A 72089-nucleotide genomic window follows, 5' to 3' on the forward strand; every position below is an offset into this window, starting at 1 on the left:
TCCCACAGTTAACATAAGGGTTCACTTGGCGGTATGCATTCTGTTGGCTTGAGCAAATGTTTAATGATGTGTACTCATAGTGTCATATAGAATAAGTTCACTACAGGACCTCCCCGGTGGAGCAGTGGATTGAGCACAGAGCTGTGAAGCTGTCCGCAGCCTCTGCAGTGCAGGTTCGATTCCTGGTCAGCCAGGGAGATTCCCACACGGTGCATCAGACCTCTCCTGTCGCGCCCGCCGCTCCCCTCAGCAGTGCTTTCGGTCCATCTGCCTGTTCTGCTCCCTACTCTGTCTCTGGTGTATTCTCTTACTCTCCTGTGCCTCTGGCCTGTACTCTAGCTATTGTATAAATTAAAAAAAAAAAGAATAGCTTCACTACACCCCAAATCCCCTGTAATCCACCTATTCTTCCCTTCCTCTCCCCAATGCCCAGCATAGATTCATTTCTGCATTGGAAAAATCACCATTTAAGGATACTGGAGTGTATAAGTCAGTGATTGTCAACTTCTAATTACAAAAAATTTTTTTAACTTAATTTTTTTTTAGCAGGGTCCTTTCACCAAGGAAGCCTCATTAAGTAAAGCCGAATGAAGCAGGGCTGCTGTGGTGGACGGTGGCAACCACAGGAGGATAATCTCTTGCTTTGCCTCCCCCCTGGTGTCGGGCGCATCCCTGCCACTCACTTGCTGCTGGGTCTGAGGCTCTCTGCCCTCTCCAGAATTCACAGGAACACTGCTTGGAAGCTGCCTGGTAAGCAGGACTGGAGCTCAGAAGAAGGACTGTTAGTTCCCAGATGCAATGACCTCAAACTCATGCTTTTTAAGATCTCATGTCTGTTTTTTTTTTTTTTGTTTGTTTGTTTTTGCTCATTGTTTGTTTTGGTGCTCTTCCTTGCGGTCAGAACTGCTAGCTTTGATTTCATATCGCTGCCCTTGCTCTGCTAGTAGCATCTCTTCTTCCCTGTCCCGGTTTGCTGCTCTGATTTGCTATCAGCTTGGAGATTAAAGAAACATATTTGTCTAAACTGATTTGAAAGTAGGTTCTGTGTGATCTTCTCTGCACAGACTTGGTAACAGCTGTTTGGGCAGGTAGAAACCTCCATTTTGCTTGTTCTGTGCAGATGAAGTTGCTGGATAGTGATATTTCATACTTTTGTCACCCCGTCTCACTCAGGGTCCATTTACTGTCTTGCCTTATTCTTTCCGACTGATCTGGGAATTATACAGAAAGTATAGGTTATGGACTCAGAAATATCTATCCATTGGCTCAACTGCAAAAATAATAGCAGCTAGTGTTGATTAAAAAGAAGGCAATATCATAATTTTAATTCCTAATGAGTAGCTAATGTGTTAAGGTTGCTGAAATACTGATTATTTTTTAGCCAGAATATCCAGTCCCCCCACATTTTTTTTCCTTCTTTGTCTCTAATTTGTTTCTGAGAGTGTTTTTTCTTTTTTTTTGGTAACTTTTACATCTACAATGAGGCATTTAGGAGGAATAAGCAAAAGAATAACTAGTTATTAATAATAGATAATACCCCTATGTTTTAGTTTTCAGACTGCTTTTGCATACATCCTCTCAGCATGAGAGGTAGAGATTATTGTTTCAGTTTTGTACAAGAAACAGTAACCAGGCGTTTAATTACTTGAAAGTCATGGTTAGTAAAGGAGCTAGCATTTCCACTTTAGTCTTCTTCCTCCAAATTCTGTGCTTTATCCATATGTCACATTGCCTCTTGTTCTTGGAAGCACTAGTTGTATTGTGGGCCCTTCCAGACTTGCAGAATAAAATATTCCACTTATGGGTGGTGTATAATATTTCCAAGCATATACTGACAATGTAAATAATATGGATTGGAATGCTAGAAATTTATGCCATAGTGATCTTCTGAAGGTTGTATAGACATTCTCTTATAACACAGTTATAAGTTGCTTACTTTTGAAATATCCAGTCTTGCTCTTAATGTTTAGAATACTACATGTAAAAATATATGACATCGTAAGTCTAACTTAAAAGTAATCTAGACTATTTAGTTTCCCTCTTACTGCTCTAATCTGCTCTACTTCCTTTTCACAACATCTAGCATAAATAAAATAATAGGCAAGCAGTGGGATAATAATTCCATTTCCAAAAGAAGTAGAAACTATACAAAATATAATCATCTCTCTATGAAAAAATAATTCTCTCACTGAAACTTGAGAAATGATGTCTAGTCACCATTGACATTCTAGCTGAAACTTCAAATTCAGTGAAAGGCCATGAGAATTGTTTCTGAAGATTTAGGTGAACATAGATTAAGACTTCCCCAGTGGCTTGCTAAGTATGAATCCCAATGACTCTGACTTGGCCTAGCACTTCAGATCACAAGCACAGCTGCCTAGTAGAACCAAGCCAAGTCTTGGGTTGGTCAAAAATATATCAATTTTAGTGAGGGTTTCTTGTTTTAGGTGAAACTAAGTATTAATATGAAAAGAAATTAAGGTGTTGGAGGGGTACTATTTTATTTTTAAATATTATTTATGCATGTAAGAACTGGGGTACAGGCCAGAGGTGCTGGGGGTGAGAGGATTCACCAGAGACAAAGTAGGGAGCAGAACAGGCAGATGTACTGAAATACACTGCTGAGGGGAGCAGCGGGCGAAACAGGAGTGGTCTGCTGTGCCACGTGGGTTAGCTCCCTGGCTGGTGATTGAACTTGTGCTGCAGTGGCTAGCATTAGCTTGATAGCACTGATACTTAACCCCTGCACCATCAGGGAGGCTCTTGAGGGGTACTATTTTATTTATTTATTTTTTATATATTTTACCTCATTCTTCCTTTTTGTACAATATATGCTTGCTTTCTTCTCTCATCTGTAGTCCCCATTAAATTCCCATCACCAATTTATCTGTGCACTATCACCATAGTCCCTTGTACTCTTCCTCCCCTGTTTTTATCTCTCTCCCTCCCCATCCTCTGCAGAATGTCTCTGATTTAGAGTTGCCTGTTAATTTTTGTTTTTTTATTATAATATTTTTTTCCAGATCCCTTATTTGGTTCCCCTATATCTCTCCTATAAGTGGAACCATCCAATATTTTTCTTTTGCTGTGTGGCTTGTTTCACTGAGCATAGTGCACTATTGGTGAGAAGATTCACCAGAGACAGACTGGGGAACAGAACAGGCATATCTAGTTTAAAATACTGCTGTGAGGAGCAGCGGGGGATACAGGAGAGGTCTGCTGCACCATGTGGGTTGGCTCCCTGGTTGGGGATCGAACTCATGCTGCAGTGGCTAGAGATAACTTGATAGTGCTGATTTTAACCCCTGCACCAACGGGAAGGCCCTAGAGGATAAAAGGATAAGTCAGCATAAGAGATAAATTGCAATACCTAATACAACATTCAATGACACAGAATTTATTTTTCAAATAAAATTAGCAGGGGCATTTGGCCTTTGTAGCTCTAGAAATTTGGATCACCGAGGAAAATTTAGCTGCCATCCCATAGATTCTGTTTTCTCCCCCTCAGTGTCCTCATTTAAAGCTTTCATTTGAGTTAAAAAAAAAAAAAGTTATGCAACAGACAAATTAGGAATAAGAATTTTAAAAACCTGATTCCAGTCCTGATTTTGATGTACTGATGTATTGATAGTATTGAAAGTTCAGCAGCAACTCTAACTAAAAAACAGATATTTTAACAAAAGTGTTAAGAACTTTTGAACACAATAAGGATAGCACAGATTTTAGGAAGAATAGAGCAAAGAAGACTAGGAGTGGAGTAGACAACCTTGACTCTAATGGTATTTGGGGCCAGATAGTTCTTTACTGGGGCGGGGGGGGAGGTATCCTCTACATTGCAGGATGTTTAGTACACCCTTGGCCTCTACCACTAGATTCCAATGGTATCCACTCCCCTCAGCCTGGCTAAGACAATAAAAATGTCTTTAGGCATTGTCACATGATTCGCCCCCTCTTCCCTCATTGAGAACCACTAATCTAGGATGACAGAATTGTAGCTGTGTTCTAACAGCAAGATGGGGACAAAAGGATGAAACAACTGAAATTTTGAGCAAAGGAGTGGAAGAAACTTTGTATTATTTAATATTTATTAAGCATCTTTTACATCCCGGCACAGCATTAGTGAGAGTTCTTTAATGGATAATGATAAATTGATAATAAACATGCAAGCAGTTGGAGCTAGAGATGAGTAAGGCAGACAGTGACTGACTTAAGACTGTTGCTTAATTGGCCCTGTGAAGCTGTCTGCAGCCTCTGCAGCGCAGGTTCAGTTCCCGGCCAGTCAGGGAGATTCTCACATGGTGCGGCAGACCTCTGCTGTCATACCCACTGCTCCCCTCAACAGTGTATTTGGTTGTCTGCCTGTTCTGCTCGCTGTTCTGTCTCCAGTGAATCCTCTCACCCTCCCGCGCCTCTGGTCTGTACCCAGGCTCTTGTATAAAAATAAATAAATCTTTTTAAAAAAAGAAAGAAAAACATAAACGGAAAAAAAAAGACTGTTGCTTAATAGAGGAGAGACATATGGTCAAATTAATTACAACCCAAAGTGAAAATAAGAATGAATTTTTTATAGGTACTCACTTACAGAGGCTAATGAGTCCTTGAGCCTAGTTTGAAGGATGAAGAGCAGTTACCTCCTGGAGGGGGTGGGCTGTGGATGAGGCAGTGAATTAATTGCCCATGATGTTTTAGTGGCTAATTTAAAACTAAGGTGAGGCAAAGTTCTCCCCAGGTTGTCACCTCTGTCCAGGGAATAAAGTTCTCAGACCATAATTAAACCTGGACTGACTTCACAGGGCAACTAAATATTTTTCCTGAGGCTTAAGTAGAGTGATTAGTACCTAGCATGTCCCAGAGCTATGCAATTTTAGTGAGTTTGTATACTGTTTAAAATCATTATCAGCACAAGAGGATGAAGAGATGCAAATCTAACTCCCATAATAAATCAGACTCCCTGCCAAATTATATCAACAACTTGTTGATTTTGAAAAACTTAAAGAAGTATTTTTGCTTCCTCTGGTTAACAGTTTGTTAACTGGGAGGTGTACTGTAATGGAACCTAGAAACAGATGGGACCATATGGTTTAGTTTGTGGAATGGCAATATATTGCTTAATAACATAGCAGCAGTATTTGCTATTATATAAAAAGCCTACAATTATTCTGTGCAATTTACACATATAGTCAACAGTAGTGTTGGTCTTTATACTTCCTTATTTATATTTTTAAAATTTTACAATGAAAAAGAAAGTAATGAGAGTCAAAGAACATCATCAGTGCCTTTATCTTAAACTGAACCCCATGTACTCTTGCTTGGCTTTTACTTACTGGCTTCTATCCCATTAGTAACATTAGTGTTCAGACTTGCTGATGTCACTGCCCAGTTATTTAATTTGACTCAATGTGATAAATGTGTTTATTTAAGATTTTGTTCAGAACTTTTTTGAAAGGTCAGTATGATACTTTTGCATTGCAGAGTATATTTTCTGATATTACTGTAAAATTACATTAGCTTATCAAGACTAATTATTTACATATACTAAAAGCTATGAGACTTCTGATAAAATGCAAAAGCTATTTTCCCTCTCAGTTCAGAGAAAATAATTCATTGTTATTCATTTTATTTCACCTTATCTGATGTTTTGTTTTTGAAAAATAGAAAAAGCTCAGTGTGATAGTAATGAAATGATTTTTTGTTTTAGCACATTTGAATTAGTAAAGACTGACTTACAGTGGAATGGTTATGGCTACTCATGTCTAGTGCCAGTATAATTTGTTTTTATTTTATTTTATATATATTTTACATCATTTTTCATTTTTGCACAATGTATGCATTTTCATCTTGGTTATATTCCCCATACAATTCCCACCCCCCCCCTTATTTTGACCTAATCCCTCCTCCCTGCACCACCCCCACCCCCGTAGTGTGTCTCTGGTTTATAGTTGCTTGTTAATTTTGATTTTTACTTTATTATAATTAGTCTTTTTTCTGATCCCTTACTTAATTTTTCTAAATTCCTGCTATGAGTGAGACCATCCAGACACAGAATCATTAATTCAAAAGGGCACCTGCACCCCTATGTTTATAGCAGCACTATTTACAATAGCTAAGCTATGGAAACAACCCAAATATCCAAAAATAGATAACTGGATCAAGAAGATGTGGTCCATATATACACAATGGAATATCACTCAGCAATCAAAAAAGATAAACTCATGGAATTTGCAGCAGCATGGATGGAGCTGGAAAGGATCATGCTCAGCGAAATAAACCAGAAAGAAAAAGAAAAATGCCAGTGTAGTTTTGAAAGATTCCTTTGGTGCTAGAACCCAAGGCTTAATCACCCCTCTTTTCTGCCATTTCAGCTCTTCTCTCATAGGAATTTTTCAGTCATGTGTTCTCTTCCTCGCCTTTCCTCTTTGCTCCACTACCTCCACTCTTATCTCTGAAGAATAGATAAGGCAAGAGCCCATTCATTTATTTAGCAAATATTAATCACCTGTTATATCCTAGACCCTATTCTATGAGCTGTGATATGGCAGTGAACAAAATGAACAAAATGCTTGTCTTAATAAGCCTATCAGCTGTGGCAAAGAGACAATAAACAATGAGATAAGTAAAATATAAAGCAAGATTGAAAAGGGAGAACAGTATTGGAAGGTTCTCATTCTCAGTTTCAAAAATTACTAAAAAAGGGCCTCCCCGGTGGCGCAGCGGTTGAGTGCTGGGTTACGAAGCTGAGTGCAGCCTCTGCAGTGCCGGTTCGATCCCCGGCTGCTCCCAGGCCACCGGAGGAGGGTCCCACATGGCGCGCAGACCTCTCCTGCCGCCCGCTGCTCCCCTCAGCAGTGTACTTCGGTCCTTCTGCCTGCTCTGCTCCCCGCTCTGGCTCTGGTGAATTCTCTCACCCTCCCACGCTTCTGACTGTACCCAGTGCATGTATAAACAAAAACAAACAAACAAATAAAATAAATAAATAAAGCATGCCTCTAATAAAAAAAAAAATTACTAAAAAAAATACTGTAAGAAGTTACTATAAAGCTACTATAATTAAAATAGTGTGGTAATTTTGAGCGTATGGCTAGACGTGGACCTTAATGGAATAGAATTGATAGTTTAGAGATAAATGCAAACATCGATGACCAATTGATTTTTGACCAAGGTTTTAAGACCTCTCTGTGGGGAGAGAGTAGTTTCTTCAACAAGTGTAGCTTTTACAGCTGGATAACTACATGCATAAGAATGAAGTTGGACCTCTACCTCCCACTGTGTACAGAAATTAACTGAAAGTTAAATGATCAATAACTTAATGGCCTATGAAAGCTAAAACCATAACACTACTAGAAGAAAACATAGATATAAATCTTTGTGACTTTAGATGTGACACTGAAATCTCAGAAATGACACCAAAGCACAGGGAAAATTAAATAAATTGGATGTCATCAAAATTAAAAACTGATGACTATCAAAGGGTATTATTAAAGTAAAAAGACAATATAAAGAAAAGGGGAAATATTTGCAAATTCTGTATCTCAGTGTCTATATTCAAGTGCTTTTACACAAATGGCTAACAATATATGAAAAAGGTGCTCAACACCATTCATCCTTAGGGGAATACCAATCAAAACCAACCTAATTGGTGTTTATAATGAAACAAATGAAAAACTACTGATAGTATTGGTGAGGATATGGAGAAATTGGAACTCGTATATTCTACTGGGAGTGTAAAATAGTTTAGCTGTTATGGAAAACAGTTCGGCATTTTCTCAAAACATTAAATATAAAATTACTGTGTAACCCAGCAATCCACTCTTTGTTCATCAAGGTATATACAAAGTATATACTCTAAAGAATTGAAAACAAGAACTCAAATATTATTACATCAACGTTCATATCAGCACTGTGTACAATGCTGCTACCTGAAGGTGGGACCAGTGCAAATGTTGATGATGTTTGAATTAATGAACAAAGAGTGAGACCTATATCTGTATCTGTATACATCTATATCAGCCACAAAAGGGAATGAAACACTGATACATGCTACCCTGGGGATGAACTTCACAAACATTATGCTGAGTGAAAAATGTCAGATATAAAAGGTCACATGCTGTATGATTTCATTTATATGCAATACTAAGAATAGGTAAATTGATAGAGTATTGGTGATTGCCAGGAACTTGGGGGGCTGGGGACACATAATAAGGATAACCTGCTTAATGGATGTTGGCTTTTGTTTTATTGCACACATTGCAAATATACTAAATGCTACCAAATTATTCCCTTTAAAATGGCTGATTTCATGTAATATGAATTTCATCTTACTAAAACTCTTGAGAAGTAAAATGTATGGTATCTTAATGATAAGGCTGCTGGGTAAAATAAAGCAAGAAAGAGTTATGGGAAGATGGGGGTGGGAGGCTTGCAATTCAACATGAGGTGGTCAGGGACGGCTTCACCTAGATGACATAAGTAAAATTCTTAAGAGGATGAGGGAGGGACACATATGCATACCTGAAAGAAGAGCACTGTAAAAATAGAAATGCCTTGAAGTGGTTGCATACTTGGCATGTTCAAGGGAAAGTAAGCAGGCAGTTGTGGCAATAGTAGAGAGCAAGGGAGAACTTAGAAGGAAGATAGGTCTGGGAGGTAAGGGGTAGACGCTCAGGTAAGGGCCGTTATAATGTCCACCAGGGTTGGGAAGTAGTGATGTAAGCCTTGTGAACTTTACTTTTACTTAGAGTGAATAAAATCATTCAAGGGATGGAGCAGAAAAGTAGCACAAAAGGATCACAACATTGACTTACGGGGTCCAGCAGGCTCTTTTGTTAGGAATAGACAGAAAGAGGAACAACTTTAAAAGCAGGTGGATAAGTTAGACATTGGTCTTATAATAATAATTTAATAAAATCTTTTTCTAATTCTGCTTTTTGTATCCTGTACAATTTCATCCAAACAGTACTAAAATTTCATCCAAACAATAGTTTCCTTTCCTCCTTACATGCTGATAAATTTGGAATTTGATCACATTAGTTTAGCCCTGTCCTCTGAGTTCCGGATCCTATATTTAACTGTCTGCTGAATTCCACTTCGATATCATGCTTCCCCCAGCCCTCTATCCATCTTCCCACCTCAGGTTCAGTAGATCCAAAATAGACTTCATTGACTTTCTCACCCCTTACTTTAGTTCCTACTCATTTGTGTCTTGATGAGTGACATACCATTACCCTGGACTCTTCCTCGTGTCTTGAACCTAATAGTCAAGATGTGTTGATATTCTAATTTTTTTTTCATATAAATTTCAAAATCACCCTATCACATTATACAAAAAATACCTGTGGGTATTTGGTCAACATGGTTTGGAATTTATACATTTGTTTGGGGAGAATTGAAGTCTTAAAAATGTTGAGTGAACAAATCCATGACCATGGTAAAATTCTCATTTCTTTTTGCAGAGTGTTTTGCAATTTTCATGGTGGAGTTCTTGCCCATTTGGTTTTTTGCGGGGGGGGGGGTAATTTTATTCCTAAGTTATGGTCTTCTGTGGTATTATAAATGTTTTTAGTTGTTTCATTTTCCATTTGTTTTCTGAGTAAACAGGAATATACAGTCACACATCACTTCATGATGAGAAAGTATTCTGAGAAATGCATCCGTAGGTGGTGTTGTCATTGTGTGAATGTCAGAGTGTAATTACATGGACCTGGATGGTATTTACGATGACTATAGTTGCTCTTGTACATTTACCTTGTATCCTGCAGCTTGGTAAATTCACTAATTAGTTTCATTGGTGGTGAGAGGGCTAGATTCCTTAGGATTTCCTTTGTTGATGTTTTCTGTTTCCCGGGAATACTACTTTATCTTTCTAAGCTTTTCAGGAACTTTCTTATGAGCACCAATTGCTTTTAAAATTAAGGGAGCAGCAGCTCTCCTGCTCGCCTGTGACTATGCTGGTGTTTCTTTTCACCAACCTTCTCCATTTGCAAAGCAGCAGAAGCAGCCCTCCTCCCAAGCCTGCCTGCCTGTGACTAAGCAGGCATCTCTTTTATCAGACCTGTCCCTTGTAGGGGCTGCTCTTCCTGCCTGCTTGTGTCTCTTCAAGCATCATTTCTTTCCCTTCCCTTTTTATAATAAAACTGTCCTTTTAAAAATAAAAAATAAATAAAGTTTAGGGAGAATATACCATCTCTATCTCCATTCAAGAAAAAAATAGAAGAAAGTTAGGAAAGACTGGACAGGGCAGGGAAGGAAAATTAGGAAAATCATAACATTGGCAAGCATACCACAGAGAGTTCCAGTGCATTTTTAAATGACAATGTTAGATATGTATTTTAGAAACCCAGTAATTTGTAGTTGAGATTTGGGAGGGATGGAGGGTGGTGAAGGAGACAGAGAGGAAGTGATGGTTTTGAAATTTGTTTAGAAAGTAAAATGTCCACAGGATTGGTGGCAGGATGGGTAGGAGTAGAATGAGAGAATTCGGGAAGAGTTAATTTTCTTCCTTCTATATTTGTCAATTAAAGACCAAGACCTTTAAAATTGGCTTTGGAACTGTGCATTGCTTTTGATGTAGGTCAAACTGTGATTCTTTTATTTATGTGATAAAAGCTTAATGTGAACTCTTTGGCTTTTGCTAAGATAGTCCAAAATAACAACAAACGTTTCAAGCTTTCCAGGAGAAATGCTATTTCTTTAATGTCTGAGTAAACCATCATCCATTATATTCAATCTAAATAACTGTACTGGGTAATATTCCCTAGGATATAATCTACACCTAGAATTCAAATCTTTACTTTCTATACCTAAAATTCAAAGTTTAACCAATATGCACCCATTAGTAGAATAAATTCTCTCTGATTACCTAAGTCTACATTGAATGCATCTTTCTCTGGAATTCAGTTTCATCTTTATTTAACAATAATCCAGGTCTAAAACTTTCAAAATCTAGTGATTGTCATTCAGAATCATGATTTATTTTAAAACAATGGTTTTTAACACTCAGGGAACATTTGACAGTACCTGGAAACATTTTCAATCGTCACACCTCACTGTGCTACTGGTGTATAGTAGATAGAGGCCAAGATGCTGCTATACATCTTGTAATACCCAGAATAGACCCTCCCCAATCCCATCACTCCCTGGCCCCACGAGTGTCTGGCTCCACATGTCAATAGTGCAGAGATACAGAGATGCATGGGAGCCCATATTTCAGTGAGGGATATATATTCAGATAGTTACAGTGTTATTTCCAGTAGTGGAATGGTTTGTCTATATGGGTGCAGTACATTGGGACTCATTAGAAAAGAGATGGCCCAGGAAAACTGAAGATGCAAATTTGAGTATTTAAAGTTGATGGGGAAGTAGAACAATTGAGCTGGTTAACCTGACCTAAGGTTGGCAAGTGCTGGCAGGAACTGACTGTAGGTGAGGGGGTGAGTGCAGGCAGATGGGCAATTTGGAGCCTCTCACTGTCACATCATTCACAGAAAATTCATAGCCATCATTGCCACGAAAGTGAAAGAGAGAGTATGATGTAAATCAATCAATCCTAAATCACAACCAAGGAGTGTTCTTGGGTGGCAAATCTATCAACAGCAGCTTAGATCATGGCCATCTTTTCAAGGGTTGGCTCAGGATTTCCATGGAGACTTCTTGTGGAGGTTAAAGGCACCACAGCCACAGAGCAGGGCATTTCTGGAATCATTTCTCAATAGTAAGAATCCAGAATGTAAGACTAAAGAAGAAAGCTCTTGTTTGCACAATGGGAAAGTAGCAGAGAGAAGAGGCCAGATGGAGTGGAAAGAGTAGATGAATTTTCAGTGAGAAACTGGTGGCTCCAGGGCCTAAGTGAGTGCAGGGCAGAGGGGTGGCCTCCTTCTCTCTCCATTGCCATGGAGAATTTTGACTCTGTTTGGTCAGAATGTCTGCAAGGGTGACCCACCATCCCCAGGAGTCGGGGTTCCTTGGAGGGTGCAGGGGAGCTGTGTAGGAAGATTTCACTATTCAGCAGTTTTTCTTAAAAAAAAGAAAATGGAAAATAAAAATAAAATAATGATGGAACATTACAATGGTTATATATGATAATATAGTAACATAAGATACAGCGTTACTAGTGCCACATTTTGTTCTACTTCTCTGCCTTAAGTATTGATAACTTGAGTTTTGTGTTTCATTGCTTTGTTGCTTACACCCTATGTAATCTTCCATTCTCTACTTTTTCCATTTATTATGCTTTTAAGATGAAGCTTTGTGATTACAGTTAAAATATAGTCAATATATTTTATTATCTATAATACTCCATTGTAACATAATTCTATCATTTATCCGTTCATTCTCCATTTGGTAGATGACTGGGTTGTTTCTCGATTTTTGCTCTTTTGAATATTGCTGTCATGAATATTATGGTATATGCAATAGTGTCACTAACACAGTGCCTTTCAAATGGTTTTGTTTTTAACTTTAACTCAATAGGACTATACACAAATATCTCTGTCATTCTTTGTATCTATGTGTCTAGCACTTTAAAAACTTCAAGATATAATATTTTCCCCTTCTCTGAGCCATTACTAATAAAACCTAGTCTATTTATAAAAATGCTGATAGAGACCCAATAAATGGATTTCATGAATCATTTCTACCTGAGGTTTGAAAACTAGTCTATGTACCTAGTTGTTTAATTATGAGATCTTATGATACACAAATTTCAACTTTACAAGATGATAGGACATTGTTTTAAAAGTGCTTGATCCACCTATTCCTACCAGTTCTTGTTAATCACATTCTTATCAACATTTGGTATTTCAGACAAAATTAGGTTTTCGACAGGAAGTCTATTGACTTAGTAGGTCAAATGAGGACATGTTAATAATTTTTAGTTCTGTTTTAATTTTACAACTAAAATTGTTGAGCCAAATAAAGTGTCAGGATTTCTAGAAGACAAGAGAACACTTAATTGTCCTGAGTTCTGATTTTGCTGAGCAATTTCTTCATATTTTATTTGCTTAAAAGCACTTCTTATTTTTTTTTTTGCTTTGCTGCTCAAGTGTGCAACTACTGAACTCACTCAATTGTGTTTCATACTTGATTATTTTAATGTTAAGCACCACTGAGAAATTATCTGCTAAGTAAACTTTAAATTTACTGAGAGAACAGCTGTGTTGTCCCTGATGCAGTATGACACATTTCATTCTAAATGAAATGGAATTTTTATGGACAGTTAATAACGTCAATTTTAAGGCTCAGATGATTGATTAAATGTAGACAAGCAGACTGATGGAAAGTTTGGTTGCTTTTATCAAAATGTGGCCTTTTGTAAATCCAGGCTTTAGGCTTTATAGTAAGAACTTAGTTTAGTTAGTTTTGTCATTATTTTTAATATTGAAGGTGTCTTTCCTGATCATTTCTTTATACTTGCTTCTGCATGCTAGTGCTTCTCCTATTGGCTTTTGCTGTGTTTCATGACTTTTTAGCACATAAAAATCTACTTGTTTTCAAGAGTCAGTGATTAACCCTACATAGGAAGAATTTTGCTCTGTACAATAACTGACTTTGTATCTTCCTGGCTAATGGGTGATCAGCCATCACCTTTGTAAGGCATGTACTTATGTCTGACTGGTGGCTCCAAAAGAGGTAAATTGCCCTCCTGTTTAATCATTCAATCATGCCTAGCCACCAAATAATGTCATTTTGCATGTATTTCAACAGTATTATCATCATTATTAACAAAAGTATTTCCATTATGGTCTTGCATTCTGTTATTCTTCAGGGTGTGTGTTTTTCTGGCCTGAAAATATACAGAGCTCATTATAATGGATGAGCTCACTTTTATTCCAGTACAGATTCGGTTTTTTGTTCTGTTTTGCTTTTGGTTTCTGGAATCCTTTCTCAACAGCAAGAATACAGAATGTAAGACTAGAGAAGAAAGCTCTTGTTTGCACAGTGGGAAAGTAGCAGAGCGCAGATACCAGACAGAGTGGAAAGAGTAGATGAATTTACAGTGGGAAACATTAGGGTTCTAGTTGGTATAATGTCCTCACTTACAGCAGATCTCCATTTTCAGAAGGTTTCACTGGAGAAAAATATAGCAAGTTAGTGTAACTTAGTTCATATCCTAGATCCATCCAGCTACAATCTAGGGGAAGAGGAAAGCTGTCCTGTGGGTGCCAGCTACAGACTGGGGCCCTGTCAGGCCTGGGACAATGATGAAAATGTAGGGCTTCTGGTCTGACCTGGGGTTGTGGACTATTTGTGATAAAATCACTGTTTCCACCTTTGTTTAAAATAATAATAATAAAACAAAGTAACATCCCTCTCCCCATAAATCATTTAGTAAAGCCAAAATAGCCCCCCAAATATCCTTGATTGCATTTAAGACTAAATATTTTGAAGCAGTTTAATGGCATTGTGTTTTGACTTATAGCCTCTTTTAACCCCTTAAGTAATGAAGACTTCGGACCTGGGAAGCTATTACAGTTTTAGCACCGAGCACAAAACTGGGCCTATGTTAAATACTCAATAACTGTTTATTGACTGAATCAAAGAATGAATAAAAATTTTGAGAAGTTCCTCGGGATGGCTTCCCAGAGGAGATATTTTTAAGGGCTCTTTAGAAATAAACTCTACTCCTTGTGGTACACCTAAGCACAAGGGAAGGTAATTAAAATGTTTTGAGAAACACCAAGCCAATGGCCATTTATTCTTCTGTAGGTTTACATTTCTCAGAGGACCCGGGGGGAGAAGGAGGAAACATAAAATGTCGCTTGTGTTCATCATAATTACAGGCTGGAGTTAAGGAAATTAATTAAAATTTTTTGAGCAAGCCCCGTATATATTATGTATGATAAGTTTGGAATGAATAATAGGGACACTTTTGAAAAATGATTTTGTCTTTTGTGTTGTGTGCCTGTGATACACTGTGTCTCGTTATATCACTAGCTAACTTTCCTTTTCTGCTATGTTCCAGCAGAGCTGTACTGAGAGAGAGGAAGGGAGAGAATGAATATGAATGTGTATGTTGGAAGAGAGCTCATTTCTCTTGTTCCTAAACTATCATCGGGTTAAAACACAAAGTCCAACCTGTTTTGAGGTAACTTTACAGCAATGAGAAGGAAGAAATAGTCTAGTTACCTACAAAACCAAGAGAAATATCCCTTTTCTAAATTTGAGCTAAGCTGGTCTACATACATAGCATCTGATATTGAGAATAATACTGCTTATCTGTTTTTTAAAGGACATGCTGGGAACATTTTTAAAAAGTGGTTGATTGACTACATTAGTAAAGTAATACCGCATTGCTTACCAGAAAAGCTGGAATCGTTGCAAAATTCTTAAAGTTTTAAGGATGTTTGGTGTTTTTATGGGCAAAGAGTTTATAAGATAGTGCCCCCGAAACAAATTTGATTTGTTCCAGTTTGCTAACAATGTATTCCTCTTTAGTGCCCAATGAAAATATTTAGATGTTAAGATGGGAATTTTTAAAGTTAGAATTATATTATAGAAGTAGAAATGTAAAGTGAGATCCCTGAATTCTATTAAAGGGTCCAGATTGTTTCTGATTAAAGAATTAACATGCCTTGGGAAGTAAAATTTTGAAGGTTAGCAGTTAACTCTAGGAACTGCAATATAAAGAACTTCACTTGTAAATATTTGTAAATATTTACTGAGTAAAATAATATTCCTAGAAAGGCTGTATTTAAGTCAAAATTGAATCATACTTTCATATTGATCATGATTCATTTTGTAAGACAAATATAAATATCAGAGAGATATAAATATCTCTCTGATATTTATATTTGTGGTAAACCCAGATTTTCATGGGTCAGGATTGCTTGGAGTAAGAATATCTTTAAGATGCCTTGTGTTTTGTAAGATCTGGTTTATTCTTTTTGAGGTTGTTAAGGTACAGAAAGTTTGACTTTTTTTTTTAAGAGCAACAGTTATTCACCAGTATAAACAATTCAGTAAAAATAGATTTCTAAGGTTCTTCCATTTGTAACTGATAAATCGTTCGTGGTGAAATAGTTGGCCTTGATTCTTACTCTCCTTGAGAATGTGGAATGTTTTATAAACACATTAAGAGTTACAAATATAACAGGGAAGAAAGAAAGAATTGTACTGTCAGTGACGTAATATACATTGGTGTGTACATGAAATGTCAGTTAAAGCACTCTACTGCAAATAAACCATGGTGGAATTGGATCTAAGATAAGTACTGACTATCAGCAATACATAGTCTATTTTGTTGAAACCTTCTTTGGGTTCTACTATGAGTCAGAGTCTACTTTGGTTCTGTTATCTTGTCTCTCTGCTGAGTTCTGATGATTTAACTGAAGTTTTAGGAAAAGTAAGTGTTTCCAGTGAATGGGTTGTAAGATTTTCACTACCTACTGTCCAATTGGGAACCCATGACTTACTTGGGAGTGAGACACATTTTAGAATTAATAATGCACTACAACTGAACGGATAATGGGAAATTCAGTTTTCCTTCCTGCAATATTAACAAGAATTGAACCAAGAGGGTAATCTTATACTGTTTCAGAATATTTTGAGGAAGAGTGGGGGAATAGTCAGTCTTTGTTAAATGTACAGGAAGAAATTCATCTATGAAGTAGAATCAGTGCTTTTTAAAAAAAAAAAAGGCAGTGGGAAAAGTAATTCCCACTTTTCAGTTTTCTCTTATGATCTGTCTGACCCTGAAGGTCTTCTTCAGTTAATAGAAAATGCAAAAAGCACAGAAATAACATGTCTTCTATTCTTCTCTCACCAATGTTCCCTTTCCAAAAGGAGCTAATGTCAGTTTTTTTTGCACATCCTTTTTGTATTTCTGTGTTTATCTCCTGCACCTTCCTTTAAGCTATTATATTTAACAGACCAAAAGACAACAGAGTTAATGATCTCTTTCTTTAAGAAACAAATACTCTGTGTTACCATTTCAGGATTCCGTTTTCCATATATTACCTTCACGGTCAAGTAAGACCTGCCTAATGCCCAGCCCTCCCATCACACCTGCTCACTTCCTTGGTCATCCCTCCTTTCTTACCCAAACGTACAAATTCTCCCCACTGTCTATGCCACCCTCACAGAACTTTCACCTGGAATCACCTTTCCACAGTTTTTGGAGAGACTGGCACTTCTTATCTTCTTAGTTTCCCTTACCTCTGCAGTTAGATCTTCCCTATAGGTCTAGGTAACTCCCTTACTCTTACTTTTCTCTCTCCCAGTGCTATCTTTTTCTCCTAAATACTTCATGATTTGCTAAAATTTGCTTGTTTAGTAATAAACAAGACTCTAAGCTCTGTGAGGGCAAGGATATGTGAATGCCTGAATGTTGTGTGTCCAAAAAGGTGTGACTCCACTTTGTCATGTCTTTATAACAGACTGTCAACCCTTCAGTTTTGTTAACATGCCTTTTGAGAATCAATTTTGGAGACCCATCAGAACTTGGAGGGCTTTTGACCTACCTTCCTATCATGTATGTCCCTTCCCCCACCATCCTCTATCTCATCGAGCTTTGACTTAGCCTTCTCTATCACCTGCTGCATCTCTCTTCCATAACTCATGTTATATTTTGTAGAAATTATCAGATCATGTTTTGTTTCTAAATATTTCTTGTGCATTCATCTTTATTGTTCATTTTGTTTCATTCTTCTTTGGCTTACCTACAACCAATATTAACAACCCCTCCTCTTATTCTTGTGACCATTTTTTTTTTTAAATAACCCACCCACACCTCTGGAAAGAGCTCTATTTTAATTATTATAATGAGTGTGGGCTGTGATGTCTTGGGGAGATCTTGGTAGGTTAGAGTACATAGTACATAGTCTAGAGATGTTCATATTATCTGACAGTGGGAAGTTGTTCTGATACCACTGAACAAAGTTGGGTAGGGAGTGGGGATATTATTTATATCAATGTGATGTCCAGCTAGAGATAAACAAGGAACTTTGTTCTACTGTTGTAAAACATTATGGGAGTGAGAATGGGATAATCTTTGTGAACGTTGAACTGGTACCCCTGGATAAATAGGAACTTTTAACATAGACAAGAACCTAAAGTGTTATTGTTAGTGAGATCCCAAATTTGAATAATTTCTTTCATTTACTCTTTCTATTAAAAATATATCAAACATACAAGTTTACAGAATAACATTTTGAGTATCTGCTACCTTCCAGTTGGCTTTTATTAAAACTTTAATTTTTGGTATTTTCTCTTCTTTCCTCCCTTAATGCCAAGAGCCTCTGTGCAGTGAGATAAGAGTTGTGTCTTGTAACAGTAAATTCACAGTTTTGAAACCAGTGTAAGACTATTATAAAATTTTGGAATGTGGCAGTGATACCACATTGCAGAAGGATGGTGGACTCTGAAAATTGCTTTTAAGGTGTATGTCAGCTAGACAGTTTGAGGAAATATTTAGAATAGTGTTTTTCAAACTTTTAAATTTTCACCCACAATAACAAATATATTTTATTTGCATTATAATCTTCAGCACACATACATGCACACAGATACAGATAAAAACACACACACAAATACTCACACATAACACATACCTCTAAATAAAAAGTTTTAATGAAATAATGCTTAGTCTTTCTTTGTTAACTGTATTGTAACATAGTCTATCCTGTTGCTTCTACTTGGTTCCAATAAATTGATTTCACATATCATTTATAGATAGGAATCCACAGGAAGCTGCCATAATTTCTTAACTAGGAAGACAATTTCTTAAAAATTGTATTTGAGAGTAAATGGGCAGCTTTGCAACCCAGCGCTCAACCGCTGCGCCACAGGGGAGGCCCGTATTTGAGAGTAAATGGGATAGAAATGGAAGGGAGAAGCTACTCCAGAGATGGTTGTAGTAATCTAGGTGAGCGGCGAGGTGAGCTAGGCCTCCGATATTGACGGAAATAGAAAGTTTCAAAATTTGAAAGATACATTCAAGGCATAATTACCAAGATTTAGGGAGTGTTGGTAACCAAGACTTAAGGATTAAGGGAGAGGGAACAATAAAAAATGACTGAGCGTTTTTAAGTCTAAAAGATTTGAAGACTGTTTCCCTCATGTCCAACGTTAACCTTTTTGGAAAATGAACCTTGCTAAGTGAATTAAAGTCTTGTCTTGTGTTTCAGAATTGACTAGCCCATTCCAAGACTTAGGAGAAAGTCAGCGCACTTCCGAAATTGAATCGCGCACAGTCACTTCCAGAATAAAAGGGAAACTTAGGACATTTCTGGAGAATTTGTACTTGCCACCTACTTCCATCAGACCCTGAAGGCAGTGAAGCCTCACTCTCTGTCCAGTTCCTGTTTGCCTAGGACGCCTGCAGTCCACCACTTATGCACTCCAGCACCCCCATCAGCTCTCTCTTCTCCTTCACCAGCCCAGCAGTGAAGAGACTGCTAGGCTGGAAGCAAGGAGATGAAGAAGAAAAGTGGGCCGAGAAGGCAGTGGACTCTTTAGTAAAGAAATTAAAGAAGAAGAAAGGCGCCATGGATGAGCTGGAGAGGGCCCTCAGCTGTCCGGGGCAGCCCAGCAAATGTGTCACAATTCCCCGCTCGCTGGATGGGCGCCTGCAGGTGTCCCACCGCAAAGGCTTGCCCCATGTTATTTATTGCCGCGTGTGGCGTTGGCCAGATCTCCAGTCTCACCACGAGCTGAAGCCACTTGAGTGCTGTGAATTCCCGTTCGGTTCCAAGCAGAAAGAGGTGTGCATCAACCCCTATCATTACCGCCGGGTTGAGACTCCAGGTAAGCTTTCTTCATGCCATTGCCATTTGAAAAATTAAGGGAGTGTGTCCCAGTTGATGAAGGGTGATGGGGCAGGACCAGGCTCCATATTACTAATGTGAGACAGAAGAGAGGGAGGTTCCGTTTTGAGAAACTAATCCAAAATTGTGTGGTCAGAAAAATCTAGAAAGAAGATAATTTCATTTCAGTATACATGTGAGCTTTACGTGATCTTGAAAAACACAATTTTCTTTTGATGTATTTTGGAATTATCATCATTGTTTTCTAGTTATTGTGTCCATTGAAGGTCTTAATATGCTTTGATATGATTAACTGCTCAAAACAAAACAGAAAACCCCCTTCTCCTTCAATTCAACTCCTTCTGAACTCAACAAAAGGTTTTTGGCTGCCAATTTCCCCAAACTCAGATAAGTAGAGGTATCTCATACCTGAGTCCAAAAATAGTCAGTGAAAGAGTTGCTAGAAATCCTTTGGACCAGAAATCCTGTTCCGAAAACCATGGGAGTTGGGGGAGATGGCAGAATGTATTGTTCTAAAACTCTTTATACACCTGGGTGTGTGTGCACATATTTCACTCCATTTTTGGAGACATCTGGTATTTCTCCCTACTCTTGGCAATTCTAAGCTGTTGTCCCTAGAACGTATACATCTTTGTTTTCTTCCTTATTTCCTGCTTCTTTGTGGTCTCTCTTTGCAAACTTACAATAAAAATAGTTAATGTCTGAGCTTATGACAGAAACTTTTCTTTCAAAGATTTGAGCTACACTAAGTATTCAAAATAAACCCAATGAAATCCCAAAGAATTTCATTAAGAAATCCTTTCTCTCTATACTTAGATGAATCTTGAATAACACATGTGAAAAAGGGAAAAAAGAAATACTTTCTCTTTACCTAATGGATTTGTAAAATGTATTTTATAAGAAATATCTTGTAAAATGCATCTGGTTTTCCTCTTAAATACTGGAAGACCTAATTTTAAAGGATTTTTGCTATTTTAGTTGTTTTCATATTCTGTAAGCTTCTTCTAGAAGTGGTAGTGTGAATACTTTTCCATACAACAGATAGATCTTATCTCATTTTAGATTTGTGTTTTAAAAATGGAAGATGGGTAAAAATTGTATTAAATTTAAAGTACTTAAACTTCAGAGTATTTTTTAAATTCCTAATTGATTTTTTAAAAGATTTATTTATTTATACATACAAGAACTGAGGTACAGGCCAGAGATGAGGGGGGTGAGAGGATTTACCAGAGACAGAATAGGGAGCAGAACAGGCAGATTGATTGCTGAGGGGAGCAGCAGGCAAGTCAGGAGAGGTCTGCTGTGCCATGTGGGAGCTCCCTGGTTGGGGATCGAACTCATGCTGTAGTGGCTGTGGCTAGCTTTATTGGTTGCATCTTAACCCCTTGCGCCAGGCCCCCTAACTGATTTTTTAATAGAAAATGCAGATTTTTTTTTTAAAGTGCTTTTTTTTTTAAATTTTTTTTTTTTATTTATAGAGGCATGTTTTATTTATTTATTTGTTTGTTTGTTTTGTTTATACATGCACTGGGTACAGTCAGAAGCACGGGAGGGTGAGAGAATTCACCAGAGCCAGAGCGGGGAGCAGAGCAGGCAGAAGGACCGAAGTACACTGCTGAGGGGAGCAGCAGGCGGCAGGAGAGGTCTGCACACCATGTGGGACCCTCCTCCAGTGGCCGGGGAGCAGCCGGGGATCGAACCGGCGCTGCAGAGGCCGCGGGCAGCTTCGCAACCCAGCGCTCAACCGCTGCGCCACCGGGGAGGCCCCGAAAATGCAGATTTTTTATTTAGTTTTCTGGCCATGTTTAAAGTAAATATTTTGAGAACAATGGAAATGCTGATGTTAAGTTTGTTTGGTCTCTAACTATTACAAAGTTTCAGTTTTGCCTTTGAAATCTCTTAGTTTTGATTTTCCACTTTAGGAACATGAAGGATACGTTCTGATTTTCTTATCATTCACATATCCACTTAAATAATTGATTTCATTCCTTTTCAAACTATCTGCAGTAAAGGACAGTTTTTATTTTTTAAGTTTCTAATCTGTCAAAAATTGGTATTTCTACACAGTACAAATTGATTACTAAGCAAATGAAATTTTAAAAAAAATTACAGAAAACAAGCCTAATTTTTAATTATGCATTTCAACAGATATAAAATTAACCTGACAAGTTGCTATGAAGGTTTCTAAACATTAATTCTCATTTTTAATACTTGGATCTTCATGGTGTCATACCCAATAGTCGTGAAGTTTCACCAGTTCTCAGACAAAGCGCAGGCCTAGTAGAAGTTCAGAAAATGTTTTCAGGAGACATCATAATTTTACTCCATACAGTTGACAAGAGGTTATTTCAGAAGTGTAATTTCTTCTTTACATCGTATTGGTAAGGAGCAGCTGAGATGGAGAAGTAGAACTTAGTAATTAAGAATAGCTATTGCTACAGAGTGAATAATTGTGCCCCTAGCCCCCATTCCTATATTGAAATTTTATGCCCAAGATGATGGTATCAGGAAGTGGGGAATTTGGGTGGTGATTAGATTCTGAGGACAACCCTCATGAATGAGATTCGTACCATTATAAAAGAAGCCGTAGAGAGGTCGCCAACCCCTTCCCATTTTTGTGAGAACTCTGAGAAAGTGGCTGCCTGCAACCAGGAAGAGGGCCCTTTCCAGAATCCAGCCATGCTTCATAATGATCTCAGTCTTCCCAGCCTCCAGAACTGTGAGAAATAAATTTCTATTGTTTATAAGCCACCCAGACTATGGTATTCTGTTATAGCACTTCAAATGGAGTAAGACAGCTATGTTTTTAGTAGAAGTATTTAAAAATATGATCAGTGCAAATCTAAGGTAACTGAGCCAGTCAGGCCAAATAACAACCAGGGTGATACCATCGGTTTTCTCTGCAAAAAAATATTCACAACCTTCGGTTTGACCCACATGGGAAAAATATATTATCAAGATATATGCATCGGTAAAGAAAATACATTCTTTCTTTTCTCCGGGTGCCCCAGATCTGCAGGCTATGAAGAAATAGAAGTCTCCACATTCAGAAGGGTTTCAGGTATAATGTTTATCAATGTGAGGTATTAGCTGTAGATACATTACATTAAAACAAAAATTACAGAGATTATTCAAATTCTTCTTTATCCAAAGAAGAAATATGAGTGTTTACTTGAACATTGTTAATATTGTGATGAAGAAACATCTTTGAAAAGCCTCATGCCATTTATTATCGTGGTCCCTGGCTTTCAGACTATTCATGAGGCAAGTCATTTTTTTATTCTTGCATATTTATAGATACATGAAAGGAAATGTAATGGCTTATCATCCATTCATTTTTGCATAGTTCTGTTGAGTATTTGTTCTGTAGTGACATAGGGCAGTAGATACAAATACAAATATTGGCTCTTACCAAGGCAAGAAATTACTTGTTTCTCTGCTGCCCTCATATGTAGTGGTTTAGTTGAAAGTTTTTTATTTATCTGTTTGAGTTGATTTTATACCTGTAGAACTGAAAATTATTGCTTGTTAAGAAAGAAAGAAATATGGAAGTTAAATGATGGACTTTATGATTGAATTTATTGTTAAGGTACTGCATTATTATCTGTTTATTCCAAAAGATACATTTTATGAAAATTTTTATCAATACTTACACGTAGTAACAAATCAACATTGTGATTAAAGACAAGAATCACCCCTCATCTCTAGAAACAACTGCTTTTAAAAAATCTTTCTGTAACATTTTTATTGAGGTATTTTTATTTTTATTGTTTGACAGCCCTATATGATTTAGGGGAATAGGTTCATACCTCATCTGATGTGTGTTACCCCTTCACACTCACCCCCAAAGCACCCATAATCCTCCAAGGTAGTCCACTGGCCCTCCTCCTTTTTGTTCCTTATCTCCACCCTCCCGCTCTGCCTCAGTTATGCAGTCATGTTTTGGCTTAGTTTTGCCTGTTCCTTTGTGGTTTTTTTTTTATTTCACATGAATGAATTTATCTAGTATTTGTCTTTCTACTTTTGACTTTTTTCACTTAGCACAATTTCCTCCAGTTGCATCCATGTTGTCACAAATGGCAAAAGTTCTTTCTTTTTATTATTTAACTAATATTCCTTGCGTATATATACCATATCTCTTTTCTATCCACTTGTCTGTTGTGCACTTAGGTTGTTTCCATAAGTTGGCCATTGGTAAATAGTGTTGCTATGAACAAAGGAGTGTTGCAATCAACTTCAAATTAGTGTTTTTGCATTTTGATAAATAAACAAGTAGTGAGATTGCTAGAGCCTATAATAAATCTATTTATTATTTTGAGAAACCACCATACTGTTTTTCCATAGGGGATGATCCAATCTACATTTCCACCAAGTGTGTAGGATTTCTTTTTCTCTGAAAATTTGCCAATACTTAAAACAACTGCTTTTAATCATTCTTGCTTAGTTCTTTTGTTAGTTTCTTCCATTATTACTAAAAATTATGGAAGTAACTCTCAACAGTATGCTTACACATTGTCTCCAAGTTTATTGCCTTTAGATTATTTCACTGACACTCTAACATAAAAGGTGAGGATTTAGCTCATTTATGTATTACCTTCTTTCTTCCTCTTCTCATTCCTTGATATCTATATTTTGGTTTATGATTTATGTTATTTTTTATTGTTCTATTGGTTTCCATTGTGGGATTGGGTGTAAGAACTGTTATCCCGTAGAAGAACATTGGTCCTTTGCCCTTTAGTGTTCAGCTTTGGAAGGCAAATTGGGAAGATGGAAGTGAGTTCCATGTCCATTTTTTTGTGGGTCATCTTCTGGGCTCTGTTAGAATATACATTTTGTTCATAGATATTTAAAATTCAAGGGGATATGACTAGGTATGGTTCTTTTTTCACTCAATGGGCTGTGCTTTTTGGCTCTTTTCAGTCTGATATCATAGATTCTTCTATAACTCTGGGAAATTTTCTTGTACTATTTCTTCCTTTTTTTAAAAAGATTTATTTATTTATGCATACGAGAACTGGGGAACAGGCCAGAGGTGTGTGGGGGGTGGTGAGAGGATTCACCAGAGACAGAGTGGGGAACAGAACAGGCAGACTGACTGAAATACTCTGCTGCGGGGAGCAAGCGGGCGAACCAGGGATCAACTCTTGCTTCAGTGGCTGCAGATAGCTCTATAGGTTGTGTCTTAACCCCTTGTGCCACCAGGGAGGCCCTAACTTCTTGTGCTATTTCTTTCATCACTTCTTTCTCTTGTTTTCTCTGCTTCTCTCTCTGGAACTTAGTCTAGAAAGGTAGTCCATTTAGTAACATGTCACACCTCATCAATCTTTATTGAGTACCTTTTTCCTGCCAGGCACTGTGACACGTAAGGAGTTGATTAGGAGCTAGAAATGCCTGGACAGTGCCTGGCCTTGAGAAGTGCATCCATTCCTAAATTTTTATATAGTGTCAAGTTCAGGAATACACACTCTTTTTTTAAGTATGGAATCCAAAAGGATCAACATAAAATAAAATAAACAGACTTTATTTCTAAGTTTTCTCATTGCTGCTTGTCTTTTACTTATTAACTTTAATTGTTACTCATATTTATGTTTTACTTAACATCTTATTGCCCTTAAATCTTTCTGGTAAAGACAAGTAGAATGTTTTTACTTTACAGCACGCCTGAGTCTTAAATTTAGGCTGGTTATTTAAATAATTCAACATGGTCTCTGAAGTGAAACTATTTTGGGATTCACTTGGGGTTTCATAGCGAGCAATAAAACTGATTTTGCCTTTAAAAAACACTTTATTGGCAAAATGAAAGGAAGATGTGAACGGTTATGTCTCCAGAGGGTAGGCATTAAGGCAGCTTTGCTAATTTCTGTGGTAGGAATGAAGAGAGTCTCTTAGAGTATTGAGCTGATTTTCCTCCAAACATTCTGTTAATTGTGACATTCTGCTTAAGATTCAGGCTGCAAAGAGAGAGACCGCTGGTCTATTCTGCTTTATAAGCTCACTTTTGGGGAAGAGATGGGACCTTCATCGATGATTTCATAGTAAGCACAGAGAAAAGTAGAGGGGTGGTTCTCATAAGAGAAATAATGTTATCGTCAAAAACTGAGCAGACAAAACCAGCAAGTGTCCACTCTATTTTGTGCTGATGAGCCAATGTTCGATTCTAACCCGCTGGGTCCTTTCTCATCCTAGTGCTGCCTCCTGTACTTGTGCCAAGACACAGCGAATATAACCCCCAGCTCAGCCTCCTAGCCAAGTTCCGCAGCGCCTCCCTCCACAGCGAGCCGCTCATGCCACATAATGCCACCTACCCGGACTCCTTCCAGCAGCTTCCCTGCTCTGCATTCCCTCCCTCGCCTGGGCCATTCTCGCAGTCCCCGTGCCTGCCCAGCTACCCTCAATCCCGGGGGAGCCCTGAGCCCGACATTCGCTATCAGCACTCAGGTCAGTAAAACTGCAGCCCACTGGGAGTATGAACCAACACAATTATTTATTACAGGAGTACCAGAATTATAATCACTGTAACTAATGTTCATGTAGTGCTTTATGGTTTACATGGCAACCTCCTTTGGGCCACTGGACTCTGTCCACCCTCTGAGATGATCCAGACTAGACCCATTTTGGAGCAGTTTAGCACTGAGCTACGACATGTCTTTTATCTGGTTTCTGGTTCTAATCCTTTGAAAGTGCTCAGAAATGAAGTGGATTGGAATGGCAGCCTCGGCAGTTTCCAGGGATTTTTTTGTGAAGGCAGTAGAATAAGATTGTAAATACTACTTTAACTCATGCAGGAAGGTTTCGCCTGAGGGCAAGCTAGGCCTTTCCTTGGCCTCTTATACAGTAATCAAAGGGACTTCTGCTTGCAAAAGATGTATACATGACCCAGAGGGGCAGAGTGAGGTTCCAGTTCTAGCCAGTGCATGCTTCCTTTGTGCTTTGTGAAGCCCGCACATCATCTTGAAGACAGAGCTGGTCAGTAAATATTTACGGAATTGAAAAGCATATGGAAGGGGAGAGGATGTGCATACCCCTCTGGGAAAGGGAGTCCATTTTCATAGTTAAATATGCTACCACACCTATAAAGTGAGTGTAAGGTTGTGAAGAAAGGACTAATAGGCAGAAGATAAGTGTGCGATAAGTAATATCCTGAGCTAACAAGTTCCTAAGGTATGTGTAAGTGTATTCGGTGCCTGATATTATGCTCTTCCTGATCCATTTATTCATATATCCACTTATTTAACAGCTATCTATTGAACTCTTACTATATGAAAATATTGCCGTAGAGTACTGAAAGAAGCCCTCTATTAAAAGATTAAAAGATTAATGAAAATTGTCTCTGTCTGCAAAGAACTTAAACATGTGGGAAGATAGAGAAGTTGCCCCCTTCCCTTCCTGGCTATTCAGTTCTTCCTTTTGTACCATCAGCAATACATCTACTATTTCATATAGATATCTACTTTTACTTACCACACTAAGTATATAGTTTCTGTCTGTTGTTTCCTCCATTCAGCTGTCAGTGGTTCTCATTTGCATTTCTAGCACAGAGACTGAAACACAGTATTTGTTCATTAGTTGATTATTGAGTGAATGAATTACCTCCCAGTCCTCCCACTTGAAACTATAGCTCAGAGCTGTAGATGTAGATTTTACTGTGTTGGTAAGTACTGACTGAGTACTGACACCTGCTAAGTGCCAGGCCCTGTGCTGAGGCTAGAGGTGTGATGATGATTATCACAGTGGTCCTGACTTTTAATAGCCAATGGCTATTGAGAATGGTCATGTGGATAAGTAACAGTGTAATGAAGGCTGTAGCAGTCCAGGCATGCTTGAGGACTTGAACTGAAGAAGAGGGGGAAAGTAAGTGAATGTGAGGTCAAATCAATAGAACTTGATGTTGGGATGAAGGCTGTGATGCTGGAAGGAAACTTGGGTGTCATTCCCTGAGAGTGAAGGAAGGTAGTTGGAGTCTTACAGGTAGCTCAATTCACTGAGACAAGGACATAGCAGAAAAAAAAGTCGTTTAAAGACAAAAACTTGGTTAAAGGACAGAAGGATAGTTATGTCACAAAATGCATGTTTACATGAAACACATATGTGCTATACAGATTTTCTGTACTGACCATATTCCTGCAACTGGTTAGACTAACAGGTTGATGTTCTTTTTCCTCTTCCCACCTATAAAGGAAGGACCTCAACCTCTTTCCAGAAAATGATTAATTTCTCATAGAAGAAATAGTCTTTTTAAAATTAAAAGAAAATAATTCTTTTCTGAATGATTAACAGCAAACTGCCAACTCAAATAACATGTTCATAGATAAATAAGACTAAAAGGAACATTTGAGATACACTGGTTGAGCCCCTTGAATTATTAAGTTTTATTAAGATATAATTCATGTACCACACAGTTCACCTATTGAAAGTATGTAATTCAATGGTTTTAATATACTATATAATTTTAAAGTGTGGTAAAATATATATCATATGAAAACTGCCACTTTAACCTGTTTTGAGCGTACAACCCAGTGACATTAAGTACACTGACGATGTTGTACAACCATCACCATTATTTCTAAAATTTTGTCATCACCCCAAACTGAAACCCTGTAACTTGTAAGCAATAACTCTCACTTTCCTCTTTCTTCAGTCCTTATAATCTACTTTCTATCTCTGTGGTTTTACCCATATTAGGTACACCTCTCATAGAAGTGGAATCATGCATTTGTCCACTTGTCCTTTTGTGTCTAATTTTGCTTAGCATAGTGTTTTACAGTTCATCCATGTTGTAGCTTGTGTCTATACTTCATTTTTGGTGACTGAACAATATTTCATTCTTTGGATATACCACATTAGGTTTTATTTATTGGTTGTTGGATGTTTGGGCTGTTTTCACCTTTGGGTTATTGTGAATAATGCTGCTTTGAACGCTGAATTGCAAGTATCTGTTTGAGTCCTTGCTTTCAATTTCTTTGAGTAGATACCTAGAAGAGGAACTCCCGAGTCCTGTGGGAACTCTATTTTCAATTCTTAACTTTATAAGTAGATTTACTCAATGACCTGCAAAAGGGCCCATGTTGCTGAACTTTTTTGCCAAGGTTGTAGTTCAAGTTCTCACAAGGAAATGCCTTATCCATGCTTTTGCAGGGGATCCATAGACTTTTATTAAAACAATCATGCTAATTTCAACCTCTGATCTATCACCTCAGAATTTCTGAGGGTAGAATCAGAAGTCTACATTTTTAACGAATTCCACTGGTGATTTTTATGCATACCTAAGTGTGAGAACTGCTTGAATGGGAAATTGAGTTCAACACAGGCAGACTGACCCAACCTTTTATGCATCAAACTCCACCACTAATGTAACAAGACTATTCTGACTGACACCAGGAATGTATACAGAAGGAATGTATTGTTTTGAGAGGTCATCACTACAGAAGTTTTCTTCTGCCTTGGGAGTTTTTATTGTCTTATGAATTCATTCCTGCTATGCTATTATCTATGGAGTACACCTTTTGTCTAGCCATGATCACTGTCCAGTCATAGAACTAATATTTGGGGAGAAGAACCCTTGTAAGTGTGCCTTATACTCAAGGTGTACAATCAGTTTTCATCTTCTCTGTCAGCTGACACAGAGCATCACTGTGGTCATTGTATAACCCATGACAATATAGGAACTGAAAACTGAGCCCCCTTCAAAGAAGGTTTGACTTTTCTCTCTTTTCAGAGCCAGATAACAGACTATTCTGTCTTTGAGAAGAGCTAGAATAGTCCCAGATTCGAAAAGCTTATCATGAAGTCATTTGAACTCAATGATTAACTCATAAGTCAGAGGGAAAACTAATCAACCCTTTAGTGCAGATCTCAGGACAACCAATTTCTTTTGTTGAACACTTACCATGTCACTTAGAATTGTCTTGTTAAGTTACTGGTCTTTCTTTAGCAATAACTGCTCTCCACCAAGCCCAGGAATTTAATGGCAAATAAGGTTGGATCAGCTGTCTTTGTGTAATTTTATCAGTTGACATTCCTTTGTTTTGCTGCTTTCTTTTAGTTGACACACCACCCCCGCCTTATCATGCCACAGAAGCCGCAGGGACCCAGAATGGCCGACCTCTAGATGCCACAGCTGATAGTCATTTAGTGCTGTCAATGCCTAATGGAGGTAAATTTGCAGATGAACAGCTAAATGTAGCTATTTTCAAGAGTATTTCCTATTTTCCCCAAGCAAAACATATCAAAAAACAAAACAAAGTGTGCTGGCCTGTAGTTTCACATGAGCTTTAAGGGGTAGGTAGCATGGCTTTGCATTTCAGCCCTGGCATACCTCAATACCATAAAGTGCGTGCTTTGTTTATCATACTGCTTAATAGGGTAAGTTGTTATTTTATTATATATTCTTTAATTAAATTTTTAAATTTTAACCTAACATTTAGAAGTTTGTATTATTGATGTTGAGTATGGAATTGGGTATTTAAGAAGTAAGTGATTTTGTGCCATTTATGTTTTTTGCTGTAGGATTGTAGTGATATCTTTCCTAAAGAGGTGATCTTAGACATATATGTGATTAGGTTTTTTACCAAATTTTATTTATGTCTTATAAAGGCTAGATAAATGTTGCTCAGCTTTAATGTTTGACCACAGGGTAAACCTGTGTAAATGCAGATTTTGATTTCTCTAGACCTGGGTTGGACTCCAAGAACTTGCATTCCTAACAAGTTCCCAGGCAATGTGGGGCTGCAGTTCCAGGAGCCATACTGAGCAGGCAGGGAAGCTATAAAGGGGTTTACTACGTAATTTATCTCAGAGTGAATTACTTTATAAGTGAAGGTGATTTGTGAAATCAAATAATAACCCGCTGATTTATTTGTTTCATAAATTTACATTTTAACGCATATAGGAATACACATTATATGTAAGAATGACTAGAATATTCAAAGATAAGAAAGATAATATAACCAATGGAAAGGTAGTGAAAGAGACCTGATGGCAGAAGAAGAAAGAGCTCTGAGCTCTGGTTGGCTACTGGCAACTTAAAACTGAAAATTTTGGGGTGAAAATATAACATTCAAGGATTTCCTGATGAAATAAATAGCTTTCTTTAAAATACTTCAACACCATAAATAACTTGGTATTCCTTATATACATGAAAGGGGATGTGAGGTTTATATGGAAGTTGTTTTTTTTCTTTAAGTAACTAATAGTTCTCCCTGGTTATTTTGATTTAGTTTTCATCATATCTAAACTATTATTTTTCATTTTAGTTTGTTAAATATTCTCTGCTTTAGAGATCCACTTTGGAACAATAATAGCAATAGGCTGTCTTTCCTATATAAAGATGAGGCCACCTGCCAACTTCCTTTTAGCTGTGTTTCCTTTAGGGGTGATGAAGATCACATGGATCCATTCAGGTTGTTTTCCTGGCCCCTCAAAACATCTACAAGGACCCTGGTCTCTGTGCCACAGGGACATTAAGCATATGAGCTAATCACAAAAGCATCTGTTAAAGTGACCGGGTTGAAAAGATTGCAAAGCAGCATACCTGGTCTTGCAGACAGTTTTCTAGTTCCTAACATCAATCTAAGTTTCCTGACAGAATCATGAGGTGGGAAGGAAGCCCAGGCCTGACAGTAGTGATGTGCTGCTTCACTTTCTTTCAGACTTCCGGCCAGTGTGCTACGAGGAGCCACAGCACTGGTGCTCAGTGGCCTACTATGAACTGAACAACCGAGTTGGGGAGACGTTCCAGGCTTCCTCGAGAAGTGTGCTCATAGATGGATTCACAGACCCTTCAAATAACAGGAACAGATTCTGTCTTGGGCTTCTTTCTAATGTAAACAGAAACTCAACAATAGAAAACACCAGGAGACACATAGGAAAGGGTAAAAGCATATATTTATTCCTCCATATGTTCATCTGAGCTAAAAAGTAGAAATAGAAACAAGTCATGTGTTGTCCACATAACCTAGTAGGATGATCCAGGGCGCGTGAGCTGGAGAACATTCGCAGGTTACACTGAAAAATTATGTGGGCTTTTGGCATATTAATCTCTCTCCCTGAGAGTATTGGAGTAGCATTTTCTAGGGAGTATCATAGGATGGGTATTATGAAGATAAACAAGATGATATATAAGAAAGCAGGATGAAATTGTTGAATAGAAATATTATGAATTATATTTGAATTGCCTGGAGATCCTAAATAGGATACCTTTTGACAAAGAGGAGTTCTGGCTGGCTGATTATTTCTATCATGTTAAGTTACCTTTGGACATAGGTAGATAAAAATCATGACTCTTATGTTCCGCAGCCTTCAGTAGATGACTAGAGTTCAGAAAGTAGGGGCAAGTATGTCATTACTAAAGGGTTAGCATAATGTTTGTAATTAAAATTTTACCCTAGGTGTTTTGGGAGGGAGGTCAGAAAAGGGAAACTCTATCTCTAATATAATTTTTACCCCAAAGGGAGAAATTTTCCATACTTCAAAGGAAATAATATTTTTATTTTGACTGAATTCTTAACAAATTTCTTTAAAAAAAAAACAAATTTCTCAGGTATGGTTCTACTTTCAGATGATTTTTATAAGAATCTGCAAATGAAACCTTAAAGCAGAACATTAAAACACAGTGTTGTGGAGCTGTTTATTGAGGGGCTCTGCAGATTGGTCTGTGTATTAGATTCCTACTGATACCACTTGATCTGAAAATAGAATTAAAATATTAAAGATTATAGGATATCTTCAGGGAAGCTTTCTGCAAGTAGCTTGTTCAAGGGCTGCTGATGCAGACAAGGCAAATTGGTTGTTTTTGTTTGTTTGTTTTGTCATTCACTGAAAGCTAATCTATAGGTCTAAGAAACCATAGGAGCAAGAGTTAAGACCGATGACCTGTGACAAAAACCATAAAGCCTAAATGAATGCTCACCTGCATGGAAGGGCACCCCACCCTCACATGGTACCAAAGGCAGTATCTCAGTTTTTTTTCAGAGAACTGCCTTGGCATTGATTTCATGTGAAAAAAAAATTTTTTTTTTCAGAGAAGTATAAACCATGCCATAAAGCATGGCAGAAAAAAAAAATGTTGGCTTGGAATATTTTTAAAGCAAGAGCTCTCAGTTTCCTATGAAGTCCGGGGCCTGTTTCAGGTGCTCCCTGTATTATTTGGTTCTGACCAGCATGACTTCCTAGAGCATCAGCCTGAATAAATTTGTAGCAAAATGCCCTGCTAGATTAGTGAGTAAGTTAACTTGAGCTCTCTGGAGTCAATTTATAGAGACACAGATTTCAGAAATATATGTTCATTTCGCAATTATTTCTACACTTAGCCCAACTGTTCTGCCACCTGGGAAGCAGCAATGGGAAACAAATCAACAAACTAAACCAAACCAAACCCAAACCAAAAAAGCCAAAGAAACTTCCTGCCTTCACGGATGACAGTAAGGACATGTATGCCAATAAGGAAAGACAGACAGGAAATAACATAAAATGTCAAATGCCAAGTGTCTAAGACAAAACAAAGGAGGGGAACCAAGTCTCTGGCTACACTTTAGAACAGGGTAGCCAGAGAAGGCCTCTTAAGAAGGTGACATTTGAATAGAGAACTGAAGAGGAAATTGACTATGTGGATATCTAAGGGGAAAGAGTTGCAAGCACAGGCCCTGAGCCTGCCTGGCAGTGTGAGGAACAGCAGGAAGCCAGGATGAGTAGAACAGAGAGAATGAGGGTGTGGGGAAGTCTTAGAAGAAGAGGCAACAGGGCCAGGTCACAGGGCCTGAAGGCCAATTAGATTGCTTCAGCTTTGACTATATACAATGGGAAGATAGATTTAAGTTGAAGAATTTTTAAATTTAGAGATCTGAGTTTTCACTGCAGAAAGGATCCCCTGGCTGAAACATTGAGATTAAATTGTAGAGAGAAAGGGTAAAAGGTATCTACCAAAAACTTTCTTTTTATTTTATTTAATGGTGAGCCATTTCCTTACTCCTCAGCAATTTTCAGTTAGCTTTAGGCCACATCTGGTGTGTGTTTCCTGCCCCTGAAGTTAGCTAAGCTGGCTGGCCCTAAAGAAAGTTAATGCCTCCACCTTGTCAGCGTGCATGCACTTTGAGTTGTGTCTTTTCTAATAGCGATGGCTTCTGCTGATTCCTCCATGTTTTCCATCTAAAGGGGCCCACTGTGAGGTGGTGGAGCTACTATGAAGCTCTTATCTGTAACCTTGCAAAACTAAACTGAATGAAAGGGAATTGAACCTATTGCTTTGATGTCATTTAGCAATGTGCTTCAAATAGCCGCTAGCAAGTTAGCACTAGCATGCCAGAGGCTACCACTGAAATATGGAATCAGGAATTTGCACCCATGGTTCTGTCTCTGGGGCCCAGTTGACCTCCTCTGCTGGAGGACATCACCTTTTGTCTTGGTCCTCCTCATAGTGCATTGTTTGAAGAATGAATCATTTGATATAGAAGGAAAATACTTATCATATGCGCCCACAGTGATATGTCACAATCAACTCTGAGATGTTGAAATATAACGCCCATTACTGATAAGTACAGAAATTTTACAGTGATTTACTTTAAAAATATGAATCTGAGAAAATTTTGAACATAGAATGTCACTATTGAAGTCATTAAACTTGATGTTGCAGAATACTTAATATCATGAGAAAATATTCACATGATAGTAATAAATGAAAAGAGTTATAAAACATCCTGTAGTATATGACCCCAGTTTTGTTCAAAAAGAAAAGTTGAAAAAAAAGCATAGCAAATGTTACCTTTGATTATTTCTGGGCTGTGAATTTGTGGCTGGTTTTGTTTTGTTTTTGTATTTCTGTATCTTCTCTATTTTCTCTGGTGGGCCTTCTTGTGCAGGCGAGGAAGATGAGATGGGATCACTGCAGCAGCAGGGAGAGAAGCTCCATGGTGGGCCCAGCCCTGCCAAACTGAGTATGTCAGTGGCAGAGGTGGGGCATGCAGTGTAGCTCAGCTGGTCTAGATCGGCTTTGTTCATTATACTGTCCTCAGAGAATTAAAGTCTTAGTAGTTTTATGGGACCAACCTGACTACCAGTCCAGAGGCGGATTTGTGTGTCCCTTTCTCAAGAGAAGTTGCTGCCATCTGCTGGAGAATTCCTGCAATTACTACACAACTCTTGGAAGACTGAGCATGCCCTGGAGTTATGCAGTCGCAGCTGCAAAGACTTTGTCCTCTGAACCTAAGCCCTGGTGTGGATCTGAAATCTATGCTTTTATAGTCTTACATTTTTAAAAATCTACATTCAATTTTTTTTTATTTTGGAAAATTTCGAGTATACACAAAAGTAGAGTCATGAAATGAATCTTCATATTTACCATATCCACTTCAATGATTCAGATTCTTTATCATTCTTTTTCTCTATCCTTTCATGATATTTCATTTCCTTTCTCCAATATATTTGAATATATATCTAGCTATATAAGGAATTTTTGCCATTATTATACTTAGAAGTAGGTGCTATTTAAATGTTTCAGATGATCCTGATAGTCAGCCAGACTTTAAAAATAGTTGTGCAGAAAAGAGAATATCAGAGGCAAGATGATCAGTTACAAACTCAAGGGAAGGGGTTGTGTTTGTGTGAGTAGCTTTAGTTTTTATTCTACAGAGAGTGGACAGGCATCAGAGGGTTGTGCAGAGTAGTAGGGTAATGACCTACTTTCTGCACACCATTTTTCCCTCCTAGTCATGAGGAAAACCATGCACATTCCTTCTGCTTTGGGACACTGACTTCCTCGAGAGCCTTTTCATTCCCCCCCCCCCACACACACACATACACACATCTTTTTAACTGGCCATCCTCCCAGTCTTTCCTCCATCATTTGTTTGTCATTCAAAACTATAAAAGAGGAATTGCAGTCTGACTCAGCAAAGCCAAACCTAATCCAAGTCTCTGGTCCTAGTTAATCACAGTACAGCACTCCTTGATCTCATTAAGGTGGATACAGTTGCACACAAATGAAAAGGGAAAAAACACAACTTAAGAAGAAATGTGGTCCAAGGTGTGGGTGGAACTTGCTTGAGGACCACATTGTCTTTGGGTTCTTTGTCATCTCAGGTAGCACTTTCTGTGGGCATTTATCCTTATTGCTCCTCTTCTTTATGGTGATCTTCAGTCTATGCGATTTAAAGCCACTGTTAAGGCTTATCAAATGCAGGTAAATAAAATCATTTGCTACTTGACCCTTCTTTAGATGCAGCTGTCTCCAGGCCAAACCCAGTCTCCTTCACATTGGGGTTTTTCATCATTGCCCTGGTGACTCAGGTCTACATGTGTTCATCTCATTGGCTCTGTGCCCTCTTTTTGCTCAAAATGCTAAACCACTACCTACTTGCCTGACCAGGCTCTTCTCTGCCTTGTTATTATACCAACTGCAGTGTGGTTGTGGCTAAAACTAACACAATTGAAATTCATCCCCTCAGTAAAGACCAGGGTCAGATAACAAAAATCTTATCTCTTCTATATATTTCATAGTTTCTGTGAAGATTACATATTTGAAGGTCATTCCATTTAAATAGCTGCTAAACACTTTTCAGCTTTTTTTCTCTGGCTTTTCCTCACTTGTTCTCCCCAGAGGCAAGCCTCACCAGAGGCAAGCCTTCCCCTGGGAGTTTGCAAGGGTTGCTAAGGGAAGTCTGCTTGGATTTGTCCCTGCCTGAATGTGTCAGTGCAGCCACGTAGCCATGTCCCACCTGATCAGGGCAATCCTGGGTCTCTTGTCGAGGCCTGGTCATGGGTATCAGGACTAAGTCTGCTCAAGGAGACAGAATAATGAAGGTTAGAAGGAAATGGGAGAGGACAGGAGACAGTCTGGTACTAACAGTGAGAGGGGGTTGAGTCTTGACCTGTGTGTCAACAGCGGCACTTTCCCTTTGTGACTCTGGATCAGATTCCTATGTAGTTGGAATGTATGAAAAATGAAAAAACAGGGCCTCCCCGGTGGCGCAGCGGTTGAGCGCTGGGTTGCGAAGCTGCCCGCGGCCTCTGCAGTGCCGGTTCGATCCCCGGCTGCTCCCCGGCCACCGGAGGAGGGTCCCACATGGCGCGCAGACCTCTCCTGCCACCTGCTGCTCCCCTCAGCAGTGTCTTCGGTCCTTCTGCCTGCTCTGCTCCCTGCTCTGGCTCTGGTGAATTCTCTCACCCTCCCGCGCTTCTGACTGTAGACAGTGCATGTATAAACAAAAACAAACAAACAAACAAACAAATAAATAAAAAAAAAGAAAAATGAAAAAACATTTTTTTGACATTGATTAAAAAGAAAGGAGATGGCTAGAGGAAGCAATAGATAGGGTGGGAGGTAGTCACGTATAATCAGAGCTGCCACGGATGCTACTCAGAACCTCATAGAGATGCTCAGAACAGCTGTCTCAAAACTGTCTTCTGAGTGGAAAGTCTGAGAAACCATGGAGGGTCAGTAAGTTCTCTTTAAAATTTTTGTATTTTCATTTTGATGGGATTCAAAATACAGTACTGTAAGCATATCCTGGTTCATTCTATAGATGCCTTATGACTACATCGTGATTTATTTACTATCATGTTGGCAGCTAGTGCTGGAGAAAAACTGTTCTGGTGCTTAATTAGATTCCCATAACCAGATTAGAACTTCTTTATCTAGCCCCAATCCCTTGCTGTGAATTTAAGTTGAATTTCAGACCCAAACAATTGGAGGGAAAGAATGAGGGAAAATTTAATTGGGAATGAAAATGACTGGGCAGCAGTGTTTTCAGGATGCTCTTTTGTCTTTTAAGTCTAAGAGCGTGAGATATAGTAGCATTAGCTGTATTTTGATTTTGAGTCTTACATCCTAAAATGTGGCAAGAAGTTCACTATTCATAGGTTAAAAAATAGGCATTATTTCTATGACCTATCATACTAAGTGATAAGCTCTAAAATGAAATAGGTCTCTGAAATATTTATTAGAAGTAGATTTTTAATTGTTGATAGAATAAAATTTAAACTCCATTTATTGTTTTCTCTGAAGTGGTTTAGTGTTTACACTTATGTAACATAGCCATGATATTATCTGTTTTCAATTTTTATATTTTTATTTATATGTGTAACTGAAGGACCATTTGATGTTTTCTGCATTGTGTATTTTACATTGAATATTATGAGACTTTATTTTTGGAGTGAATAATGTGAGATTGAGACAGTGAAGAATACATGGGAGTCTACTTATTTGTTCTTGGCAGTGATTATCTACATGGGTTGCAGTTCACTTTTTTTAAATTTAATTTCTTTATTTTTGCATAGAAGAAATGGGGTGCAGGCCAGAGGTATGAGAAGGGGTTGCGGGGGAGGATTTACCAGAGACTGAGTGGGGAAGAGAACAGGTGGATCTACTGAAATACACTGCTGAGGGGAGCAGCAGGCGAGAGAGGAGCTGTCTGCTGTGCCATGTGGGCTAGCTCCCTGGCTGAGGATCAAACTCAGGCAGTTTTGGTGGGCCTTCAAGGTTGTAGTGCTGAGACTAAACCGCTAGGCCACCAGGAAGGGAGGCCCCTGCAGTTCACTTTTGAATGGACTCATGGAAAAAACAGTGTAATTAAAATAATTCTGCACTTGAGTTGCACATCTTATGACTCTCTGGTGGTAATTAAAATTAACCTTAAAGTAACTTGTCTCATCTCATGAGGCCATGGAGGTCAGTGAACAGGGAATGATATCACACCTAAAGTCAGTGTGGTGCTGATGTTTGAAGACTCTCTGCTTTGCCTCTCAGGTGTGCATTTGTACTACGTTGGAGGAGAGGTCTATGCCGAGTGTGTGAGTGATAGCAGCATCTTTGTGCAGAGCCGAAACTGCAACTACCAGCATGGCTTCCACCCAGCCACGGTCTGCAAGATCCCCAGTGGCTGCAGTCTCAAGATCTTCAACAACCAGCTCTTCGCCCAGCTGCTCGCTCAATCAGTTCATCATGGATTTGAAGTGGTTTATGAGTTAACTAAGATGTGCACTATTCGGATGAGTTTTGTTAAGGTAAGGAGTGTGTGCCTTCAAATTCTAAAACAGAGAATGAAAAAAAAAAAACCCAGACAAAAATCTTTTTCAATTGATATGGCTGCATACAGCCTGTTCAAGTAAAACAAATTTGCAGGAACTCTTTGTTTTCAGGAAAAGCACCTCTTCCTAGAGGGTGAACACTCTTGTTTAGCGATCATGAGACAATGCTTTGGCACATCACTTTTGGGAAAAAAACAGGTTAAAGTAGTTATCTGGTAATTTTAATGCAGAGGTTAAAGTGACAGTGATAATTTTGTAGGATTTAATGCAATAGAGATTTTCCATTGCTCAAATTGCTGGCCATTGTCACTCAATAAATGTTGGCAAATTTACCCAAATCAAGTCAGGTATTCTCTTTGCTCATAAAAATCAGACAGGAAAACAGCGGGGATAATATTTATAACTAAGCTACAAGATAGCGCTGGCTCTAATACAAGGTACTGTAAATTTAAGTGCTGTTATAAAGGCATAAACAGATTGGGGTAGCAACATTATTTTGGGTATTATTAATTTTGAGAAAGTGTAGTGGATGTTTTTGAATATTTGTTGAATTTTTCAAATCAGATCCCATTAAAGTTAATGAGAAGGTTGGAGAACTGAGGAAGTTACTTATTGGCAACAAGAAAAATAAATGGATTTGCACATTGAAGCTGAAGGTGTTATCCTTGCTATTTCATCTTTGCACTTGCAAATAATCCTGATATTTCAAAATCTCAGCTTAATTATCAAATTGCCTGGGTGTATATGATAGTTTGCACATTTTCAGATATCCACCCAAGGAATCAGTATGCCTTGTCCTAGGTTTTTCAAAATAGAATTTTTTAATCCTTTAAAATTACAATGAAAAATAATTGTTGCTTTCCTATACTTAAATTATGTTTTTGTTGTAATTATAATTTTAATAATTATTTTAAAACCAAAAATGGAGAAAATAGTTTTCATCTAAAAAAATGGGTTCTTGAGACTGCTTCTCTTTCACAGTGACAAAGTAGTTTTATTAAATTTACTGGAAAGCTTCAAAAGCATTTTACATTGTAAAATAATTAAATACCTGGAAATCTTTCCAAATGTTCTGATGCTTTGGAGCCAGCAGGGGGCATTAAATTGCCATTAATGAACAGACATTTGCAGGTACAGTTACTTTTTCCAGGCCAGTGTTTTTAATATTAGGCTGAAATATCAATATCTCAGAGGTAATTCTTTTACTGTAATATTAGCTTGCATAGAAGTCTGAATTTTCTAAGATCAACTAGATGTACCTCTCTCTAATATGCGACATTTAAATTCATGAAGCTACACAATTCATAGAAAAAAATGTACCATATTGCAGATTTTTTTTAAATTAACTCTTAGCAAATATACTACAGATGATCAGTTTGAAAAAATTTAAAATTTCTTGTCACAAGAAAAATATTTCATCTTAGTGAGGTAGTGGATATTAACTATATAGTCATTTTATAGTATATACATATATCAAGTTATTGTGTTATACACTTAAAACTAGTATAATATTTATGCCAATTATATTTCAATAAAACTGAAAAAAATTAGTATGACTAAAAATATAAAATCTCTAATAATTTTATATTGATACAATATTTTGAACATGCATAGTTATTAGAACTTTAAATGATAAAAATGAAAAGAAATTATAGATGATTGAACAGTGGCAGCTGCTTCTGGGAGTGCTGGACTAGATCACCTTTAAAGTCTCTTTGGCTCTGATCTTTACTAAGACTTAGTCAACAAATATTTCTTAAGTGAGTAACAAGTGCCAGGCCAGGTGCCATTGTAGGCATTGGGATACATCAGTGATTGTACAGAGAGCTCTGCCCTCCTGAAACCAATATTTTAGTAAGGAAAGACAGATAATAAACTGCACCTCTAAAAAAAGAGGTTGCTTGAAAGACAAAACAGAGCAGTTAAAGGGTTTTAGAGCGCTGGGAAAGGGGGATGTTGTAAGTTTACAAAGGTGGCCAGGGTAGGCTGTTCATAAGGTGACACTCAGCAAAGATTTGGAGACAATGGAGCCCAGTCCTAAGGATATTTGTGGGGAAAGCATCAGAAGCAGAGGGAAGGATAAGAGCCTACCTGGGAATTTGCAGGAGCAGGGGAGCCAGTGTACCTGCAGAATGATGAGTGAGGGTTGGTGAGATGGGACCAGTAACATAGAACCAGATCAGAGCTTCCCAAGACACTGCAGGGATTTTGGCTTTTGATCTTAAAAGATGAAGAGTCATTGCAAGTATATGTTACCCTAATTTCAGGTTTCCAGGTATAGTTACCCAGCCAGGAATGGATCCCAGGCTGTAGAGGCAGCGCTGAGTCCCAGCCACTAGACTACCATAGGCTGGTGTCTAACAAAGCCGCAGCAGGAACTTTGCTCTCAGGCAAGCAAGCAAAAAGAGGCAAATTTGTTTAGAGAAATCGATATCAGAAAACCTTTATTAAGGAGAAAAGAACAGAAACAAAGAAACCAGGCCAGGGAGGGGCAAGGAAGCTCAAGTGGAGTTGTGCCTCAGGGTATATACACCTTCTTTCCCTAATTACTCAAAAGCCCCATCCATCAGGGATTGGTTAGTTCTCTGTGGTCTCACTCAGTCTTAAAGTTTCTGTGCCCAGAATTATATCTTGCATCTCAGGCCTTATGTTAGAGTCCTTTTTCTTTATCGTCCTTGTCCAGGAATGTCCTGTTGCCCCTAGTGGGAGGGTATGTGGGGGCTGGATTAATCCCCTTTGGAATTTGTTGCCCTTATCTCTGGAGACTCTCTTATTCCTCCTAGGTTTTTTCTATTCTTTTCTGACCCTAAACACTATCCACTTACCCTATGACTCAGAAGTCGGGGGCAACTTTTCATGATCTGACTTGTTTTCAAGGGATCTCTCAGGCTACTGTGTGGAAAACAGATATTATGCAGGCAAGGTTGGAAATAGGGAGACCTGTTAGCAGGGTATTGCAGTAATCAGATGAGAGAAGATGGTGGCTGCCACTGGGAGATTTGTGTGAAGGGGAAGCATTCAAGGTAGGGTAAGAGATAATGAGTAGAGTTAGATGAAGTTGCCCTCAACCAGGATGGAAAGGATGCAGGTGGGTTAGGTTTGGGTATAAGATTAAGAGTTTAACTTTGAAGAGAACAATCTCGAGATGCCCACTGCATATCCAAGTAGAGCAGCTGAGCAGGCAGTTGGATATATGAGCTAAGTTTGGAGACAGATGCCTGGATTGGACATGTAAATTTAGGAATTGTCAGTAAAAGGACAGCATTCAGTGCCATAAGCTGGGATGACATTAGCAGTTTGAGTTTAAAAAGAGAAATAAGGGAGAAGTTCTAGAATGGAGCCATGGGACACTTTAATATTTAAAGATGTGGGGGAAAAGAAAGAACCAGTAAAGAGAACAGAAAGTGCAATCAGTGACTTAGTAGTAAAGCTAAGAAAGGAGAGCTCTCCTGCCCACATGTGACTATGCAGGTGCCTCTTTTTCTTTCTCCTTTTAATAAACTGCCCTTTTAAAATGTTAAAAAAAAAAAAAAAAAAAAAAGAGGGCCTCCCTGGTGGCGCAGGCGGTTGAGCACAGCATTGTGAAGCTGTCCGCACCTTCTACAGTGCCAATTTGATCCCAGCCTGCCGGCAAGGGCCCCACTTGGCGCGGCAGACCTCTCCTGTCTCGCCTGCTGCTCCCCTCAGCAGTGCATTTCATCTGTCTGCCTGTTCTGTTCCCCACTCTGTCTCTGGTGAATCCTCTCACCCTCCTGCACATCTGGCCTGTACCCTGGTTCTTGCATAAATAAAATAAATCTTAAATAAAATAAAATAAATAAAGAGGAAAGAAATGAAATATGGAAGGGGCTTTGTAAGTCAAAAAAGAAGAGAGTCCATTGAGGAGATGGCTAAGTCACATACTGCCCAAGTAATACCACAACTGAGAGTTGAGCACTGATTCTAGCAATAGAGAGGCTTTTTTTTTTTTTTTTAATATTGACAAGAACAATTTTGTTGAAGGCTGAGGCAAAATGCTGATTAATAATGGATTTAAAGAGTTAATGGAAGGACAGGAATTGAGGCAACCAGTAAAGACAACTTTGAGTTTTTGCTAGAAAGAGGACTGAACATATTAGTCAGTAATTGGTGGGGTAGTAGGACCAAGAGAAGTATTTTGAGGATGGAAGATATTTTGGCATCTTTGAATGTTGAGGAATGATCCTGTAGCAAGCAGATTGTTGGAGAGATTGGGGAGATTTGCTGGAATAATGTCCTTGCAAAGCAAGTGAGTCTTACGTATAAATGGATAGACTCTTATTTAGAAATACAGATAATTAATCTATGGTAAGAGGCAGAAAGCCAAAGTATGTGGCTACAGGTGATGTGGAAATTCTCTTTTGATTGCTCCATTTCCCTGATTAAAACAGAAAAGATCATCTGTTGCAAGTAGGTTGAGGAGTAAGTCTTTGACGTTTTAGAGAAGAAGAACAGAGGTGACGGTCATTTGGGGCATTTGAGGGACTAAGGGAGAGCAAAGGAACTGGGGGTATAATGTGAGTGCTAGATGACATCAGAGATCCACTTCAGACTCATGGTCACAAGTGGGAAGTATGATCAGGCAGCATGGTTGTGTTAAAATCTAATTAAGAAAAAAAAATCTGCACAGAGAATCACTATTCCCAGCAATAAAACTTAACGTGCTAGACTGTGATCACTCTGTGATTTTAAAATACATTTTCACTGATGTATAACATATAGAGAAAAATAGACAAATTTGTTCATTCATTCATCATTCATTCTCTCTCATAAATGGTAATAAAAAAGAAAATAGCCAAAACTGAGCCAGACAGAGAAAAGAGAAACAAGTTTTGTTAATCAATCCCTGAATATTCAAGAGAACCTTCTAGTTCTCCCTTTAAGACCTAGTCATAGTCTGAAATAAGTGACCAAGTTTTGTGCAAAACATTATCTTAAGCATTTAAGAGAGTGTACATAAGGTCAAATTTCTTCCCTTGTTGAGAGGAAAATGATTTGCCAGCATTCCTAACCAGGTCAGGGCCTGTGCCATCTCTAGGTTCAGGTGTTTCCTTATGAACAAAGGAAATGCATTGACTGGAACTGATCCTCTGACTGATCCTGGTTGATGCAGAGTTGTCCTATACGATCAGGAGCTCACATTCCCTCTCTCAGGGGCTGCTGTGGTGCTTGGGCTCTGTCCATTGAGCTTGTCTTGTGCCTCTAGAGGCTTACTATAAGTTCTGCACAATCACTCTTGGCTCCATTCTTGCTTTTCAGGGGTGGGGAGCCGAGTATCATCGCCAGGATGTCACGAGCACGCCCTGCTGGATTGAGATTCATCTTCATGGACCCCTGCAATGGTTGGACAAAGTTCTGACCCAGATGGGCTCTCCGCATAATCCAATTTCTTCAGTGTCTTAACAGTCTTGTTCTAATCTAAATTTCTATAGAATAGATGCTGTTGCAGGCAGTGGCTTATATGATTTTGGAGTTGCAACTGAAGTTTTTCAGAATATGGATAAATACATATAATAGATATAATTCCTATTTTTTAATTACCATTTGATTTGTGCTTCCTAGTTAACCTGAGGCCAGTACAATGCTGTTAGAAAAGCAGAATTTTGCTGCCTGTGCTATAATAAGAAGCAGCCATTTTAGTGGAGGAAGCAAATGTAAGTCAAAAACTGTCAATAGTATTTGAAGGATGTCAGCGGAATAGAAGGCAGCTTGTCAGACATGTCATTATAAGGCAAATGTATGCCCATTATTAAAAATATTAAAGCTCTTTATGTGAAAAATCAGGTACTAGCAGCACTAAAACAAATACAGATAAAACAAAGCAATCAAAACCATATAATTAAAAATGATTTCACTTATTAGTGCCATTGGTAAGAAAAAAAGGAAAAAAAGGAAAAAAGGAAAAAAAGGAAAAAAAAAGCTTGTACAATCAATTATATAAGATAAGCCACATAAACTTTATTTCTGAAGTTAAAATAGCTATAGCTGAACTATTTTGCTGATATATTAATGGTACATTTTAAATGAACAAACTGTGATCGGAAAATAAAGAAACTGTGAAATGAGGGTCGGGTTGCCTCAGAAACTGCCACTGTAAAGAATAACAAATCTACTATGGGAAGATAGGCGTAAAAGTGGCATGAATTTAGTTGTATTGCAAGATAAGATCAGAATTTGCCGAAGAATCACCCAGGGAGGTTCCTGCTATCCACCTAGGAAATCAATTCCTGCTTACTTGTGACAGTCTGTCCTAAAGACTCGGTGTCCACAGTGTGAGCTCTAAGACCATGTGTGTAGAGATAAAGCAGGTAAAATAAGAGGATTGGACAAATGCATTACATGTTTACTTATACCTTCTCACATTCCCACATTAAAAGTCTCCAGGTGATAACATTCTCCTGTTGGCAAATGTTAACTATTTACACCTTATTAAAACAATGGAGAAGTCTTTGAGAAAATCTAGGTACACTGATGGGCTCAAATGACTTCCCAAGTAAAATGATAATAATTTCATAATCCCTATAACATCTAGGGAAGAGTGGAACCAAGTAATAGGGTTTAAAATATTTCATACATATATATATATATGAAATATTTTAAACCTGGGTTTTGTTTTTTATTACCCTTAGATGATTAAAAAGAAGAATATTCCCCAAATTTCTATTTCTAGGTACTTTCATATGTGTGTGTATGTGAATATACACACATATACATACTATATATATAGATGCATATGTATGTGACATATGTGTGTATGTATATATATATATATATATATGTATGTGTGTATATATATATATATATAAATTCCCACCCTCTAAACACTGCACTGCTTGGGAAAATATTTCACATCCTCTTAATATATGTCTAATTTAAGAAGGTAATCATGCTTATAACAGATGGTACTTCAGTAAGCCAAGAGGTTTCTTCATTTATACACTCAACTCTTTCTAGCATTAGTGCACACAGTAGTTGTTTCTCATGAAATTGTATTCAAGGTAGAAATGATCATGTGAAAAATCTATATGAGTGAGTACCACTGTCACCTCTCATAATGACTAGTGTTAAATCTAATAGAAACTTCATATATACACTAGAAAATAAATATTGCATTTATATTAAAACTAGGTGGCCCATTTAGTGTTTAGAAAACCCCATAGTCTATTGGTTCATCAACTATGTATTATGCACCTCTGTAAGCCGGGTACAATGTTAGGTACTGTGGAATCAAATGCAAGCAGGAGACAGTCTCAGCTCTTTGGAGGTGAAAGTCTAATAGTAAATTTGTTTGCATACACATCTTTATGTTTCAGAACTTTTAAAACATGCAATCTTTCTCTTGTTGGAAAAAAAAAGCATTTAAAAAAAAGCATTTGATTTCTTAATTATCTGTATTTTGAAATTTACTTCCTTTCTCTTCTGAGCCATCAGGTAATGGATGAAAATGTCCTAGGATAAGTGCTACTTTTCTTCCATATCTCCAAGTTGTTTTATTTTCCCCCTTGCTTCCCTTTTCCCCCAAGAATTCCTGATCTCCTCTTTTTCTTGAGAAAGGCATTACTTTAGTGAGTCTTTCTTATACAAGTACCACCCCACAGAGAGCAGCCAGTACAAGTGATTTTGACTCCAGGGAGCAAATATAGCTTTCTTGATCTCACCACAAGTGTTCAAACATCCTCTGGTAATTTAATTAATAGGAACTGGTTGCATATGAAGGACACTTAAATATTTGGATTTTCATGTAACTTTGGGAGACCAGGACAAAATATTCCAGTGAACCTGAATTATTACTTTTCAATGTATTTCACACTTATTAGGAATTTAGAATTCCTAATATTCTAAAATCCAGAGAATTTAGCATTGTTGAGACGTTAACCCTTTGTTCATTTTAATATATTTATATTTTAATCAGCCTTTTAAAATTTTTGCTGTCAAGAATCATCAAATGTCGTGCAGTATTTAACTTCAGATTTCTAAATGTACTCACTTAGCATTCATTCCTTGAGATAGACAATCCAAAAAAAAAAAATAATAGCACTCTTTTATAGGATAGCTAGCAAAATGCACATGCTAAGCCATTAAGTGCAGCAGCAATGCCAAACATGTATAAGGTTGCCATGGACAAGGGCCGTGCAATAGAACAATCATATTTTGTCCTGCTTACAAGATAAGAACATTTAACATGTTGCTGAAATCTGGGTTTTTTTCCTATTAAAAAGATAAAGTTGAGATGTGAAAAGTCTTAGTTAGATGATATTTTAATATCTGTTAGTGCTTTGGAATTACAAAGATGTTATCAACATATTAACTTTTTTTTTTTACATCAGTATACATCAGGAAAAATTGTGCATCAAACTAGCATTTAACATCATGAACATCTCCCTCTCATCATCTTCTAAGGAACTGAATACCCAATAACAGCAAACCATTTTGTAAATATTGTTTGCAGGACTTTAATTCTGAATGTGTCCCAGATATTTGGTATATATGTCCAATAAGTAAAGCAAAATATAATATGCATTCCAAATTTTATCTTCCCCTGTTATGATTTAAAAGCTGAAGTGTATAACAAGAAAAGATGTTCCTGGCATATATTAAGTTGAAATTAATGTAAAACAAACAAAAAAAAGAAATTTTCTATTTAAATAATGCTTTTGATTATAATACAGGCTTCAATTACCCTACAAATGCACACTTATGATTACTTATAATAAAGAATATTGCACCTAGCTTGTCTTTTGACTCATTTTTTTCCCTACAAAATCTCATAGGACTCATTGCAAATGGGAACTTACAACTTTTAAATTATCTTATTTTGAAAATGGGATTTTTAAAATATAATATGCAATAAAGAATTAGGTAATGGTTTTGATGTAACATCTTGGGATAACTATTATTAAATATAGGCTACTGAAGAGAGTTTGCTGTAATTTTAGAGAGGATATGCATTACTTTTTTCTGGATAGTAGCAAATATGAAGTGAATTAGAGAAGAACAAATGTTTTTATTAATGTCAACACCTGTACATGGCTATTTATCACCTACTATAAAAGTGCTAAAAAACACTAGTGAGGAAAAACTAAGATGAAATCTATGAGGAGCTAGGTGTCACTTCTGCTCGGTGATACTATGCAGACAGCTGGGCTAGGGGGAGACTGAGGCCCAGGGGCTTCTGGGCTCCTATATTCTGGACACTTTAGCCCAGGTGTCCCACAACCGGAGGCAGAAGGTCAACCTAGAACTGCAGGGCTATAGTGGCAATAGCTACACTGGGACTGAGTGCCTTGAGACAGGCTAGTGGTCTGGAATACCCCGCCTTCCAAGTTTCCAGCCAGATTATACTGAGGAAAACAACAAAAAAGAGAGAAGAAATGTGACTCATGCTAGAGTGTGTAAGAACTGGCTTCCAAATCCCATCTACTTGCCCCGCGTTCATCTCCTAAGCATTCCATGTCATTGGAAAACAGAACATTGTATCATCTATTCAGAAAATTCAAACAAGGATGACAGCTCTGTCTCCTCACCCTGGGGAGTAGTCAGGAGGTGGAGAGTCCATGGTCACTATCAGCCTCTGATTTGGAATCAGGAATTAAAATTGAGTGGGCCAAAGACTTCACTGCTACTTCACCAGAGGCAGCCTCCCCACTGGGTACTTCAGATTCAGAGAACTTCTGGATATCCTTCCCAAGGATTTCCCATGTTATAGCAGTAGTTGGCTAGAAGGCATTCTGCAGCTTAGCAATAGAGCACGGTTTAAATGGAAAAGAATACAAACCAGGCACCAGCAGCCTGGACAATTAGAAAACCAAACTTTTCCGAGAGCTTCAGATTTTCGTTTAGCTGGATTGACTTTGGAGCTCCTCTTTTCTCCTCTTCAAACCACTTCTACTATGGAGGTGATTCAAGTCTCTACAGCTGAAATCCTAGAAGAGGTATCAATCCATGGTGACTGGCCTATTCTCTGTGAAGTGGCCTCTCAGGTCTCAAGTCTCCCTATCTGGCTCTTGGGTTGGTACAAACTTTGAATTAACGCCTTTTCAGGGATGATTAGGATATTTTCTTCCAACCTTTCTAGTAAAGTCTCAGTAACTGGGGGGCTTCCCTGCTGGCACAGGTGTTAAAGACAGCACTATCAAGCTATTGCCAGCCACTGCAGCATGAGTTCAAACCCCAGCTGGCCAGGGAGCTACCCACATGTCACAGCAGACCTCTCCTGCCTCGCCCGCTGCTCCCCTCAGCACTGTATTTAGTAGATCTGCCTGTTCTGATCCCACTCTGTCTCTGGTGAATCCTCTTACCTCCTCTGCACCTGAGGCCTACACCCCAGTTCTTGTATGCATAAATAAATCTTAAAAAAAAGACTCAATAACTTCTGGCAGGCTGTGCTCTGGCCAAATCAGGACAATCTGTGATGCATCGGTCCATTCTTCCTTTCTGGAGTAATTCTGGAAGCAGGTAATACAATCTCCTCTTGCCACACCCACAGTGGTTCACAATGAATGTGAGTAGAACACCAGGCCTTAAAAATGCTATTTTCTCCCCAAACAATAGATGAGATCTGAAGACTCTTTCAGCATTTATTAAAGAAACATTTTAACATGTGCTTTGAATAAACCTATTTCAGGAAATATTTTTTTATTTAATGAATTTTGTCCTTAAAATATATAAATGATTAGTAAATGTAAAATAAATTTGAATTTCTAATATTTTTCTGAATATCGTATTTATCATTCATATCTGCCATTTGTGATAACAGGTTCCATTAGTAAGACAGTTCTCTTTATAAAGTTAAAAAAAATACAAGAGGGTATTGGAATATATCTAAAAATATAAATTCTCAATTCCCTCCATTGAAATTACCTTCCTGTCTTAAGATGGAGGAGGAAAATGTATAAATATTTTGAGAGAACTTAACTTCCCTACTACCTTGATCAAGGTTTTTCTTTTTCTTTTTTTCATTATTGATGCAAGGGACTATTTTGTGGAATTCCAAAATAAACAAATGAAACATGTTATTCTGGTTCAGATATAGGTGAGGATTCTGAAATCTCCAGCTTAAACTGTAAGTTCACAAGGTGCTAGATTTTAAAAACATAGTAAAGATGTTTTTTTTTGACAGTGTTACAATAATTAATATTCTATTCATTTTTTCTTGATTTGACATTAAATTTCAACCAAATGGAAAAAAATAAACTGTTAAGTTCATTTGTCCCTGCATTTCCCATGGTTCTTGATCCTGCTCATTGCTTCTAATACTTGGTATTTCAAACATAACTAGTACTTACCTTTATATCATGGTATGAACATAAAATACTGTCTTTAAACATGAACTCCTTTTATTTTTTTTTTAAAGATTTATTTTTATTTATTTATACAAGCACTGGGTACAGTCAGAAGTGTGGGAGGGTGAGAGAATTCACCAGAGCCAGGCAGAAGACCGAAGTACACTGCTGAGGGGAGCAGCGGGCCGCAGGAGAGGTCTGCGCGCCATGTGGGACCCTCCTCTGGTGGCTGGGGAGCAGCCGGGGATCAAACCAGTGCTGCAGAGGCTGTGGGCAGCTTCGCAACCCAGCACTCAACCACTGCGCCACCAGGGAGGCCCATGAACTCCTTTTAGATCATCAGCCTAAAATCTTCCACATACTTATTTATCAGATGGTTCTTAAGTATCAGCTATACCAGGCAGGCACTGTAGAGACAATACAGTTTCTAGCTTACAAGTTTGTGGAGAAAGATGAACAGAACAAGGAAACCAGTAAGGTCAGGCACTATCAGTTGTGACAGGATGCTGCGGGACCAAGGAATGATAGCTACCTCAGGTCCTGGGTAGACACCAGGGAAGGGTCACTTTCCATCAGTTTCTTGGCAAGTCATCCCAGACATTCCTAATTGTTCACTCCCACTGTACATTTTGGTGTACATTAAAATATTTTTCCCAGGAATGATGCCTGTCCTCTGCTCCATCATAATTTGTATTTATCATGGTCAGTTGCTGATTCCTGTACCACCTTGTGAACTTGTTTATTTATTTCTCTAGCAGGCTGGGAGCTCTTTCAGGGCAGGATTGTATCTATTCATATTCAGCATTTTCTAGCTATTGTCTAGAAGGGCATTTGGGGCTCACATTGTATAGTCAGAAATGGTATTTGTTCCTATTTTCCTTTTTTAAAAATCACTAAGTATTTAACATCTTCTATTTAAAATGAAAATAATCGCAATTGCAAGCCCTGATTTCATGTCCAGTGACCAGGCTGAAGCTGGCAGGGATGAGAGAAGCATTCTTATAATGTAGTATGGAAATAGATATACAATGGCACAGCAGTAGTAGCAAGGAAAGGTAGCTTTAACAGTTCAGCAGTTAAAATTGTTTTTATTCTAAGCACTTCAAAATGTGAATTTGGGTCAAGAAGCATGAGGAATTTTGATGTTGCAATACCAAAATCACAGGAGTATAAAAAGATCTTTGTAGTAAGTGTATTTGCTTTTGATCAGCCATGATTCCATTATTTGCACCTAATATAAATGTTAACTATGACCTCAGAATTACTCTAAACAATCTGAAAAATGATGTTAAATGGAGTACTTATAGTGAAAATCATATTGCAGACTCACATCTGCAATAAGTTATTTGGAGATAATACAAGTAACAAGCTAAATTCTTATTTCATCATTTAGAATGAAAAAATCTATAAACTCAAAATAGCTCACTGATGCTTAAACACAATTTCATGTTACAAACATGTCATAAAAGTGTTTTATCTATGATGATCCTATAACAGTTTATACTTTCGTATACATTCAGTCTTCAAGATAAACATAATGCCATTTTATTTTTTTATTTTTTTTTTTTTCAGCCCTTGGGGCCCCTTTATTGAAACAATTCACAGCACAGTATTTGAGACAGACAGTGTTGGCCGGCTGAACCCCAGGAGGCCGAGAAATTGGGGTCCCAACACCCTTCACTGCCCTCCTGGGGAGAATTCCTCCATGGAGGTGACCACGCCTGCGCATCCCCAGCTGGAGGGCGGGTGGTCCACACACAGAGGCAATAAGAGCACTTGGAATCAGGGTGGCCCTGCAGTGCGGCCCTAGGTCGGCGCCCCCCCAAAGTCCGATGGGTGTAGCATCAGCAGGGGGACAGGCACACCCTCAGCTGCTTTTATGAGCTCTCTCTTCCACGTACAGCTGCATCTTTAAAATGTCTGACGTCATAGTTTTTAGGGGTATGAGTCGGGGGTCATGCATGTGGACATCCTGCTCATCTGCCAGGATCCAGGGGAAGTCCTTGATGACCTGGATCTTCTCCATGTTGCGAGTGGCAGCTTCTCGCGTGTGCACTAAGACTGTGAATGTACAGCCTGGGGGGTTGTGGTCCAGCACAGCGTCACACACGCTGATCTTCAGGATGAAGGCTCGGAGCAGCTGCTCCACATGTGACAGCAAGGAGTCTGAGTTGATGGACAGCAACGGCGGCTGGGTGATTTCAAAGACAAATTTCTCCACTGGGCGGTGTTCTTTGTCCAAAATTACCACCACCACCTTCTCCACATCATTCTTCTCCAGGAGCGGCTTGACGCAGTGCAGCGTGTCCTGGATGTACTGGTTCAGCTCCGGGTGGCAGGACATCTGGACCGGCACGTTTGTACTTCTTACGCTTCTGGAAGATGCCCACCGGGTAGACCTCGCGCACGTACAGGATCAGGTGCACCGCCACCTCCAGGAACTCGCAGAGCACGTCGGCCACCACCTGGCCAAAGTTCAGGTCCTGTCGCGTGAGCGTGGTCATCCTTCTCGACACACAGAATCAGGGCATCTGGGGTGGACACCCCCAGCACACACTGGCGGCTGAGCTTAGCGGCACAGGCTGCGCCGCGACCGGCCTCTGCCCACCGCCGGCCCGTGGCCCCCCGCCCGCGCCCCGGGGGCCGCGAAGGGCAGGGCCGCGGGCGCGGGGGGGCGCGGGGCGCGCAGGGCCGGGCGCCGGCGCGGGACACGAGGAAAAAAAAACAACATAATGCCATTTTAAAATGCATTTTTAACAAATTTTGCTGCTCCTGACACATTTATTTATTTAAGACACATTTACTTTAAAAGAAATTAAACATTACTAAATGAATGTGAAAAGTGAAGTTTGTCTTAATATTCAGATTTAAAGGTATATTAAAACGATAATACACTTTTTAAACATGTTGGTGTACAATGAAATATTTTTCACTTGAAATAATTTATTGTTCTGGCCTCCCCGGTGGCGCAGCCAGTTAAGCCCTACACTGTGAAGCTGTCCGCAGCCTCGGCAGTGGGCAGTGCAGGTTTGATGCCAGCCGGCCGAGGAGAATCCCACATCGGGCGGCAGACCTCTCCTGTCTTGCCCGCTGCTCCCCTCAGCAGTGTATTTCTGCTGTCTGCCTGTTCTGCTCCCTGCTCTGTCTCTGGTGAATCCTCTCACTCTGCCACACCTCTGGCCTGTACCCCAGCTCTTGTATAAAAATAAATAAATCTTTAAAAAAATCATTTATTTTTCATATACCATGAAAAGATGTTCAATTTCATTTTCTTTAGGCGAGTTTGTATGCTTATCGATATCTGTGAAAAGGGTTTGTAAACAGAAGCTGAGAAAAGTGACACTTGTTTATCCTGGACTGTTAATCAAAAGGAAATACAAAACTTTGTATTGATGAGAAAAGATTTTTTCATCCTGCTAAAGGTGTATGAAAGTACTAATTGGATTGAAACAATTGGTGAAGCAGAATGATCTGTTAGCATTATGTCATGTAAATAATTCATGATGGCTTAAAATAAAGCAAAGCAAAAATAGTTTGAGGCTTGGAGATAAAAAGTTTTGTATACTAAACTAAGATGTTTGGACAAGAGATTCTTAAATCCACAATGACAAAGCATTGCTGATGGTTAGTACTATAGTTAAAAAGTTACAGGGTTACCAGCCAGGACAGAATATCTTGGGACTACCTGAATCTTAACCACCCTACCTCCAGGCATGCTACAGATTGTTCTGGAAAATCTTGTTGGAAAACACCTATATGAACAGAGAGTTTAAGCCACTAAATCATCATACATTTACAATTTATTATATGGTTGCTGTTCTGGTTCTAATTAGTATCCTGATTCAATTTGCTTTGCTAATATGTCAGCTACTGAAAGATCTCTTTTCAAAGTAAATCCCTCTTTCAGATTTGTGGGAATGCTTGCCACTTAGGTTGCAGCAATAAACAAATCAATCCCTGCCTCCTTTGATTAACATCTGAGGCAAGCTATTATGTTTCCCAGCAAGGGGACAGCGTGGGCAGTGAGGCAGCACGGCCTCTGAGGACATTGTGAACTTGGCACAGCCACCGCAGCAAGCCCAGCACCTTGACTTTCAGGTGACATTAGGGAAGAGTTGAAGGCCTGGCGCTCTGCTGCTCAGAAAGCACCTAGCCTTGCTCTCCAGTTGGGAACTTGAGAGTTGTTCTATGTACCTCAATTTTAAGTACTCATTGCCCTTGAGAATGGGCAATGCTGACCTGGGCAGGGCAATTCCAACTGCTAACAAGGTGTTCAGGAAGGTAAGACATTAGATGGACTTTATGTTCCATTAAAGTGAGCAAATGTCTTGGACTAATAAACAAAAGGCAATTTGGCTGTTGTTGGCACTAAATGGAAATGAAATGGAAGACACAGTACACCTCATTTGGACGTAAGGAAGAAAGAAAGGTAACACAGATGAGAGAGGAATGCTTGGCTTTTCTTGAACAGGCATATCAGTGGCCCTAAGGGGCCACTCACTAGTACAAAGGGCAGGATGTGTATATATCATGAAGGCTATTTGAGAAAGAAAAGGCCAGCTTTGCTAGTATGAGAGGCACTTGGAAGCAAGGGTCTGTGTATTACCCTGGTAAAAAGCAACCGAGTTTTCATACTACCAGACAGCTTTTGGTGATTTCAGAAAAATACTGACTCTCTAAAACTCAGGTTCCCTCAGTTTCTGAAAGGAAATAACTCTGTCCTTAATTACTCTCCCCACCTGCCCACAATGTAATCAATATGTGATGGTGACATGAAGGTATGTACATGCATTTTACTATAACTATACTACCATAATAATTAGTAATACATTTTATGCAAATGTTTAGCTTTTATTAATATATTACTACTAATATATCCTGTTTCTTATTAGATTTTCAAAAGCAACTGGTATAAAATCTTATTAGTGTTGATGGAAAGGAACTTTACTATAATTAGTAACCAATACAGAAAAGACAAAAAATATAGTTTCTAAATCAAGCACCCAAAGTTACCTATCCCCTCATGGGAAAAAGTCCACCCAAATGGGATTGGTCCAGAACAAGGCCGGAAAGCCTGCCATAGGTTTAAAGCAACTTCTGACAAGGACCATAGAAAAGGATCAAAAACAGCCAAACAAGTCTGGAGGAAAAGAGCAAAATCAAAATCAAGATAAAAGCTGGCATTTTTAACCTCCCCATGGGTCTCTCATCCACATCTGTTTCAACCAGTTCACAACCAAAAGGCAAGCGCAGTTTCTTCCCATGTCTCTCTGCTCCATGAGCCTCCTCCAGGTGTCCTTCTAGCTCTCCATCCTGCTTCCTCCCTCTTCAGGTTTCTCACTAGTTTCTTCTCCCTGCTCAGCTCCACCCTTCTTTAGGTGGGGCAGGGAACCTGGAACCTCCCCTTTCCCTGGGCACCACCCTGTTACAGTCTTTAATGTGAGGATTGTAGTTGATAGAAGTTGAAATTATAAGAGAGGAAAACAAACATCTCACTGTCCTTAACTTCTCTTTTGGTGGTTTTCCTCCTCTTTTTTTTTTTTTTTTTTTTTTTGCTGCATACATTCTCGGGTCCTCTTAAACCCAAATTCATCTACTTCATGAAAATCAGCATCTATGCTTATTGAATACATCTTAAGAAAGGCTGCATACATTTCTATATTAGGGTAATGCCATAAAGAGGAAAGATTATTTTGCTACTATAGAGGCTAACAAAAAAATTCATCTTTAACACATCACAATAACACAAATGATTATTTGGAAAGTAGAGTGGGATATGTGAATGAAGTAGCCCATGTCCTGATTAGAAGAGGAGTTGAACTCACCTAATTATTAAACATGTCAAATATTTTCGCTGAAATGTTTTAAAATCATGTTAGCTTAAACTCAAAGCAGTACTTTATTTTTTACTTTTTAAAGATTTATTCATTTATGCATAAAAGAAGTGAGGTAGAGGTCAGAGGTGTAGGGGGTGAGAGGATTCTCCAGAGACAGAGTGGGGAACAGAACAGGTAGACTGACTGAAATACACTGCTAAGGAGAGCAGCGAGCGAGACAGGAGAGGTCTGTTGAGCCATGTGGGCAGCTCCCTGGCAGGCCCGGGATAGAACTTGTGCTGCAGAGGCTGTAGATTGCTTCATAGCGGTGCTTAACCCCTTGCACCACCAGGGAAGCCCCTCAAAGCAGTATCTTTTTTTTTTTTTTTTTAAATAATAAATTTTATTTTTATATTCCCCCATACAATTGCAAACGCCCCATTCTGACCCCAATCCCTCTCCTCCCGCCCCATCTTAATCAGACTTCTTTCTATAGTGAGCCAAGCCTGCTGAACAAATGCCAATTTGCTCTATCAAATAAAATGCTATCTAAAGTCAGGTCCTAATATATGTACTATTCAGCACATGTTGTTAAAACATTTACTTTTATAGCAACAGATAGAAGCTGAGGAAATGATGACAAGAAAGAATACCAAATTTCCCACATCAATTGGTTACAAAAAATAATCAGGACTATTTGGCAATATCTCAATATCTATATTAACCATACTTTCTAATTTTAGAAAAACAAAAAACTATAAATCCACAATTATTTAGAAGATCCCACATTAAGACCTTTTTAACCATAGGAAACCTAGAAGCCAAAAAGAAACGTCAGATATGTTGAAATATATAGAAGTGAAAAGTTTGTATGGAAAAATCCATAGATTCTGATTTTTAGATTTGAGAAAAATGAATAAAAATGACAAAGTGGTATTTTTTATATTTACCAAGCTTTTGCACAGTAAGTAGAAAAAGGGAGCCTAAGGAAAAAATAGATATGATAAAAGAAATTTACAGAAGAGAAAACCTAAATAACCAGCAACATATAAAAAGTGCTCAAATTTACTAATATTCAGGGAAATGATAATAAGTGTAACAGCAGCATGTATCAATCAGAAAGGCAGGAGTCGATAACTCCTATTGAATGGGTGGTCCCTATTGCTGGCAAAGATGTGAGGAAAAGAAATTCTTTGTTGCTGATAAATATGAAGTAGTATAGCCTTTTGGGGGCAAAGAAACATGACAGTATTTACATAAAGGAAACATGTATCTATATATCTCCTTCTATCCAGGCAGATCACTTCTGAGAACAAATCCCAAAGCCAAAGAAGTACCACAATCCTGGAGCTGGGATGGTTTTTCTGGTCACAGTGAGGGGTCTTATGGCTCTGTTCCCAAGGCAACCTTATCCATTCCCTTATCTATTCAAGTCTCTGAAACTTGCCTGCTGGGCAAGGAGTGGGGGCTTAGTTTTCAACCTCATTAAATGATTCCCTGCGAATGGGTCACATTGCTGTTTGCTGCAGCATTGTTCCTAGTTCTAGAAAACCATAGATATAGAAACAATGGCAGCCCATCAACAATGAACTGATTGAATATGATGGAACACTCACATCTAGGATGCTCTGCAGCCAAAGGAATGAATTAGAGCTATACATGTGACTTAGGGACGTCGACACTTCTTTAAAAACAAGCAATATACTGAGAATTATGTGTTGTATGCCCATATTTTTATGTCACAATGACAGTAGCTAAATGTATGTGTGTGCTTTTATATAAAATTACACAAGCATAGAAAAAATAAGGAAGAATATGTACTGGGTTGCTGACATAGGTTATGTGGAGGTGGAGCAAAGCATGGAAGACAGAGGGTAGGTGGGGACCTAAACAAAACCCCTCAGTATACACAACATTATTACATTGGTATATTTACATAAAATTATTTGTGCATACAGAAACTTAAAAAAGATTAACATCTATTGAGATGCCCACTATGTTCCAAACTGAGCATGTAGAAGTGTTAACTCCTACTTTAGCAACAATTTCTACTGTGGAAAGAGCATCACTTTTGGAGACAGAAGATTTCTGTTCAAATATGGCTCTGCTTCTAACAGTAAGACCAGTTTTGGAGTTCCTTATCTGATTTTCTTTCCTTATCCCCAAAGAGGGATCATATTATTTGCTATGCCATGTTTTCAGGTTCAAATGTATTAGCACATATGCAAATACTTTCTAAAGTAATATAATTAGGGTTTAATTTAAATAAAATTTGTCTTTCAACACATTCCAAAACTCAACATTTAATGTACCAAAATTTATTCGTATGGGGCCCCCTGGTGGCCTAGGGGTTAAGTCTCAGTGCTATCACAGCTGATCCTGGCCGGGGAACTAACCCACATGGCACAGCAGGGGGCTCCTGTCTTGCCTGCGGCTCCCCTCAGCAGTGTATTTCAGTAGATCTGCCTGTTCTGATCCCCACTCTGTCTTCAGTGAATCATCTCATCCCCCCCCTCCCACCTCTGGCCGGCACCCGTTATCCTATGCATAAGTCAATCTTTAAAACATTTTATTCATATGGCCCAATGATAGTGCATTTATTGTCAAATGCAAGGTATGTATGTGTTCAAATTGCACTGGCCTCACTCTGATTACTTCTGCAGAGGACACGGCTCACAACAGTGTGCAGTGAACAAGCAGGGCTAAGTCCAACAGTTCTGTGATCCTGAGCAAATGATCAACCTCTTCAGGCCCGGTTCTGCATCTGTAATAATCGTGCATACGTTATGGGATTGTTGTGAAGAGCAAGTAGGTATGTGGAATTGTTTTCAAAATTATGACTAGGAAATAGGTATCATTTTGACATGCCTGTCTTTAGTGTAGTATATGGCTGGGACTGCAGAATGAATGCTAAGAAACTCCTGCAATGGAAATCATGTTATAAATAAGTTATATATATATAAAAATAAAAGATTCATTAGTAAAAATACATTTTCTCCTCAAAACTCAAATAGAAAGCAGAAGAAAAATAAATGTAAGCACAAATTGTGTACTCTTCTCAATTTTGGTAATTTCAATTTGTAATAAAGAAAACTTTTTTTTAAAGATTTATTTATTTGTGCATACAAGAACTGGGGTGCAGGCCAGAGATGCAGTGGGTGAGAGGATTCACCAGAGACGGAGTGGGGAGCAGAAGAGGCAGATTGACTGAAATACACTGCTGAAGGGAGCAGTAGGCGAGGCAGGAGAGGTCTGCTGCATCATGTGGGTCACCTCCCTGGCTAGGGATCGAACTCGTGCTGTAGTGGCTGCGGATAGCTTCATAGTGATGCGTTTTAACCCCTTTTGCCACCAGGGAGGTCCCGAGGAAAACCTTTTTTAAAATGTTGTACATACTTGATATAAATCCAAGCAGTACAAAGGACTATTTTGAGACAAGTTGGCCTCTCAATCACTGACCTGTTAGTGGGCAGAATGATGGGCACCCTGGTACCCCTTAACCTGTGTGCTCTATATGGGTTCTGCCATCTACCGCCTCAAGACAAACATAATTTAGTGCATAAGACCTTCAATAGAAAAGCACTTTAAAACAATTACTGTGCAATAGAGAAAAGAGAAAGAATATAGTTAAAATAGTTTCCCCATGAAACACCCAGTTACCCATCCCCTCATGGGTAAATGCCCACACAAACAGGGTGGTCCAAAGCAGGACCATGATGCCCATAAGTTTGCCATGTTCTGGTGGGGCCTAATGGAAGGGGCAGAAGGAGCCAAGCAAAAATAGAAGGAAAAGAGCACATGCAAAATACAAGTCAAGAAAAGGCTGCCTTTATCAGCCTCCCCATGGTCTCTCACCCACATCTCTGTCTCTTTCAAGAGTTTTCTTCCATGTTCCCAAAACCCTGGAACAAATCTCAGGCCGAGAAGCAAGCACAGCTTCTTCACATGTCTCTGTTCCATTTGCATCCTCCAGCTCTTCTCCCCTCTTCTTAAGTCCTCCTCCTAGTCTCTCCCCGCTGTCTTTTCTAGTTTCTCCTCCCTGCTCAGCATCGCCCTTCCTTGGAAGGGGCAGGGAACCTGGAACCGACCCCTTCCATGGATATCACACTCTTACACTTCCACTCTCCTATCCCAAGACAACGCTCCATTTTCCCTTTTGGAAGCAACTTTTAACTTCATATACACGTGTATGTATGATTAAATATATGTTTGTATAAAAATTTTGGTAGCATTAGTTATAATTGATGTCGTCTTGGAGAGGTGCTGGATTCAGAGAGCAGGGTCCTTAGGTTACCCCTGATAAGTTTTATCAGCGCTCTCATTAGAGCAGCAGTTGGCGAGGTTCCCCAGGTGAGTTCTCCATGAGGCAGAGATGTTAAGTTATATTCAAAGGGACGGGTTTATTATAAAAGGGGAAGGAAAGTCAAGGATGTCTGCACAGACACGAGTGGTCAGGAGCTGCTCCCAAAGGGACAGGTTTGTCGAGAGGCCTGCATAGTCACAGGGGGCAGGATCGCTTCATCTTGCCAGTGCAGAGATTGCACTAATACAGTCTTCTTCTCTTTGGTGGGGTTCCTTCCTTGTGGGATTGTTAACTGCTATTACATTATTTCTAGGGTTGGCGCTTAAGTATTTTTTCTATATTTGATTTGACTGGGTAGATTTGAAAGGGCCAGTGATTTCTTATAGCCCTCAATCTCCATATTCCACCTCTGGTCTGTGTCTTCTAGTACTTTACCTTTCTATAGCTTGTTTAATGAGTAAATGAATCATTTCTACCCCTACCTCCAGTTTCTGGCCATGGGTGAGCCAGTTTCTGGTCTTGTGATGCCTCCTTCCCAAATTTTCTACTCTTAGCTTCCATCAATAACCTTTTTATTTGCTTATTCATAATAAAGTTTTGGATATACTCCACTTATAATTTTGGACCAAAATTGCTTAGCTTCTTTGAGGACTTTCTGACAGGTTGTTTCCTTTATATCCCTAGTAGTTTGGAATAACTACTCTTTTTTTTTTTAAGATTTATTTATTTATACAAGTACTGGGTATAGTCAGAAGTGCAGGAGGGAGAGATCATTCACCGGAGCCAGAGCGGGGAGCAGAACAGGCAGACTGATGAAATATACTGCTGAGGGGAGCAGCGAGTGTGGCAGGAGAGGTCTGCACACTATGTGGGACCTTCTCTGGTGGCCGGGGATTGAACCAGTGCTGCATGGGCTGCAGGCAGCTTCGCAACCCAGTGCTCAACCGCTGTGCCACCGGGGAGGCCCTGGAATAACTACTCTTGAAGCAAAACATTTAGCTTAGTTTTCTTTCCTTTATAACACTTTTGGGGCCAAGTTTTTACAATACTCTACGACTTCTGTTTGATGAGCTGAAGCAAATCACTCTGAATTTCTTCCTGAAGGGAACTGTCCCGGGGTGTTTTTTTCTGTCATTAAACTCTCAGACTTGTTTATTCAGTCCCTCCAAATCATAGTCAAGTGGAAACCTGGAGATGATCTTGTAACTAAGGATTTTAGAGAATTTTATTGGGTTACAACATGTATATTGTATACAGATTTATGGAGTAAAAATATAAAGTTTAGGGCAGTTATGAATCCACTGTGAAAAGTATTATGTGACTTTGAGCCCACAGTTTCCTTGTTTAAGTATCTCATGCTCTCATTTTTCTTACACTTGCTGTGCAAGATCATAGAGACCTCCATTTCCTGTGGGCCTCACTTCTCCGCATGACCAGAACTCTACTAAGAGGACCCTCTCCCAAGCATCCTGATTTTTTCAACCTCTTCTTCCATAAATGAATCCCAGGCCAAGTTAGCAGTCTATCTTTCCTGCAACTTTGGGTGGCTGAGCCCTGTAAATTAGTGTCACAAATCTGCAGATTGCCATTACAGTTCCCTGGTTTCCACTAGGCTAACTTTTTAATGCCACCCATCAATCCTTACCTGTGTTATGATATAGTTTTGATTGGATGTGAGAGACATAATAGCTATGGCAGATACAAGATATTCCCCTTCTATTTCATGTAGTGGTCAAAAAACAGGGGTCACAGGCTAGGATGATGATTCTGCTCAAGGCCATCCAAAGACACAGGGTCCTTCTATATTGTTCCACTTTCCCCTGAGAATTATCCTCCTTTGGCCTACAGATGGATCTGTTGTCTTGTAAATGGCAGGAACGAAGAAGGGAAACGGACTGTCCGCTAATTTTTTTTTTTAGGGCAGCACCTGGAAGTTGTATTATAACTTTTGTTCATATTCCATTAGCCAGAACTCACACATGGCCATACCCAGCTGCAAGGGTAGCTGAGAAACACTTTAAAAAAAAAAAAATCCAAGCTATTTTTAAAATTAAAATATGTATTTAAAAGTACAATTATAAATGCATAGCTTGCTGAGCAAATAGAATACATGCATGACCAGCAGACAGAAGAAAGTATCACCAGAACTCCAGAAGCCTCCTACTGCCTCATTCCAATCCCCTCCTCCTCCTACTTCAGCTACTTTTGTATTTTATTTAAACAATCATCAATACTTCATGCGTGTCTGGAATTATAATAGGAAAGTCCCCAGGGAAAGAGGAGTTTCGGGGTTCCCTGCCCACTGAAGGAAGGGTGGAGCTGAGCAGGGAGAAGCTGGATAGACTAGAATTAGAAGTGGACGGAGATCAAAAAAGAGACCTGGAAGAGGTACATGAAACAGAATGTGAAGAGGCTGAACTTACTTCTTGCCATTGGACTTGTACCAGGGATTTGGGGGACATGGAAGGAGATACATGAAACAGACGTGGTTGAGAGACCCGTGGAGAGACTGACAATAGCAGTGTTTATCTTGATTTTGCTCTTTTCCTTCCAGACTTGTCTGGCCATTTCTGACCCTTTCCTATGGATCCCCACCAGGCGATGCCTTAGACTTGAGGCAAGTTTTGGGCCTTAGCAGGCCTGTTTTGGGCCAGCCCTGTTTGGCTGGGCATTTACCCATGAGGGGATGGGTAACTTTGGGTGTTTCGTGAAAACTATTTTATCTATTCTTTCCCTTCTCTTCATTGCACACTAATTGTGTTAAAGTTCCTTTCCATTAAAGGTCTTACACACTGGAGTATGTTTTGTCTTAAAGTGGCAGATGGCAGAATCTATCTAGAGCAGATTGGTTTGGGAGTCCAGGAGTGCCCCTCACCTTGCCTGGTAACAGATTCTTTAACGAACTATGTGAGAATTAGCTATATTGTGAACTCGCTACATTCTCAACCAAAATTCCATTACTATGAAAGAAAGGGAAAAATATATCCAGGTTACTAGCTACTAGCCACTTCTCTCTTCCACTTCAATGTATCTTTCTAATTGCCCACTTTTTCCTAAAGCTTTCATCAACTCTTCCACTCCATATTTAACAGATGACTTCTTTTCTGATTTAGCTGGAAAATGGAAGCTATAAATCCTCTATATTATTTTTTTCCCCAAAGATTCATTTATTTATGCATACAAGAACTGGGGTACAGACCAGAGGTGCGGGGGGTGAGAAGCTTCAACAAAAACAGAGTGGGGAGCAGAACAGGCAGCCTGACTGAAATACACTGCTGAGGGAAGCAGCGGGTGAGGCAGGAGAGATCTGCTGCACCATGTGAGTTGCTCCCTGGCAGGCTGGGGATTGAACTCGGGCTGCAGAGGTTGTGAATAGCTTCACAGCACTGTGCTTAACCCCTTGTGCCACCAGGGAGGCCCATATCCTTTATATTCTTAGCACAACAAATACTTACATTTTTTGTATCTCCTTACCTAGAACCTCAGATGGACTAACATCATTACTTCTGTCATATTCTGTGAAAGCAGTCACAGGGTCTGCCTAGATTCAAAGGAGTGGAAAATAAATTCCAGGTTTTTTAAAGTAATTTTTTAAAGATGTATTTATTTATACAAGAACTGGGGTACAGGCCAGATGTGCGGGAGGGTGAGAGGATTCACCAGAGACAGAATGGGGAACAGAATAGGCAGACTGACCAAAATACACTGCTGAGGGGAGCAGCGGGCGAGACAGGAGAGGTCTGTTGCTCCATGTGGGTATCTCCATGGCAGGCTGGGATCAAACCCGCACTGCAGAGACTGCAGACAGCTTCACAGTGCTGCACTCAACCGCCCGCACCACCAGGGAGGCCCTAAAATCCATTTCCTAATGAACAGCATGGCATGAGAGTTATGTGGGGTTGGAGATTTTATTCAGGTACTTTTCACCTCTTTAGAAAGTGTAGTCTGCCACTTTCAGTTTGAAAGCATCTGCAGTTATTTAAAACCACAGTAACCACATACAGAACTCTAAGTTTAAGCCATTTCATTTTAGAGTACTTTGTTATGCAGCAATAACTACATAATTAGGAATATTAGTTACCTACTGTCTCAAGAATAATGCATTAAAAAAAGCACCCCAAAACTCCTGTGGTTTTCAATTATAAGCATTATTATTGCTCACAAATACTATAGGTGAGCTGGGTGGGTCCATCCTATCTGCATACGGCTTGCCTGATCACAGTTGGGATCCAATATACCTGTTCAGTCTACAGGCTGCTTGAATATACCTAGTTTGGTGAAGCCTCATCAAATGTTTACCAGCTACAGGCTGATAAACAGAGGTTGCTGGTCCATCTGACCATTATCCAGCAGATTAGGCTAGGCTGGATTTTTGCTATGGTAGCTGGGTAGGGTTCTAAAAGAACAAATGGAAGTGTTAAAAATCTTTGGCAGTCCCTCAAACGGGCATATTATACTGGCCAAATCAAGTCACAAAGGTAGTCCTCCAGATTTAGGGAGTAAATAAACTCAACCTCTTGGGAGGTGTAGCAAAGTCACAATGCAAAAGTCATGAATACATGGAGGGATAAAAAGTGAGAGTACAGGGCCCCCACAGTGGCACAGTGGGTTGAGCACAGCACTGTGAAGCTGCCTGCAGCCTCTGCAGCATGGGTTTGATTCCTGGCTGGCCAGGAAGATTCCCACATGGCGCAGCAGACCTCTCGTCTCACCTGCTGCTCTCCACTCTGCCCCTGATGAATCCTCTCACCCTCCCGCACCTTTGGCCTGTACCCCAGCTCTTATATAAATATTTAAAAAAAAAAAAAAAAGGTGAGAGCACAGTGGAACAAATCTACCCTCTCCCCCAAAATCTTGTTTTGCTTATATATAAAAAATTAACTCCTGGGCTTCCCTGGTGGTGCAGGTGGTTGAGTTCAGTGCTGTGAAGCTATCCACAGCCTCTGCAGTGCCGGTTTGATCTCCACCAGCTGCGAAGCAATCCAAATGTTGCAGCAGACCTCTCTAGTCTCGCCTGCTGTTCCCCTCAGTAGTGTCTTTCAGTCAGTCTACCTGTTCTGTTCCCTGCTCTGTCTCTGGTGAATCCTCTCACCCTTCCACACATGTGAACTGTACTCTGATTCTTGTATAAATCTTCAAAAAAAAAATTGACTCCTTTTTTCATTCATCTCTCACTGATTTATTACTTTCCTTCCTTTGCTACTCCTTCTGCTCCATTTTGAGAAACAAGCTGATTTTTTTCCCCACCATTCAAGTAAATGACACTGAATTACTACTAAATGACAATGAATTTTTCTGCATTCAGTGTGAAGCAACTAAAGAAAAGAATAAGTGAATAAAACAACTCAAAGTTCAACAACAGAACTTTAATGAATAATTTTGGTAAAAGTGCTTTTGCACAGATATGCAGGTATAAGACATTAAAACCTGAACAAAAAGATTATTTTTTCCCCTTAGGTACTTAGAACAGCTGTAAATGTTTTACTTATATATTTCCAACCTTAAAAACCAATAAACAAATTTTTGTACAGTTAAACTTGAGACATATGTATTCATTGTTCTAACCCTGGAAATACTCTCTTGTCATTTGATTTGTTACTTTTATTGGTAGTTTTGCCTCTTTAGAGTTTTCTTAGGAAGAAATACAAGTGAAAGAATCTATCTAGATTACCCATCATTCCTTGAACATTACATAGGAATAACTTGGTCTTAAAATAACTTAATTTTGGAAAACATAACCAAAATGTTCCAATGTTATTTTTATTTTCAGGATCTCTCTGAAAAAGAAATGAGCACAAAAAAATTTTGTCCTCATATTGGTGGGATAAGATACAAGTTTACAAATTTAACACACAAGAGTGTCTACTTTAAAAGTGATCAACACTAACAGGCAATACGAAACAGAGAAGCCAATTTTAGGAGATGCATTCATTCTAGTATACTTCAACCCTTTCTTAGGTTTTACCAGAACATGTTAGATGCACATCCTAATTTCACATATATTTAACAATGATCACTTTCCTTGCAGATATAAAATATGCTTACCTCTTTGATAGCTCCTCTTAACTGTAAATAAAAGGTTATTAAAAGAACCTAATTCTAGGTTTTTAAAAGAACCCAATGCCCAGCTACATTTTATAACCACAAGTAGCTATCAGTGTTTCTTCAGTGGACTATAGCTGGCACTGTGGACAACTCTTAGCTGTGTAAGAACATTCCAGATACTGCAGAACATTTTGTATTCCTGGTCCATTCATTAAAAGCCATCAGTTTCTAAGGTTATTGTGACAATCAAAAACATACTTATACATTTAAACCCCCTTGATGAGAACAGAGCCACTGAACTAGATGATCAAAGATTAATATCTATTAACTTCTGGACTTCCACAGAAAGTAACTGCTTCATTACCTTCAGTAACTATGACTGAAGAACATTTTTTAAAAACATTGTAATTAAATGCTATTTTGGAAAGATAAGCTGATTTCTTAAAATTTATGGTGATCTGAAAGGAGTAGATGCACAAAGTGCAATACTTATTTATCCCCAAATGCACATATACATGTACAGGAAAATGACTGATTATGTTCTACCGGCACATCTTACCCCATTTATCTTTAGTATAAAAATATGTTCATATACTACAATAAGATAAAAAGCATGTAGATCCTTTTGATAAATTCCCTCATACTGATGTTCCTGGAAACTGCTGCTGTCTCTGTTCCAAAACTTGCTGATTTAATAGCTGCTGCTGCTTTTGTAAAAATTGCACCACTTCTGGACTTCTTAATAATGACTTGAAAAGAAAAAAGAAAAACCATATTAATATCAATTATCTTGGATTTTAAATAGAAAATATTGTATTCATGCTATGAAATTACTCTAATGTATCCCCACACAAGATACAATATGCTTGCAAAACAACATTCATATTTGCATGTGTTGTACATCAATTAAACTTCAAACTCAAAGTAATAAAACTTGATATCACAAATCAAAACACTGAAACCTAAAAATAATGGGAAAGCTTGATCTTAATGATGACTTGGCACATGAAGGAAATACTTTATCTGTTATACCAACATATATACTCTCCATGAAACATAGAAGAACAAAGAGCAAGTTTAACATGGGCCCAGGTCTATAGCAAGAAAAAAAGAAAATGAAAGGGGGCCACATATGAAAATGGTAGTTAAATGCCAGTTTGGCAATGTATTTATGACTAGTACTGGAACTTAAGTTTCTCCTACTAGCTGACTCACTCTTTGTTAAGAAATTTAAAATTGTGGGCCTCCCCGGTGGCGCAGCGGTTGAGTGCTGGGTTGCGAAGCTGCCCGCAGCCTCTGCGGCGCCGGTTCGATCCCCGGCTGCTCCCCGGCCACCGGAGGAGGGTCCCACATGGCGCGCAGACCTCTCCTGCCGCCCACTGCTCCCCTCAGCAGTGTGCTTCGGTCCTTCTGCCTGCTCTGCTCCCTGCTCTGGCTCTGGTGAATTCTCTCACCCTCCCGCGCTTCTGACTGTACCCAGTGCATGTGTAAACAAACAAACAAACAAATAAATAAATAAAAAATACATAAAAAAAAAGAAATTTAAAATTGTATGTCTGTGTGTATGTATACATAGTTATGTGAGTGTAGATGTAGGTACACATATATTAAAAGCAACATTAGCATATTACCAAATTTTCAGAGACAAATGCTGCTGATCTAAAATCATTTGCTTGTATTACCATTTTTAAATATAGTTATAGTCATACAATAAATATAACAGATTATGTTAATGTTTTACTATAACAAAGTTCTTACATTAGTAGATGAAAGGAAAAAAAACAACTTTGTCCCAATAAATTAAAAAAAATACAGTGGAAATACCATGATTAAATATTGATTTTAAAAATTTAACATTATAGCATAGCCTATTTGCTATTTATTAAGTAGTTTTGTTAAAAACTTATTTATAAAGACTGTCCAATTTTCTATTAAGTAAATGTACAATAGTCTATTTAGGTTATGAAATCCCAGAATTCAGTACAAGGAGATTCTGTTTTAAAATCATATCTCATTTAGACGTACAAGATATGTACAAGTAATGAAGACATAGGATTAAAAATGTGCCCGTCTAGTCTTAATAGAGCAGTATAAGATTCCAGTGTGTGCTGACAAAGGCACAATTAATTCTGATAACCAGTTTTAAAAATCTCAAGAGTTCCATTTATAACAAACAATTTTTGTTAACAGATTTGTCACTATTTTACAAATGATATTTACCAATCTTTTTTGATTTAATACTTGTTCTAAAAGAGTAGGTCTTGCTGGTCGATCTCCAAAAGATCCTGATCTTTGTTTAACAATAGAGAGTATGTTATCTGCACTTTCCTAGAATAAAAATACAAATAGATTTAACAATTAACATAATATGATGAACAGTTAACATAATCAGTCATAATATGAATAACAGGATTATTGGTTTTTTAATGATATAAAAAACAAATCTCTGCTTCTCTTTCACCATGTCTAGTCCCTATGGGCAAGATGCTGGCATTTAATTTTATATTAATCTCATTTCCTTCCCTTCAGAATTTTCAGTTTAAGATCTTTAGTTTCTTGAGAGGTTTCAATACAGTGGTGCACAGGTGGGGGTGAGAAACAGAGTTACATGTGAACTATTTCAATTATTATAAAAAAAAGTCTAATGGAAATTGCACATACTCCTCATATAAAGCTAACCAGGTCCAAAACAATGCCTGCCTTTGGATGGAACATATGAATTCAAAGGCAAGTGATATAAAGATAATGAGACACTCTGCTAACTTACTGTCTCATTTCACAACAAAATAGGGAGGCAGTAAAAGAAACACCTGATAGACAGAGCTTTCAAAATTTGTAAGTCACTAGGAGAAATATGACAAAACTTTTCTTTGAAAAGACTGTAAAGCACTACTATAAATAATCTACCACTGGTATAGTCTAAAATGACAGCATATCATAAACATAACTTTACCCAAACAAAATGAGCAGTATTCCCAGTTACCAGGTAGAATCTTAAATATTTAAACTTAAGATTGGCTTAACAAAATATTGCAGCTAAATGAAACATCCTAACTGATAAAACCATGAGGCAATATTTAGCATATCCAAAAATTCTAACTAAACAAATACAAAATTATAAGTGTTTCCCATGAAGCCATGCCTCACATGAATTTACTTGTATTTCTTTGCCCTTCATTTAGGTTATCAAATAATCTTGGTCTCTTCTCTACTAACCTCTGAGTTGTGTATTAGAATATCCTCTGCCTTTCTCTTTCATTACACGAAGCTTATCAATCTGATGGTTAAAATTCAATTTCTAAACATTTTAGACCTCAAAAGGTAATAAACTGTAAAAGAGGATTCTAATGCTCAGAAAAAACAAAAACAATCTCTTCCTCCTTCTCTCCACAAGGCTAACTTTATTTATAAGACCATATGTGTACAGTACTGGAAAAAACCCTGAGTCATCTAATGCAAACTTCTACAAATGTTAGATTTCCCTTTTCAAAAATTTCCAACATTTTTTGTCCTAGAGTTTATTTACCAGCTTTTGACACATCCTGTTTGCTATTTGAATAGCTTGAACATTTAGGTAGCTTACTTAGGTTGAGATGAATTACATACATCCCTGTGATTTTCACCTTAGACTACCAGTTAGTTGAGAACTATACAAAATAAATCTATAGCTTCTTCCAAATAATAGCCTTTAAGATAGTTAATGAGAAGGATCACAATCCCATAGGTCAATTTTTTATTTCTAGTTCCATTATGTGTCTCCATATAGCACAATTTTTAGATAAATGGACTAAATACTACATACATTTGTTCCTATTTAACTTTGATCTGTGTAAGAACTGATTTTTAAATTAACTTAATTTCTAATCTTCTCATGCCAAGGCAGATGACCCCTGTGACCACTATTAATCCAACTATCATGATCTAAATATCTCTAAAACAGCTAAACACTCAGTGGGATGAAAGTGAAAGGTCTCTCACTCAGACGCTAATCTGTGGATTAAGTGTGACAGGTTGGTGACTACAGCTCAGGAACATTAAGTATATAAACAGAACATTTAAAATGTCAGTAATGAGGCAGCTGTTAAGTACAGCCTAAAACCAAGAAATTTAAATACTTTTAAATACAATCCAGGACAGCTTTTGGTTTTCAAATTTATTTTCTGGATCACTTTTACCAATACACATTTTTTTTCTCTGCACTGAGGAACTACTTCTTTTATTAAAAGGAGAAAAACACATATGATATAATATCTGCTAATTTGTAACAACCTCAAAGTATACTACTACTAACAGCAATAATGGTGGCCAAGGTTTGTTGACTTTTACTACCTGTTGGGCACTGTGATCATTCAGTATGGAATATCTCACATATTTACAGCAATTAAAATTAGATACTGGGCCTCCCCTGGTGGCGCTGCGGTTGAGCGCTGGGCTGCGTAGCTGCCTGCAGCCTCTGCAGCGCCTGTTCGATACCCGGCTGCCAGCGAGGGTCCCACATGGCGCGCAGACCTCTCCTGCTGTGCCCGCTGCTCCCCTCAGCAGTGTATTTCATCGGTCTGCCTGTTCTGTTCCCCGCTCTGGCTCTGGTGAATTCTCTCATCCTCCCATGCTTCTGACTGTACCCAGTGCTTGTGTAAATAAATAATAAATAAATAAAACTTTAAAAAAAAATTAGATACTATTGTAATATCTGTTTTATAGAAGAAGAAGTTGAATCTTAGGGAATTTAATAACTTGTTCAAGGCCACAATCAGCATATGATGGATGGAGGATTTGCAACCAGAAGCCCAAAACCACAGTACTGGCTTTAACCTTCCACACAGTTAATATCAAATCTACAATCTTCTGATTTGCACCCCACTGTTATTCAATTATTTTCCTAAGGGTAATAAGAAAAGGCATACTGACAATTAGAGTGCTAAGAGGGTTGGTTCTATGACTAGGATTAACAGTACACTAGGAGTATTAAGCACAGAGGAACTAAGAACACGGTACTAATAACAGGATATTAAAAAACAGGATACTGAGAATAGGGTAGTGGTAAGAGGAAGAGATTACCTTCTCCAAAGTACCAATTGTGTATCTAGGTTCCTAAGTGTCCCTTGCCTCATCCTTTAGTGATGAATCAGGTCACTCATTTATCTGTTCATATCCCAGATCTCCGAACTGAGAGCTCTGCTGACTTGTCACCTCATTTTCGATGAGATGCATTCATTTATCACAAGGACGCAACAGAACTTGTTAAGGCTTTGCACACATCTGTAGAAACGTAATTTCGGGCAGGCACTCACTCACTCTGTCACAGGTCCAGCCATAACAACCTGGCCTAGTTGGAAGCAGGTGGGCAGACCCGGAAGTGAGGTCTGCTGTAAGTACGGGTCTGCTTCTTCCACCTCCCACTCCCCAAGACCCAGGTTAAGGTCCCATACCTCCAGTTTGACGTTTCCAGTGCTGCCAGCAGGGGCGGCCCCGCCGCAATTCTGAGCCTGGTCGCTTTTCTTCTTTTTGTACTTGTCCTTGTACATCTTGTTGCGATGCTTCTTGCACATCCACGGCTTGCGCTGCTTGGCCACCTGGCTCGTGGTCTCGCTGCAGCCCTCGTAGGTGCAGGTCTTGCTCATGCAGCCCCCGCCACTGCCCCGTCTCCGCGTCCCCCCGCTGCCGCTCTCGCCCCCGGAGTGAGTCTCCTCGTCCTCCAGGTCTTCCAAACTAGCCGCGCTCTCGCCTCCCCCGGGAGGGTCGGAAGTGTCCAACAGGTCTGCTTCATCGTCCCCCGCCTCCTCTTCGCCATCGCCCGCCACTTCACACAGGTACGTAACAGGCTTGCCCGGCCCGGTGCCGCCCCCGAGGG

At 38.7% G+C, this 72089-nt stretch overlaps 3 protein-coding genes across 4 annotated transcripts in view; 1 reads left to right on the forward strand and 2 right to left on the reverse strand.

The window, feature by feature from the left end:
* Window positions 1-19325: 19325 nt before the first annotated feature.
* Window positions 19326-44195, forward strand: SMAD9 (SMAD family member 9; the record flags this gene model as incomplete). Of its 2 annotated transcripts, XM_084234622.1 has the most annotated exons (6): window positions 19326-19737; window positions 25944-26195; window positions 29800-29910; window positions 31406-31627; window positions 38494-38750; window positions 44052-44195. In XM_084234622.1, the coding sequence occupies 6 exons, from the start codon at window positions 19326-19328 to the stop codon at window positions 44193-44195; spliced, it is 1398 nt and encodes a 465-aa protein (XP_084090748.1). The 2 variants fall into 2 exon arrangements, with proteins under 2 accessions (XP_084090748.1, XP_084090749.1); XM_084234623.1 differs by lacking the exon at window positions 29800-29910.
* A 7604-nt stretch (window positions 44196-51799) lies between these two features.
* LOC311172287 (mitotic spindle assembly checkpoint protein MAD2B-like) lies at window positions 51800-52578 on the reverse strand (the record flags this gene model as incomplete). The annotated part of the gene is given in 2 exon segments (XM_084235584.1): window positions 51800-52433; window positions 52435-52578. Coding segments are annotated over 2 exon segments (636 nt in total). The 3' UTR covers window positions 51800-51941.
* A 14199-nt stretch (window positions 52579-66777) lies between these two features.
* The window catches only part of RFXAP (regulatory factor X associated protein), a 5711-nt gene continuing 399 nt past the window's right edge, over window positions 66778-72089 (reverse strand). The window contains exons 1-3 of the mRNA XM_084235068.1: window positions 71668-72089; window positions 68459-68566; window positions 66778-66987 (exon numbers count right to left, since the gene is read on the reverse strand). The exon at window positions 71668-72089 is cut by the window's right edge and continues 399 nt beyond it. Coding sequence (XP_084091194.1) covers window positions 66877-66987; window positions 68459-68566; window positions 71668-72089 — 641 coding nt within the window. The 3' untranslated portion in view covers window positions 66778-66876. The remainder of the gene's footprint in view (window positions 66988-68458; window positions 68567-71667) is intronic.

This window comes from Talpa europaea, assembly GCF_964194135.1.
Source record: "Talpa europaea genome assembly, chromosome: 6".
Taxonomy (NCBI): Eukaryota; Metazoa; Chordata; class Mammalia; order Eulipotyphla; family Talpidae; genus Talpa; species Talpa europaea.